Source organism: Thamnophis elegans, chromosome 16 (assembly GCF_009769535.1).
Source record: "Thamnophis elegans isolate rThaEle1 chromosome 16, rThaEle1.pri, whole genome shotgun sequence".
NCBI lineage: Eukaryota > Metazoa > Chordata > Lepidosauria > Squamata > Colubridae > Thamnophis > Thamnophis elegans.
Genome location: NC_045556.1, coordinates 7363235 through 7427825, shown reverse-complemented (window position 1 = coordinate 7427825; position 64591 = coordinate 7363235). Strand labels below are relative to the sequence as shown.

The 64591-nt window shown below is 44.3% G+C and overlaps 3 protein-coding genes across 4 annotated transcripts; all 3 read left to right on the top strand.

Annotated features, from left to right (window-relative positions):
* Positions 1 to 8410: 8410 nt before the first annotated feature.
* Positions 8411 to 14961, top strand: PCLAF (PCNA clamp associated factor). Its single transcript, XM_032233366.1, has 4 exons — positions 8411 to 8597; positions 9808 to 9885; positions 12627 to 12792; positions 14219 to 14961. The coding sequence occupies exons 1-4, from the start codon at positions 8546 to 8548 to the stop codon at positions 14277 to 14279; spliced, it is 357 nt and encodes a 118-aa protein (XP_032089257.1). The 5' UTR covers positions 8411 to 8545; the 3' UTR covers positions 14280 to 14961.
* Positions 14962 to 16290: 1329 nt separating this feature from the next.
* CSNK1G1 (casein kinase 1 gamma 1) lies at positions 16291 to 49618 on the top strand. Of its 2 annotated transcripts, XM_032233070.1 has the most exons (14): positions 16291 to 16408; positions 22884 to 23275; positions 24161 to 24201; positions 25182 to 25251; positions 25882 to 26033; positions 26720 to 26954; positions 27757 to 27842; positions 28431 to 28515; positions 30978 to 31126; positions 32995 to 33096; positions 34524 to 34631; positions 36305 to 36411; positions 48895 to 48952; positions 49538 to 49618. In XM_032233070.1, exons 2-13 carry the CDS (start codon positions 23098 to 23100, stop codon positions 48947 to 48949), a joined length of 1368 nt encoding a protein of 455 aa, XP_032088961.1. In that variant the 5' UTR covers positions 16291 to 16408; positions 22884 to 23097; the 3' UTR covers positions 48950 to 48952; positions 49538 to 49618. The 2 variants fall into 2 exon arrangements, with proteins under 2 accessions (XP_032088961.1, XP_032088962.1); XM_032233071.1 differs by lacking the exon at positions 34524 to 34631.
* A 6827-nt stretch (positions 49619 to 56445) lies between these two features.
* LOC116519413 (peptidyl-prolyl cis-trans isomerase B) lies at positions 56446 to 63880 on the top strand. The gene is made up of 5 exons (XM_032233266.1): positions 56446 to 56646; positions 59758 to 59871; positions 61026 to 61119; positions 62051 to 62235; positions 63457 to 63880. Exons 1-5 carry the CDS (start codon positions 56470 to 56472, stop codon positions 63577 to 63579), a joined length of 693 nt encoding a protein of 230 aa, XP_032089157.1. The 5' UTR covers positions 56446 to 56469; the 3' UTR covers positions 63580 to 63880.
* The last annotated feature ends 711 nt before the right edge of the window (positions 63881 to 64591 follow it).

The following is a 64591-nucleotide window of genomic DNA, read 5'->3' as shown; positions in this document are numbered from 1 at the left end:
TCTTAAAAGTTCCCAAGTTTGGACAGCCCTGGTTTAATGTGTTCTGTAAATCCAGGCAATTGGAATAAGTCAAGACACCTTTTCTTTTTCCACAATTAGCATGGTGCATGAAGTTTGTCAAGCATGCATAAGATAAGAGTTATAAGTATAAACATGATTATGAATACAGGAAATGGATACGAATACGTGGGGACAGTAGGAGAAGGACGGTAAGCACATTGGTGCTCTTATGCACACCCCCTTACAAACCTCTTAGGAATGGGGTGAGGTTGGCAGTAGACAGTCTAAGGTTAAAGTTTTGGGGGTTTGGGGATGAAACCAGAGTCTGGTTGTGCATTCCAGGCATTGACCACTCTGTTGCTCAAGTTGTATTTTCTGCAATCAAGTTTGGTACGGTTTACCTTAAGTTTGTATCTATTGTGTGCGATTGAAGCTGAAGTAGTCATTGACAGATAGGACATTGTAGCAGATTATTTTGTGTACTAAGGTAGCTACAACTTGCTTGTTTCTACCATTGTGAACCCTTTAGATGGCACACACACACAACTTAGACCAGAGAGATTTGGAGCGTGGGTTAGTTTTGCGGTAAGATTTGAAAAGCCAGTATATAATTAAATAATACACCCAAGGGGAACAACTGAAACAAAAACCATATTAGCAACTGAGCCTTGATGAAGGTTGCAGGTGAACATTAGAGGGAACTATAGGATTAAGCCGAAAAGAATTAAAACAGTTAAGGGCTACAACTTTTTTTCCCCTTAGAGTTTATTCTAAAATACAGATGGAAATATTAATAACAAACATCTCAGAAAGCATGCAAATGTCTACGGATAAACTTTTGAGAAGGCAAAGAATGTTTAAAAACTTTTACATGACATAGGCCTTACAGAGTATGAAAGCGTGGGAGATAACAAAATTGAGATTACCAACATGGGAATACAAAAGACAACTCTATGAAAGGTCCAGGATATGGAACAGCTGTTACAAAAAAATCTTGGATTCTGTTAGAATGTAAATAAAAAGTTAACCAGCTCCTTTTTTCAGAGAGGGAGGTTTAGAAATAATTGCTAACTAGGGCAGAGTAAAGAAAAAAAGAATGGGGGAGAAAAGAGATGACTAACATCTAAAGCAAAAGAAATAAATTCAGTTAACCCCTTATGAGAACAGGAGAGTAATTCAGTAAGAAATTATGGAGAGGTTTTATGGCGGTTAACACTTAATACAGGACATAATAAGCTGTTTATTTTTATCTATTGGTTAAGAAAATTGGGATCTTTTACATTCAACTTGCAAATACATGGAAGAATAAAATATAATTCGATCTTTCCCCCAAAAAGTAATAGATAAGAAGGGTTGGCAATGTTCACAAGAATATAAAACCAGATGAATTCCATGTAGGAACTCTAAACCTATCAACTTTGGTGTAATTAAGGCAAAAAGAATAAAGAACATTTATTTGCAAAAGAAACTTAAAATAAATTACGCTGCTTCTGTTCAAATAAAACTTGAGTTTTGATACGCAAAAGCTTGGCAAGCCAGGGACTCTGCCAATTAAATCTTACGAGCAAGTATATTTTAAGGAGTTGTTTGAAAATTCAAAAAGGAGGACATGATAGTTACTCTAAAGTGATGCAAAAACACTACCTCCCCCCACCCTTCCAAGAAAACCCACCTAGCTTTCTGGATCCCACTTTCCTATAGGTATTAAGGCACATAAAGCAGAACAACAATCTGACCCCCCCCCCCCCAAAGTATAAAGATCGGAGCTGACAATGCTGGAATTTGCAAGGGTGGGTGGGGGAATGAAAATGCAGCCAGCAAAACTGGGAATAGGAAAGAAACAAAGAACCTGGCAGGGTCTGGAACGAATACATCTGAAAAACAGTTAAAAAGAGAACATACCTAGAGGAGAACCAGAAAGAAATTAAAAAGGCAAACCCAAAATTTTCTCTTAATTCCTACCTTCATGTTGCTTCTGGATTCCGCAGGAGCAACTGTCTCTGTACTCTGCAGGAAGTGAAGAAGAGTGCTGAAGTCCGCCCCTTAAAAAATTATCTTATCTTCTTAGGCAACCTTGAAATCAGCAAAGGCATTTTGCTCTTAAATCCTTGCAAAGGAGATTGCCCACTCCAGTGGTTAAATGCTGAGTAAAGGGCTAATTTGAGGTCTTTAGGTAGGTATTAGGCAATCTAGAAAGCAAAGGGTGTTTCCAAGGGGCTCTTCCCCTTCTTCAATTGTTTTCATTAATAACTAAAAGTCTGGATTATTGCCCAAGTATTAGTAGAGACTGCTCATAATTGAGTTGCTTTTTTAAAAACTTTTTGTTTTCATCATTTTGTCTTTTTTATTATTGTCTCTGAATAGGTCTTTCATTCTTGATTGTTGTATCTTACGTTATTTTATTGAATCAGAACGTCTTAGTAGAGTTGGATAGGATCAAGAAGTCCAGTGTTTCTCAAATTTGGGAGCTTTTAAGTAATGTGGTCTTTAACTTTAGGTCCCTGAGGATCATGCCTTACATTTTTCCCCGCTTGAAAGCTATCTTATTCTCTCCTCCTAGTCTTCCAACGTGTCCAGATTAAACTGCAAATTCTGTTATCCTAGAGTTGGTAGGATTACTACACAATGTGTCATCCACAAACTTGAAAATCTGCATATTGGTCCTATTATCGAGATCATTCATAAAAAGGTTGAATAAAGCTGACTTCAAAATATGTCCCTGTTGGACCTGTTGTGTTTGTGTATGAAATATACATTCAACTGTAGACTCCTTTGAGAAGGAGGATTAGAATAAAAATACCTAACATTGATATTAGAACTGCATCACACAGTTCATAATGGTTAAAAACAATCATAGGGAAAGGGAAAGGTTCCCCTCACACATATGTGCTAGTCGTTCCCGACTCTAGGGGGCGGTGCTCATCTCCGTTTCAAAGCGACAGAGCCCGCGATGCCCGAAGACATCTCCGTGGTCATGCGGCCGTCATGGCTAAATGCCAAGGGCGCACGGAACGCTGTTACCTTCCCACTAAAGGTTCCTATTTTTCTACCTGCATTTTTTACGTGCTTTCGAACTGCTAGGTTGGCAGAAGCTGGGATGAGTAACGGGAGGTATCTCTGTTACGCGATGCTAGGGATTCGAACCGCCGATCTTGCTGATTGACAAGCTCAGCATCCTAGCCACTGAGCCACCTTAAAAGCAACCATATGGATTGGCAAAATAAAATCTTGGTTGAAGCCATTTTTCTCCCCCTCTAGGAATCTGAAAAAGAGAAAAAGGAACAAATCAACAGCCCCAAAACCTCAAAGGCAAAAGAAGAAGAGAAAAGACATATAGTTGCCAACCTTTCTGCAATCAAATTGGTTACTCATCCCCATTATTCATCCCCATATTCTGTTACGCGATGCTAGGGATTCGAACCGCTGATCTTTCTGATTGAGAAGCTCAATTAAATTTCTCTCATATCCGAAGGCCCAGCCTTGAGATATAAAATAAAATTTTGTAGCAATCAAAATCTCCTCCTCCTCTCCAAAAAATAATCCTTTGTAGTTTCCATCAAAGGGAAAAAGTCTCTTTTTTTTAAAGAAAAAGTTGTGAGTCCCCTTATCTGTGAATATTATACATCTCTCCTGCTATGGCATTGTTCTATTGTTTATGACTAGAAAATGGTTGCCTGAAGATTGCCGAGTTCTTGCATTCCAGCTTCAAGGACGCACATCTGCAGCTGGTTACAGGAGCCAAAAGACAAGGCTGAATGTTTATTCAGACTCTGAGCTAGAGTTTTGCCATGGGTCCATCAACGCTTTTATTCTTATACCCAAGTCTAACCACAACCAGATCTAAAGTAGCCTTCACATTGCCCACTAATGGGTAGATAAGTTGGACAAATAGTAAATAGAAAGAATAAACAGTTCTTCCAACAAGGTCACCTAAAGAAAAAGTTCCAAGAAGTTTTTATAGCGTTTATGACAGTGGAATAGCTAAAGAAGAATCTGAGTGTCGAGATCCAAGGTTCTCAAATTGGGATGAGTCCTGATCTTGCCCATTGCAGATTCTTTGCCTTTGATTTTATTTTAATCTATCTATCCATCTATTGTTATACACTGCAAGCTGGGCAACCATATTTTAATCTGGACTGCTATACAAATAGAATGGAGCTGGAAGTGACCTTGGAGGTCCTCTAGTCCAGCCCCCTGCTCAAGGAGGACCTATACCATTCCAGACAAGTGACTGTCTAGTCTCTTCTTAAAAACCTCCAGTGAAGGAGCGTCCACGATTTCTGGTGGCAAGCTGTTCCACTGGTTAATTGTCCTCACTGTTAGGAAGCTTCTCCTTAATTCCAGGTTGATTCTCTCCTTGGTTAGTTTCCATCCGTTGTTTCTTGTGGTGCTTTGGAAACTAAGTTGACTCCTTCTTTGTGGCAGCCCCTCAAATACTGGAATACTGCTATCTTATCACCCCTAGTCCTTCTTTAACTAGTCATATCTTGTTCCTGCAACTGTCCAGGCTGTTAATCATCTTAGTCCCCTTTCTCTGCATTTTTTCCAAAGTCTCAACATCTTTTTTTGTAACCAGGTGATTGAAACTGGATGCAGGAAAGCCGGAAAATTAGATGAATTGAGTGAACCAGCAGACATTTGATACAAATCTCTTTTCATAATACTAAAACTAGAAATAGCAATAGCAGTTAGACTTCTATACCGCTTCATAGTGCTTTCAGCCCTCTCTAAGCGGTTTACAGAGTCAGCATATTGCCCCCCACAACAATCTGGGTCCTCATTTTACCCACCTCGGAAGGATGGAAGGCTGAGTCAACCCTGAGCCGGTGAGATTTGAACAGCCGAACTGCAGTCAGCTGAAGTAGCCTGCAGTGCTGCATTTAACCACTGCACCACCTCGGCTCAAAATTTTTTTTCCTTCAAATCATTAGCATCTCCTCCAACAGAGATTTAATTCAAATATGAGACAACTTAGTCAGGATCATATTTTTTTACAAAACACAAAACAATACACATAATTTCCACATAAAGGCATCAGCCTCCATGTCCCAAGCAAAGTCTGTGTTCTTTGTAGAGGAAGCTATGAAGCTCCATCCAATATAATCTTTTATATACTGCTCCAAAAGGTGAAACTCAGTTAGCGGTGTTGGGAAACCTTCCAAGCCTGCATTGTTACTGTTCCTTCTTTAAGGAAACCTTAGTGGAATTGCTATTGTCTTTTTTTTTGGGATGTGCTTATCAATATTTACTGGAATGGACCACCCAGTGACTTAGATCATTCTTCATAAAATATGTTTTCCTCAGACTGACACTGTCATTTTGCAATTTGTTCCCAGAAGCAGATTGCAACCGTCAGCAAACTGTTGGAGGAAAAAAAAAACACCAGTGGAAACCTTTGCTATCAAGTGGAAACACAAGCATAACGTTTAAACATCCCAGCATCAGGAAATTCCCGCAGCTTTTATTTATCTTCTTGGCTTCACGAACAAGGAAAGCTCAAAAGATTCGGTTGGACTGTCTGTACCCAACTTCCTCTTTCACTGAAGAGGAAACAAAACAATTGCAGAGAAGATAAATGACTGCAACTGTTGGGATGAGAGGAGAATCTTAAGACTTTTCCTAAGTTCAAGATCCTTAGTTGATAGACCAGTTTTATCAAGATCTCCCCTGAACACAGCAGGACAAGTGAAATGAGGGACCTTATTTGAGAAGTGGGGAAAACCTTCTAAAAACTGTCCGCTAAGTGCTGGAAATGTAATCAGACCCCAGGCACCTACTACCACATGTGGTGGACGTGCAGGAAAGCAAGAAAATATTGGGAGAAAATAAAAAAATAGAATAGAATAGAATAGAATTTTATTATTTGTATGCCGCCCTTCTCCAGGAGGACTCAGGGCGGCGAACAATTCAAGGGGGAAAAAGGGGAACATAAAAAAACAAATACAAATAATAAAAGTAAACAACAGTCGCACAACCATACATGTCGAGGGGGGAGGGAACTCATCACCCCCCCAGGCCTGCCGGCAAAGCCAGGTTTTGACGGCTTTTCGGAAGGCCTGGAGAGAGGTGAGGGTCCGAATCCCTGCGGGGAGTTCGTTCCAGAGGGCCGGAGCTGCCACAGAGAAGGCCCTCCCCCGGGTAATAGCCAGGTGGCATTGGCTGGTAGATGGCACCCGGAGGAGGCCAACCCTGTGAGATCTACTGGGTCTTTGGGAGGTAATTGGCAGCAGGCGGTCTCAAGTACCCAGATCCAATACTATGAAGGGCTTTATAAGTTACGACTAGCACCTTGAAGCGTATCGGTAACCAGTGCAGCTCGATAGGTGTAACTGGCTGGAAATGATAATTAAAAAGAATATTGAGTTGAAACCAGAAATATATCTCCTAGGTATATTACCAGAGGGCTATGATAAAAGGACCACATATTTTTACACATGCTGACAGCAGCAAGGATCGCGTATGCTAAATATTGGAAATATTGGAAAAATGTGGACACCCCTCCAGAGGAGGCTGTAGTTTGAGGACTCCTGATTTAGCGCAATATAAAAAATGCAAATAAATTATCTCCAGACCACCAAAATTTTCTTGCGGATCACCAGTTGGTGACGCCTGGTCTAGCTATTCCCTTTCCTATAGGCATTGATGCCAAGTCTGGGAAGATGCTTTTGACACATTTCTCAATCAACAAACTAACACCCAGCAGTGGTTCTTGGCCTCTTGCTTCTGGTGAATGACAATGGAACTCAAGTGGCTTAAAACCAATTAAGTCTTGGGGAGTTTATCACCATAATGGAGTTGCAGAAGCAAGCTGTTTGTTATCGCTTTCAACCAAGGCTTGATGGGTTTAGATTGGCTGTATTGGAAACCAAATGAAGTTACCCTTTGATTGGGTGTGGAATGGCACTGACAGAAAAAGGGTTTAAGGAGGTGTTTATTGGGTAATTAGTAGGGGGCCTTAAAAGATAAGGAACCAGTTCTCTTTGAGAATTGCAGATTTAAACAAGGGATTGTGCTTCTAATTTATGCCCCATTTTCCTTTGATATTTATTTTATTTATTTATTTAAATAAATAAATTTATTTATTTAGCCACTCAGCAGTGGCTGAGACGCTGAGCTTGTTGATCAAAAGACTGGCGGTTTGAATCCCAAGCGCCAAGTAATGGAGTGAGCTCCCATTACTTGTCCCAGCTTCTGCCAACCTAGTCGGAAAGCACATAAAAATGCAAGTAGAAAAACAGGAACCACCTTTGGTGGGAAGGTAACAGCGCTCTATGCACCTTCGATGTTTAATCATGCCAGCCACATGACCAGAGACCCTCTTCGGACAGCGCTGGCTCTTTGGTTTAGAAACTGAGATGAGCACCGCCCCCTAGAGTCGGGAACGACTAGCACATATCTGCGAAGAGCACCTTTACCTTTCATATGAGATCTCTGCAGGATTTCTTTGGTATTATTACCAAGGCTGTCCTATGCATGTTTTTGCAGAGTGATATCTCACTAGCTGGCTTTGTATAACACACTAGGCTAAGAAGATGGTTAGTTAGTGCAGCACTGTACAAACTCAGACAGTATGTCAATTTATAATCCAGTTATTACATACACTTATACACTTATATTTTTCACACCCCTTGATTCCAATCTTTACAACTCCTAGGGAGGTGTGCATTGTTCTTTCTTTCCACATTTCATTTTCCCCCTTCCTTTCCCCCCCCTCCTTCAGATTTGTTTTGTTACTTTATGTAAAATCTTGTGTGTGTGTGTGTATGCTGGCCTTGTATTCGGGTCTTTTCCCATGTAAGATTGAGATTGTTTTGGCAACATTTCAGGGAGGTCTCACTCACCATCCAGCCTGAAGATGGCGAGTGAGACCTCCCCGAAACGTTGCCAAGACAATCTCAATCTTACATGGGAAAGGACCCGAATACAACAAGACCAGCATACCTACACATGTGAAAATCTACGAAAAAATGTGTGTGTGTGTGTATGTATGTATGTATGTATATATATATATCTATATGTATGTATGTATGTATATATTGTTATTTCCTTTCACTTTTTTCTCCCCTCCCCCATAAACGCACGCACACACATATACATACATACATATACACATAACACACACACATATACATACATACATATACACATAACGTTCAACTACGGCTGCCACGGGCGGGGGCGCCCTTCTCCTCGACTCAGAGGAGCCCAAATCAAACTTCTCCCGATCCGGTCCATTCGACTTGCGACGGGCCCCGGAGTTCGAGGGGAAATCTCTCCCGCCCAAGGACGACTCCGGGCGGCGAAGGGAACCAGACGAGGCCGGAGTTTCGAACGGCGGGCGAAAATCGCGGGCTGTCTCGTGATTGGCCGCTCGCCGCCTCCGCCTCGGCCAATGGGAGCGCGGCGCGCGCGCGGGAAGCCCGAATATCGCGGCCGGAGGAAGGAGCAGCTCGGCCGCTTTTGCAAGAAAGTTGCGTCTTTTGCCTTCCCGGCTTCCTTTTTAGTCCACGTTTTTCTTTCTTCGGTGCAACGGCAAAGGACGGGCATGGTGCGGACCAAGGCGAACTGCGGAGGCACCTCCGGTGCCTATCGGAAAGGTAAACGCATTTGCAGAGGCTTAACCAGGATATAGAACTAACCGGGATGCAGAATTAAGTGGGATGCAGAACTAACTTGAATATAGAACTAACTGGGATGCAGAACTAACGGATGCAGAATTAAGGGAGAGACAGAAGTAACCGGGATGCAGAATTAAGTGGGATAGAGAACTAACCAGGATGCAGAATTAAGTGGGATATAGAACTAACCAGGATGCAGAATTAAGTGGGATATAGAACTAACCAGGATGCAGAATTAAGTGGGATATTGAACTAACCAGGATCAGAATTAAGTGGGATATAGAACTAACCAGGATGCAGAATTAAGTGGGATATAGAATTAACCAGGATGCAGAATTAAGTGGGATATAGAACTAACTGGAATGCAGAATTAAGTGGGATATAGAACTAACGAATGCAGAACTAACTGGGATGTAGAACTAACCAGGATGCAGAACTAGCTGGCTTGCATAAGGTCTCTAATAATTAACTGCTTAAAGGGGTTAGGTTCATACCACATGGGGAGGGGAGGGGGAAAGGAAAGCAAAGAGACTAACCCGGGTCTGAATTAAGCTGCCTTTATCCTGGATAAAAGAATGGTGTGTGAATTGTCATATTTAAAGCAGCTGCCTTGCATTCCTCCATCTTCCTTCTAAACGGGATGGATTTTAACTAGGTTTAGGCTATTAAGCTGGATTTAAGACCCAGCAAGCCCTGAAAAAGGCAACCGAGGTTAGCATAGGGTGCCCAGGCCATTAGATTTTTTAGCTGACCATGTTGATTGAACGCAAGCTGTGTATTGCAACTCCCAGTGAAACTCCCTTTGAAATGCAGGAATGCTCTCATTCAAGGTAGCCCTCCCTGGCATGGCTGCTGAGATGAAATACACAAAAGTCAGCTTCCTCCTTAAAAAGAAATGAGGTGCTGACTTTTAATTCAAGAAGACAAAAGATAAAAGGGTTTTGTCTCTGGCTGCATTCACACAGCTGGGAAACTGCATCCAGTCAAACCTTCATCAGCTTAGACTAGACAGAAGCACCTTGGAGGAGAGCACATTCGCCCTTGTCACTGGTTTCAACCCTGCGTTTTATAAAATTGCCCTACTCTTTGTGGATTGTTAACAAGAAGCAAACTGGCCCGAGGCCTAGATAATTGGGCTTAATGGCATCTTTAAAATGTAAATAATCTCTTAATTCTTTCTTTCTGCCAGTGGTAGCTGCTAGGGCTCCTCGGAAAGCGCTGGTCTCTGGACAGGTGAATGTCAGTTCATCTCCTGCATCAAGGAAAGGTGAGTGTGTAAGATACATGACTGGCTTTAATGCTGCTTTGGACAGAGGTTGAAGGCGGCTGGGGATTTTCAATTTAGAATTGCTCTGGAAGTACAAGTATCCTTCCACGTGCAACCACAATTGAGCCCCGCCTTTCTGCTATTAAGCGAGACATTTGTGAAGTGACTTTTGCCTTATGTTAGTAGTGCAGTCTTTATTGTCATTGCAGAAAATAAATACAACGGAATTGGTTTTAACCTCACTGGTTTCAACATTATAGCGGAAACGAAAAAAGAAAGAAAAAACAACAACTAGTCATTCGTTTCCCGTGTGCGTGGAGTGATTGTGGTTGTATTTAAAAGTCTGACAGCCCAAGGATAGAAACTATTTTTAAACTTAATTGTTCACCTGGCTATACTTCGATGTCTTCTGCCCGATGGTAGAAGTGCAAAGAGAGACTGACCGGGGTGTGAATCATCTCTGAATATCTTCCTCTCTCTGCTAAAGCAGCGAGACCTGGCCATGTCATCCAATAGCAATAGCAATAGCAGTTAGACATATACTGCTTCATAGGGCTTTCAGCCCTCTCTAAGCGGTTTACAGAGTCAGCATATCGCCCCCACAGTCTGGGTCCTCATTTCACCCACCTCGGAAGGATGGAAGGCTGAGTCAACCTTGAGCCGGTGAGATTAGAACCTCTGAACTGCAGATAACAGTCACCTGAAGTGGCCTGCAGTACTGCACCCTAACCACTGCGCCACCTCGGCTCCAGTGGTGTCAGAGGGCAACCAATGGTTTCTTGTGCCGAATTGATCTCTCTCTGTAGGGCCTTCCTGTCCCCAGCTGTTAAACCAGCCTACCATTCTATAATGCAATATGTGAGGACACTTTCTATGGTGGACCTATAGAAAGAGGTCATCAGCCATTGATCCACCTGATGACCTCTTTCTATCGGTCCACCATAGAAACTGTCCTCGCATATTGCATTATAATATGTTTACTACCTTTCTTGCCATAGTCGTTAAGTGAACCATGGTGGGTTGATAGATGAGTAACCTGGTTATTAAGTGAATCTGGCTTCCTTTATTGACTTTGCTCCTCATAGCAACGGCCATCAATAGGAACTAGTTGCCAAGCATTTGAATTTTAACCGCAGGATGCTGCAAAGGTACATTTGAAAAAATGGTCATAAATCACATTTTTCAGCACTGTTGTAAGTTTGAACGTCGCTAAATGAACTGTTGTAAGTCGAGGACTGCTACAATCAGATTGAAGCTCCACTTACTTAACTTTGTGGTGCTTTGTATCCTTTCCTTCGGCTTTAAATTAAAAATACGGTACTGTGGCTGTTTAATCTAGAGCTACACCACCACAGGGTTATTGCCAAGCATGACCTGACAAATGCGCGCCCGACAACAGCGCGCTGACAAAACCGTGGCGATAAAACCGCGGCGTCGACAGCACGCTGACGAATGAGCATAGAAGCGCGCCGACAAAAGAGCGCTGACAGAAGCGCCATTACGGTTAATGTAAGGGTTAGGGTTAGGTTTATTTATTTATTTATTAGACTTACATACCGCTTCATAGGGCTTTCAGCGCTCTCTAAGCGGTTTACAGATTTTTTAGCAAATTGAGTCAGCAACTTGCCCCCACAGTCTGGGTCCTCATTTCACCCACTTCGGAAGGATGGAAGGCTGAGTCGACCTTGAGCCGGTGAGATTTGAACCGCTGAACTGCAGATCATAGTCAGCTGAAGTGGCCTGCAGTACTGCACCCTAACCACTGCGCCACCTCGGCTCTGTTAGGTTCAGGGTTAGGTTTAAAGTTAGGGTTAGGGTTAAGGTTAGGTTAGGGTTACCTTTAGGGTTACCTTTAGGGTTAGGTTTAGAGCGCGCTTCTGTCAGTGCGCTGTTGTCGGCGTGCTTCTGTGCTCATTCGTCGGTGTGATTTCGAACTCATGCTTTTCTCCCCGTGGTTTTGTCGGCACGCTTTTGTCTAGCGCGCATTTGCCGGTGAACCGTTGCCAAGTATAATATAGTTTCTAGGCTTTTCTTTTGTTCTGCTGTTTCTTCTTGAGTCAATATATTTGAGCTGGGCCTAAAATATTTTGTGCTTTTAATGCTCTGGGAATAATTCCTCAAATGGTTTAGGAATAGGCAGCAGCCTCACATATTCACTTCTGTGAGATGGATACTTGAAATTGCTAATCTGATGCATGCTGTCACTCTTGCATTCCAGTTTAGCAAAGACGGCTTGTTTCAACTAACTTGACATAGCTTGAGCATCCAGAGATTAATCCATATGTGGATCAGAAGCTTTTGTAGCTACTACTGGTAGTCTTCAGTTTACAGCCAGGATTGAAACTGGAATGTAATTTGCTAAATCATGAAGTGAGTTATGTAACCAGACCTGACTTTGCAAAGCAAACCACAATTGCTAAGTGAATCTGGCTTCCCCAATTTGCTTGTAGAAATTGGTTGGGAAGGTTGCCAATTGCCATCACGTGATTGCAAATTGCTCCCATTATTGTAAATGAGAGCAGGTTGCCAAGTGCCCTGATTGTGATCGCGTGACACACCGAGGGGATGTGCAAGAGTCAACTTTGAGGCCAGGTTGTGGCAAATCACTTTTTCCAAGGACATTATAACTTCGAACTGTCATCAAACAATCATCAATCAAGGCCTACTTGTAAGTTGGGTGTGTTGTTGTTGTTTTTTCTTTGTTAGCTGGGCACTGATGAATTCTGGTTTGTTTTCCACAGGGGAAAGTAAGTACGCAGGAGGCAACCCAGTATGTGTGAGGCCAACTCCAACTTGGCAAAAAGGCATCGGGGAATTCTTTAGGCAAACTCCAAATCGTCGGGAAAAGGAGAACCACAACTCGGAGGAAGAGCCCGGGTGCAGCGAAATAGGGAAACGGAGAAAGAGGTAAGGATGGCTATCTGTTGGGGCCCAGCAGGAACCGTTGGAGCTGCCACCAGACTCCGACAGCGAGGGGCCCTATGAGTCGGCTCTGGAGGATGTGGAGGACCCTGGACAGGGTTCCGACTCCGAGCAGGGTGCAGAGAGGCTGGTTGGCCACCAGGAGGCGCCTGAGCCTTGGACCAGTGGGGTGGAGACAAGGGAGTGTGATCCGGACGCCAGCAATGAGTTGTTCCTGGATGCCGGGCACCGAAGAGCAAATAGGCGTCAGGAACAGTTGTGCAAGTACAGGAGGTAATTGCACTCAGCTGGTGGTCATTAGGCTCCTCTCCAGACTATAAAAGGACTGCTTGTGCACACGCCCTTTTTGCAGAAGTCAATGTAGGAACTAATGTTGGAGAACATTATTGTGAGCTTGACAGGCTGGATTGCTGCCACGGCTTATCTGTGCTGGATTGCTGCTCAAGCTTGTCTGTGCCGGTTTGCTGCCAAGGACCTGTCTGTCCGTTACTTAAACGCCGTAACTTATCTTTGACTTGGAGTGTGTGTTGGTGTAGGACAAGGGGGGGTCAGAACAGCTATCTGTTCGTTCCTAGTGGCAAAACACCTGGCAGGATATTCCACGTTTAATGTTCTACAGGAGAATTGGTGAAGCAAGTTTTAAAACTTCTACCTTGCTTGATCTAACCACCTTAGTTAATGCTCAGTGAAAATGACAATTCCCTAGCCTTGTTCACTCGGTACAGCATGAGTTTCGGAGAATCCATGTCTAAAATGGATTTTTACTAGGTATTAGGGGCAATAGCAATAGCTCTTAGACTTATATACCGCTTCACAGTGCTTTTACAGCCCACTCTAAACGGTTTACAGAGTCGGTCTATCGCCCCAACAATCTGGGTCCTCATTTTACCCACCTTGGAAGGACAGAAGACTAAGTCAACCTTACAAACATTTGGGAAGCTTATTTCACACAGGGAAGCTTTTGTTTCATTGCTTTTTGCAAATGGGTTTTTTTAAATAGGGTTTCCAGCGTTACCTAATTCAGTGTTTCTCAACCTTGGTAACTTCAAGTTACCTGCAGCTCCCATAAGAGCTGGCTGGGGAATTCTGGGAGTTGAAGTCCATACAGCTTAAAAAGTTGCCATTGTGGAGAAACACTGAGCTAGGTAATAGAATTTTCGACCTCTGTCAAAATAGACCATGTTCTGGAATCTTTATTCATGGCAACACGGAAAGAAAGAAGTGACTGTATGATAAGGGAGCTTAGAAGGTTTCTGATCTAACTGGAAAACAGATCCCAGTTCAAGGTGAAGGCTGCGTGCCTTTACGATATTTTTAGTCTCTTCTAAGGGCTCAGCTATTGAAAATATAATTTACTGGAATTTTAAAGATGTGAACAGTCGCTGACTTGTATTTTTTTCCCCATTAACAGGGCACGCCCTTTGCCTCCTTGTCCTGCAGAGCAGGAAGAATCTGAAGATGATCAAATGTGAGCTAATCCTGGATCTGCAAAGCAGATCTTGCGCTCCGAGAGCATTGTGTATAGGCTGTATATATATTGCATATATTCCGTTTGAATCAAGTGTTTATAAGCATCTGGCATGCTATTCTGTTGACTAAAATAACGTAAAAGTTGGCAGACTAAAAAAAAAAAAAGTCAGGTCATTGATACAATGCTCTTAATACTTAAAAGTGTTTTAATGATTCTTAACTAGTAACTAAATGCTTCGTATTAAATTTGTTTTTGCTTCTTTAAGCACTTATTAAAGTTCTGTGCCATACCAGTGTTAAATAACATTCTTATGCTTCTGTACAAAATCTTGTTGCTATGCTGGTTTTTTTCTGTAAACTAGAACATGCTGAACGAATAATTATTTTGGATTTAAAAGAAATAAGACCCAAGAAATGTACTTAATTGAGTGGCAGAATAGTAGAATTTCTACATTGGCTCTATGTAATAGCTTGAATACGCCAAATTTGGGTACGAAGGCAACTCGAAGCATAGAATTTCTGATATTAGAAATAACAGATTAACACTTCTAAAGATTTTCCAGTTTGCTTCCATCTTTGTTTTATGGCATTGAGGGTAGGGTTAAATTTTTTTCTGATTATCCAATTACTACATTATTTGTAATTGTGGAATTGGCCTAATAAAGATATATCAGTTTTACAGAATTCAGCACAGCGATTCTTGTTTTTTTTTAATCTGGGTAACTGGTTTGTCTATGTGCAGACTGCGATTAGTTCTTAAATAATGATTTTAAAGATTATGAGTATTCATACTTTCCTTGTATCGAACTTTGTGGCAGTGGGAAAGATAAGGAAGTTCGCTTTCAGGATATTCCGGCTAAATATTCAACTGCTTTGAGATTAGAGTTTCCAGAATTCCCATTATATTAGGTCACCACACTATAAAAAAGATGTTGAGACTCTAGAAAGAGTGCAGAGAAGAGTAACCAAGATGATTAGGGGACTAACATGAAAAACAGTTGCAGGAACTCCTGGGCACGGCTAGTCTAGTGAAGAGAAGGACAAGGGGAGACGATAGCAGTGTTCCAATATTTGAGAGGCTGCCAGAGAGAGGAGGAGCTATTTTCCAAAGCACCCGAAGGCCAGACAAGGAATAATGGATGGAAAGTGACCAAGGAGAGATTCAACCTGGAAATAAGGAGAAAGTTTCTGACAGTGAGAACAACCAACCCATGGAACGGATGTTGTGCAAGCTTCATCACTGGAGGCTTTCAAGAAAAGACTGGACTGCCATCTGTCAGAAATGGTGTAGGGTCTCCTGCTTGGTGGGGTTGGACTAGATGACCTACAAGGTCCCTTCCAATTGTTAATCTAAAGGACATTGGGTTTGAAGTCAGAATAAATCTTTTCTGCTCCTTTGTATGGTGCTATAGGTTTCTTAGTTTTTAATGTAGGATAAGGAGGAGGAAGAAGGGAGGAGGAGGAAGAAGATGAAAGGGGGAGGAGGAAGGGAAGGAAGAAGAGGAAAAAAGAGAAGAGGAAGAAGGGAATGAAGAAAGGGAGGAGGGGAAAGAGGGAGGAGGAGGAGGAAGAAGATGATGGAGAAGAATAGGAGGAGGAAGGAGAAGGTGAAGAAGATGAAGAAAGGGGGGAGGAGGAGGAGGAGGAAGAAGAAGGGAAGAGGAAAAGAAACAACAACCACCCAGTGGTCTTCCATCCCTGCTCAAGCCAGGGATCCCTTCCCAGGACCAGCATATAAACAACTCACACGTGACCCCCCACAACCCACGTGTCACTATCTCCCGCCCCCCCTCACTCATCCCCATCATCTGTCTCCTGGCTGAAGGAAACCCTCCCGCCTTTCTGCGCCTGCGCAGGCCCCGCCGTCCGAAGCCCCGCCTTATCCCGCTTAGCAACCGGACGCGGTTGCTAGGGCGTCCGGGCCCCGGAAACACTTTTGTGACGCGCGCCTCGGGCCGGCTGGCGTCTCTCCCATAGGGCGCCGGCCGACGTAGGGCGTGTCCGCGGGAAGCGCTTCCGGGGTGGCCCGCTCCCCCCCCCCTCTCCCCTCAGAGCGCTCAGCGAAGGAGGGGGCAGTGGCCCCGGGTTCGCGCCCCCTCCCAGCCGGGAGAAGCGGCTTTTCCTCGGGACGGTAAGAAGGCCGAGCTGCGGGCTGGGTTTTCCGGGCGAGAGGGAGGCGGGCGGGAGCGTCCGCCGTTAACCGTAGCCGACGGGAACGCTCGCGAGAGAGGGCGGGAAGGGGGGGCGTCGCTCCTCGCCCTCCGCCGCTGAGGGGGCGCCCCGAAGGCCCGGAGCTGAGTGGGGGGCTCCTGAGTTGTGGGGGGCTCTCTTCTCCTCCCCTTCCCCCGCCTCGAGGGCGGAGCCCTCCGGCCATGTGGGGCGTTTAAACGGCGCCCGGGCAGCTCCTTTCCCCTTCCCCGCCTTCGTTTTGGGTCGGGGGTCGCTTCTCCGGAGCCAACTCAACACACACACACACACGGTCCCCTCCCCACAACCCCAGGCCGGCCTTCGGCAGGCAGGCTTTCCGTGTGGCGGGCTCTTCCTCGGCTGCCATCTGGGAAGGAGACAAAGAAAGGGGGCGAGGGAGGGAGGGAGGAAGGCGGAGGCCCCGGCGGTGCTCGGCGCTGCACGTCGGGACGGCCACGTGGAGAGCCCCGCGGAGGGTTCGCCTGGGGAGGCGGAATCCATTGAAGCGGAGACGCCTTTCCTCACACCGCCGCCGCCTGGGAAACGGCTGCCCCGGGCCTGTTAGGTGCTTTGCCGTGGGTTGGTTTGTGTGTATGTTTGTGTACACACACACACCATACATACAACACGCATGCATGCATTCTATCTATCTATCTATCTATCTATCTATCTATCTATCTATCTATCTATCTATCTATCTATCTATCATCTACTTACCCACAGTCAATCTATCTATCTATCTATCTATCTATCTATCTATCTATCTATCTATCTATCTATCTATCTATCTACCTACCTACCTACCTACCTACCTACCTACCTACCTACCTACCTCCATCCATTTATCTATCTCTTTATCTGTATCTCTCTCTCTCTCTCTCTCTCTCTATCTATCTATCATCTCCATCCATCCATTTATCTAACTCTTTATCTCTATCTATCTATCTATCTATCTATCTATCTATCATTATCTATCTCTATCTCTCTATTTCTCTTTCTCTCTATATCTATTTCTCTCTCTCTTTCTCTCTCTCTCTCTCTCTCCCCCCCTATCTATATCTATCCCTCTCTCTGTCTGTCTATCATCTATCTATCTATCTATCTATCTATCTATCTATCTATCTATCTATCTATCTATCATCTCCATCCATCCATTTATCTATCTCTTTATCTGTATCTATCTATCTATCTATCTCTCTATCTATCTCTATCTCTCTATTTCTCTTTCTCTCTATATCTATTTCTCTCTCTCTTTCTCTCTCCCCCCCTATCTATATCTATCTATCTATCTATCTGTATCTATCTATCTATCTATCTATCTATCTATCTATCTATCTATCTATCTATCTATCTATCTATCTGGGGTGGGGAGAGCTGTCGTTCCTTGGTGCCCTCTGAGCTTGGTTGTTTTCTTGAAGACATTTCCTTGTTCATTCCCCAATTGTTCATTTGCAAATTCCGCTCCCTTGTAGTCCTGATGATGATAGCAATGGGGTAATGAAACGTCCGCAAGAAAAACCGCAGAGAGAGGGAGAGAGAGAGACAGACAGACATGTCTGTGGAGATTCTCAGTCATTCCTGGTTTGTCTCAAAAGTACTTTTTCAAAAGGCAGCTGTTTTTCTTTGAAAACGTTTCACTTCCCATCCAAGAAGCTTCTTCCTCTGTTCTTCTGATAAAGCTGCTTGGGCGAGGGTCTCGTCAGTTCTTCTGATGAAGCTTTCTTGGGTGAGACGTGAAACATCTTCTTTCTCAAGGAGAAAAACTCCAGAAAAAGTGCTTTGAAAAAGCACCTTTGAGACGAGAATTCCACAGTTCAACTCTGAAGTGTAAATTTCCTCTTCTGTTGGAAAAGAAAGTTTCTGTTTTTTAAAAACCTGAACTCTCCCCCTTGGTGTAAGAACCTATTTTCCCCTGAGTTTTGAATTGCAGCCTGGATGGATCACTTTTAGCCTGGGCTCCCTCTGTGACAACTTGAACAGTTTGTAAGGATGTAAGGAAGCAAACGCACCAAAGGAATATGCTTTTCTTTTCTTTTCTTTTTTCTTCTCTTCGGCTTCCTCTTTGCACCTTCCTGATTGCCTTGTTTTTCTTTCAACCTAGATGACTCAGTGCTTAAAGTGCAGTGGTTTATAGTCTGTAGCTGAATGATGATCTTTTTGCAGTACTTCTCTCTGTTGGACGTCACTCTTGACGAAATTCCTTTTTGACTTTTGGGGAATTGATGTTTGTTTGGTAAACGTCAACCTGAAGACCTTGAGTCAACAAATTAAATGCTATGAGGATGTTGAAATAGGTAAAAGATGGAGATGAGAGGTACAGGCTACAATGAGAGGAATGTTAAATGTAGTTGAATTGAAATGATGTCTTCCTTAATTCATTTCCCAGATGAGAGAAATATTGTTATGTGAAAGAATAAAAAGCAGTTTTTGAAAGTGGAAGTAATTTTTTAAAAAATATCCTAGATTATACTTTTGGCTAGAAGCTCAAATTCTCGTATAGATAGGAAATATCTGTAGGTGTTTCAGAGGAACTGTAACTAAAACTAAATTAAAACTAAACTAAAACTGTAACTAAAACTTAAAACTAAAACGCATTTGTTAGTGGAAGCAGCTTCAAACTTGCTTTCAGTAGCAACTGTTATAAATACTTCGGCATTGAAATGTATAGTTTTGCTTTGATATAATTGTTCCATTTTAATTTCATGGTACTTTAATGGAATCATGTCTCTCCTAGAAGATTGTTTTCATCTTTCCTCTAACTCAGTGTTTTCTCAACCTTGGTGACTTTAAATCCCGTGGAGTTCAACTCCCAGAATTTCTCAGCCAGCTGGCTGAGGGATTCTGGGAGTTGAAGTCCACAAGACTTAAAAGTTGCAAAGGTCGAGAAACACTGCTCTAACTCTTCACGTATGGAATACCACTTCTTCCTGTTTGGCAGAAAAAAATCAGCAGATTATTTTGGCAGTCTGTTGTTCAGTGTTACATAGACATATACTGCCTTTGATTTGGGAGGAATGTGATTAAATGTTCTTAAAATTGTAGAATACAGTTCTGTTGAATGAAACACTTTGGATTTATAAAGTACCACAACAAAGATATCTATATATCTTCCTTTTAAAATACTTCTTTATAATAAATGCCTAATGGAGATTCTCAATCATTCAGGCTATGGTTGTCCTGAAGGTGCTGTTCCAAACTCTACTGAGCGTCCTTGGCTTTTTCTCGAAAATGTTTCACCTCTCATCCAGAAGCTTCTTCAGTTCTTTACAATAATTCACCACGACTATGGATTACAATGTTGTATAGTCGTATCCATTCGGTCAATAAATTGGGAATTAGACTTTTGGATTGCTAAGTGGTCTCTGATATGAGACTTGAAAGGATTTAACCAAACCAGAGTCTCTCAACCTTGGCAACTTAAAAGATATGTGGACTTCAGCTCCCAGAATCCTCCAGTCCATACATCCTCAAGTTGCCAAGGTTGCCAAACTGATCCAAGTCACATGATGAATGCCTGGGTATCCATATCAGGTTTCATTAACGATAGCTCATGTAACCATTGGTGTTAGAGTGATAAATAAATTCTAATGCTATCTGAAACTTTATTCTTCCGTGTTATGTAAAAATTACCGTTCCCATTTGATTTGCCAATCAGAAGTGATCCGTTTAAAGTATAAAGTATATATAGAAGTTTGCTAATTGAGAGTTTTGATAGGGATTCTGTTGGGTTCCCAGGGACGCGGTGGCTCAGTGGCTAAGATGCTAAGCTTGTCAATCAGAAAGGTCGGCAGTTTGAATCCCTAGCGCCGCGTAACAGGGTGAGCTCCCGTTACTTGTTTCAGCTTCTGCCAACCTAGCAGTTCGAAAGCATGTAAAAATGCAAGTAGAAAAATAGGAACCACTTTGGTGGGAAGGTAAGAGTGCTCTGTGTGTCTTTGCCGTTTAGTCATGCCGGCCACATGACCACGGAGATGTCTTTGGATAACGCTGTCTTTTCGGCTTTGAAACGGAGATGAGCACTGCCCCCTAGAGTCAAGAACGATTAGCACATATATATGCGAGGGGAACCTTTACCTTATTGGGTTCCCAAGGAATGTTAGTTGCAGCGCTATGAACAACATACTGTAATTTAATTGAACTGTTTGTATCAAACGGAACAAGCTTGAAAGGGAATTTTGGAACTCTACTTGCTTTAACAGTGTTTTCCTTTGTTTTGAAAAACAGATTGTTATATATAAAACCAAAAAAGAGGAGAAATATTGTTTATTAATCTCTGTTATTTAGGGGGTCACTTAGGGCAGAGTAAAAATTCAGCGGTGGTTAATTCTCCTTTCAGTCTTCTTGCATTATCAGGGTTTCTGGTTCTCCTGTAGCTACTTGTTTTCAGCTTCTCAGTCCTGTTGCGTGGGCACAACTATGTGCCACTTCCATGGCAACCACCTCCAGTTGTTGACTGTTCTTCAAAATAGGTGGTAAATCTATTCGGATTAATTGAAAATGTATATAATGTACTGATGAGTCGGTGGTTGCATTTTGATGATGGTATTTACCTAGTGATTCATTTGAAATGGCTGCATCTTAATACGGTCAGTTGGCTCTTCAATTTCAGAACCAAACTCCAAAGTCAGGTTATAAACTCTGTTCTTTATTTCCCCTTTTAGTTTGATGTTTACATAAGTAATTCCCAAATATAACCGATCAGCAGTTTTCTACTCCTTGCTTAGTGTAGTAGCATTAATTATTTGTATGTATTTCTGGCACTCTTTCTGTTCACTTTGTGGTGGTTGCATTATACAATTCTATATCATGGGATACTCAACTGATTTCTTTTTAAAAAAAATAACTTTAATATGTATCCAGCGCACATTTCAAATTTTAATATCATGCAAGACAGGGTAAGCAGCCCTTACATTGGCATATCAGTCAAAATCCAATGAAAATGTTAAAGCTATGTACGTGACATATCACCCAGTGATGAGTGCTTTTCTATTTGTGATACTCAAAATATTCTCTCCCCTAAACAATCCAGCAGTGTCCAAAAATTGCTGTAATCTAGAATGGATCTCAGATTTTGTCCCTTAAAAACAAAAATAACTCCACGAGCTTCTGCTCAGGACCCAAATTTCGATGTATTTAATACGTCAGAAAAGGGCGCTCAGTGGCTAAGACACTGAGATGGTCGATCAGAAAGGTCGGCAGTTTGGCAGTTCAAATCCCTACTGCTGTGTAACGGAGTGAGCTCCTGTTACTTGTCCCAGCTTCTGCCAACCTAGCAGTTCGAAAGCATGTAAAAAATGCAAGTATAAAAATAAGGACCACCTTTGGTGGGAAGGTAACAGCAATTTGGCATTTAGTCATGCCAACCACATGACTACGGAGACGTCTTTGGACAGCGCTGGCTCTTCAGCTTTGAAATGGAGATGAGCACCGCCCCCTAGAGTTAGGAACAACCAGCACATAATGTGCGAGGGGAACCTTTACCTTAAACACATCAGAATATTTAACTTCTTTTATTCTATTTTGTTCTCATTTACACTTGACACCAAAAGATTAAACTTTTGTTTTGCTTTCAAGGCAAATTCCTTATTGAGACCACACACTTCAGACTTGGTTGAAAACTCAATTTTCCCTGCCTTTTCATGCTGCTGGCTTGAATAGGAGTGGGGGGCGGGGGGAATCCTTTCAAAAAAAAAAAAAAGTATTAGCCGTTGTACTTAGTTAACTATAGATGCAGCTCAAGATGTGTCATTTCTGGGATATTTTTTACTTCTCATTTTTCTATACTAGAAGTAAATGGAGATGTTTAGGTTTTCTTTTTTGCCAGATGAGTTACAGACTTATTGATTATTACTTACTATTTTAAAAGACAAAAGAAGACAGGTTTTTGGATTATTCAGGACAAAAAGCACCTTGCCTTCTTAATGGCCCTGCCCACTGCCCACTATTTTTCCTGAACTCCCGTAAAGCTCATTGTGTTATCACAGCCACCTAAGTTCCATGAGCTCTTACATTCTAGGGGGAGCATAGTGACTCAGTGTCAGCCAGCCAGATTGGTTTCACCACAAACATGTAGCTGGAACAAACATTTTTTGGGGGGTTGAACAGCAAAATGCTTTTATGCCTTTCCTTCCCAGGCCAGGTAGGACCACAGAATTAGGTTACAAGTAAATCATAAACCTGTAGTATCAGAGATTGGTAACTTTGACATAGCTCGTTTTGGGCTGTTTAGCCAGTGCAGGCCACCATAAGTAATCGCTTTTTGTCTTAATATTCCTGACTTTTTTTTTTTTGTATCCAACAACTCTTTTGAGTCATAAAAGGGGGCTTTTTTGTTGTACATCCCTGTTGTGTTTCACCTTCTTCCTTTACCAATCGGATTGTGATCTTGCCCCCCCCCCTTTTTTTTTGCCCCTCTGCAGGTAGTGTAAGGTTTTCCTCTACCTCGCTGAGGACGGTGAAGTCATCCCCGGACCTTCCGTGACAGTGCCTGAACAGCCCGGATATGATGCCAAAAGATCTCCAAAGTATTTTATAGTTTGACCCAATGATTCTTCTGGATCTATATTTCTCTCTTCAAGAATAAGTGCAAAGACCAAATCCTACTTACTACCAGATATTTTTTATTGCAAGATCATGGACCATATTACTAGGGAGAAAGATGAAAGGCGAACAGGGAAAGGGAATCCAGGAAGAAGCACGCACAGTTCTCGAGCATCAAGTTCCACTTCGGCGGCTGGAGTTCTCATGGTCGGGCCCAATTTTAGGGTTGGCAAGAAGATCGGCTGTGGCAATTTTGGAGAGCTCAGGCTAGGTAATAAGAGCCCGGCAGGTTCAGCAGCTTTCAATCCTGGCTAGCCAGAATCTCCTCCCACAAATGGTCCTCAACTTAGGACCACCACTGATCCCCAAATTTTTGTTGCTGAGTGAGACATTTATTAAGTGAAGTTTGCTCCGTTTTATGATCTTCCTTGCCACCGTCGTTAAGTGAATCACCGCAAGTGTTAGGTTGGTGGCACGGTTGTGAAGTGAATCTGCCTCCCCCGTTGACTTTGCTTGTCAGAAGGTCATAAGTGTGAAAAACACAAGTCACTTTTTTCAGTGCCGTTGTAACTAGGAAAGGCCACTGAATGAATCATCGTAAGTTCCCTGTACATATAAAATGCTGCATGTAGTGGTAGCAACGTTTCCTTTTTATCTGTTACTATAATGCATACAGGCATCATATACATACATGTAACACAGCTTTCTGACTTCCTGTTTGTTCATTTTTAATGAACTTTGGTTTAGTATTCTTGACATTAATTGGGATTTTTATTACTTGGGTGTTACACCCCCTGCTTGTAATGTAAAGTATTTTGAGGAATAATTCTTTTCTGTATTTCGATATTTATTCAAAGTATATAGACCAGTGTTTCTCAACCTTGGCATTCGCTGGCTGGGGAATTCTGGGAGTTGAAGTCCGGACATCTTCAAGTTGCCAAGGTTGAGAAACACTGATATAGACAATCTTAAAATATTGATTAATTATTTGCAGAAGATGGGTTATTGGGGATAATGTGAGTTGCAAATGAAAGTTGATAATAAATAAACAAGCTATTGAACCTTTTTAAAAAATTTTTAGAGAAACCTAACAGCTAAAAATAATAATTTGCATATCCTGGTTGCTATTTGAAACAAAATTCTCTCTCTTTTGCAGGAAAAAATCTTTACACAAATGAATATGTAGCAATCAAGCTGGTGAGTAGTTTTGTGGTTTTAAAACATTTCTGCATGCCGAAGATTACCCCAACAAGAAAAAAATTTCAGGCCACATTTGTCCTGGTTACATCCAGCCTACATTTTCTATATGTGTTGTATTGTGGTACTACCTTTAAATTTTGTAGAAACCAATTCAGTATCTGCTGTGCTGCTCACTAAAACCAATCCTTGCTCAATTTAAATGCTTGCCACCAAGTTTTTAAAAGGACTGCAGCAGATGAATGGAAGAATCTAATATGAGGAATCCTGCTTATATGCCCGTCCATCAGCTTACCTAAGTCGGTGGGCATGAGAAATAGATAGATTTATGTATTGAATTGGTACGCGTCTATCTTGCTCGCGATAATAGATTCAGTCTGAAAGAAGCCGTTCTGACCAATTTTGGAATACAGAACCGTTTTCTATGGGTGGAGTGGGCTGTTTTAGGATCAGAATGTTTTGAGAGTGAACGTTTTGCCATGTTTGTCATCTTTCCTATGAAGATGGCACAGTCCTAATATGGGTATGTATACATTTAGGAAATGATCATATATTTCAGCATTTATCAACCTTGGCAACTTGAAACCGGGTGGACTTCATCTCTCAGAATTCCACCCAGCAGTTTGGGAGTTGAAGTCCACCTGGCTTCAAGTTGCCAAAGTTGAGAAACATTAATATATCTCATTGAACATTAAAGACGTGGCAGTTTATCTCCTTTTAAAACAATGTGTTTTTTCCACTACTTTTAAATTTATTTATTATATTTATACAGCCATCCACCTCACAAATGTGACTCTGTGGCATAAAATTTTTACAATAGAAAGGCTTTACTTTGAGAGAGAGAGTGTGTGTGTATTCAAATTGGAAAGCAAATTTGCAAAACCAATTTAATGTACTCCTGCTCCTACATTGTCATTTAGTGAAACAATCCACCATTAAACAATCAGTTCATTTTCGTTTCATTATTTTGTGTTTTATAGGAACCATTAAAATCTCGTGCCCCACAACTGCACTTAGAGTATAGATTTTATAAACACCTCGGCTCTTCAGGTAAGAAATCTTTCTCCTAGGAGTTAAAATGAATTGTGGCAACAGGGTGTAGTGAAACTAGTACTTACCCGTATGTTTGAAAGCTACAAGTACCCTAGAAATCAGAGGGTGCAGTTTTTAGCAATGATAAGTGTAGTGCGTATAACTCATCAGATGCAAGACAGGAGCCAAAGGAACATTTTCTGCACCCCCAAAAAACCTTCACTGTTGTTTTTTTTAAAAGTAATATATCTCCATTTCGCATTCTTAAACTGATTTGAAACTTGGTGGTCCCTTGGAAAAGTAGTTGGTGATTTGGTTGTTTGTCCCAAACAGAAAATAAATAAATAAATAATCTTAGAGGCCATCTGCATAGCTCTGTAAGCCACCATCAAATTCAGTGAATTAATTCTGCCAGCGGTATAAATGTTGCCATGAATGGCTGCGCTGGCATAGGTCTAATTCGGAACTTAAGGTTTCCTTTTGAAAAGGAAAGATCAAACGAAATGTGATGAAGAAACTTGGCATATATTTTTCTAGCACTTTTATTTTGGTGGCCTACATCAAAGCTGGTAGTTCTTTTATCTGTGACATCCTCTTGCTATAGTACAGTTAATATATTTTTTTGTTTTGTTTTTGCATTTGTTTCAGTTGAAGGCTTCCCACAGGTATTTTATTATGGTCCATGTGGAAAATACAATGCCATGGTACTGGAGCTCCTTGGCCCAAGTTTGGAAGACTTGTTTGACCTCTGTGATAGAACATTCACTCTGAAGACTGTCTTAATGATAGCAATTCAGCTGGTGAGTCAAAGAACAGTTTCACGTTTTTGTAAACATCCTCCCTTCTTCCAACCTCAAATATTTCCAATTACAGTGCTGTCTTTTTTTTTTTTGACTGCTGTGCAAACTTTTCTTTATAAGTTTATTTTGGTTCTATTTAACTACCATGGATTCAGCAAAGGGTTTCCATAATGAAGCTCAGGCACTTGAAAGAACACTAGTTAAGCCAAGCTGCTAGTTTGATTACAGGTGATTTGTGGCTAAAATAGGCTGTATCAAATGAGCGTTAGGAACTGAAATCAGTTCATGGACAGTGGCTTTCAAACTGTTTTCTAGGGACGGTTAGATAGTTTGAGGCATGTTGTGGCCTTTTCTTGGTCCATTTGGTATAACAGTGTAGGATTATAATTTAACATCTTTAATGAACAAAATGCCCAACCCAGAATAATTTCTGTGCATTCTTTAGAAGGTAGCTTCTTAAACCGATTATGATCTGGTTAGCTTATATTTTCCATTTCCTTTAGCTAAATAAAGGAATGCATTTTCACTACGGCAAAAAAGCATCTTGGTATATAAATCTAGTAGGTATTTTCATATCTAGTGATCCTGAACATGCAAACTTTAATTCAAAATACTAGTTTTGAACAGTTAGCAAAGGATTTTTAATTCAGAGATGTAGAGTAACTTACTTCTTTGTCTTTTTATAGCTTACTCGAATGGAATTTGTGCACTCAAGGAATCTCATTTATCGAGATGTCAAGCCGGAGAATTTTCTTATTGGCCGGCAAGGAAATAAGAAAGAACACATCATCCACATAATAGACTTTGGATTGGCCAAGGAGTACATTGATTCTGAAACACAAAAACATATACCTTACAGAGAACACAAGAGCCTTACTGGAACAGCAAGATATATGTCCATTAATACACACCTGGGCAAAGGTTTGTTCAGTATAATATGTTGCACTAATGGATAATTTTCTGTGCTGTTTATATCACACAAACATGTTTGGGAGCTGCTAATTTTCATATTGTGACTCTTTAAAATTAGATAGCAATATGACTTCGGCATGCCTGCAATAAATATGAATTCAAAGAAGTTTACGTTACCAGTACGTGTCCTTTCATAGCTGCTTATCAGCTGGGATTGACCTAGTCAGCCAGCATTTCCAAAATTGTCTACTAGGAAGTGAGAACTACCACTGCTTTTATTCAATATTTCTTCTCCTCCTGCAAGCAAAACAGACAACAGTAGCTTCTTCTGACATTATTCGTAATGACACAAAGTTGAAATTTTGTGCTTTTCCACATATTGGGAATTGAAAACAAAACGAGTAAATGAAGCTTTTAATCCTGTTTTTTTTATTAAGAGAAGAATAAATCAGGTTTACACATTACAAAAAAAAAAAAGAAGCCGAGCAAAGGTCAGAAATTGTGATAGGGCAAAACGTCTGGAGAACCCCAGATTGTCCAGTTTAGTTTTAACACAGATGCGTGTTCCATTTGAATGTGAGAATAGCCACCTTGGAGAATATGAATAGCAACTCAATTCTGTTGTACGTGTAGAACGAACTTTTACTAAATCAGTAATTTCTCAGGCTCCTCGTAGATAACGTTGCTTACGTGTCTCCCTATTTACGGACGTCTTCTTTTTCATATGGAAGTTAATTGCTAGGAATGTAATTACTTACCTAATGTTGATTAAGAATGTTAGAGCAGTGTTCTGTTCTCTTACGTGTTTTAGAACAGAGTCGGCGAGATGACTTGGAAGCTCTTGGACACATGTTCATGTATTTTCTTCGAGGCAGTTTACCATGGCAAGGCCTTAAGGTAGATGCTAAAATGTGCATCAGTTGGGTTTTGGCAGATAGCTTCTGTGTTAATTACCTGCCTCTTCTGACAACTCATTTTTGCTCTCATCCTTTCGGAAGGACATCTCACTGCCAGCATCCAGGTTTCTCCCTCCCACCTAATTTGATAGAGTAGATTTGTTCGGTTGGCCGCTCCAGAAGACATTGGGTGGCTTACAAAAATCCCTGAAATTTTTTTAAAACAAACCAACCCACAACACCCTATTAATATGATTGAATGATCATACTTTCCCCGGCAAGTTAAAAGGGCAGCTAGTATACAGAAAGTGGACCAATTTGGTTTCATTTTGCAGGTGGGAAAAATTTAAATTACTCTTACCCCCCCCTCCCCGGGTTGGTGTTAAAAAGCAAAACTTGCTGAGTTATGATGCAAATAAACATGTGTCAGACGACATGCAAAGATTTAGCTAAATGCTTGCCAAACTTCTATAACTCAACTGAAAGATTGTTCCTCTGGTTACTTCACCTGTCCTTCTCTCCAGGACAGCACCCTACATATTACGACCCAATAATAGTTTTTAAAATTAGAATCCTCTGCATTTCACAGGCTGATACATTGAAAGAGCGATACCAGAAGATTGGGGACACAAAGAGGAATACTCCAATTGATGTTCTCTGTGAGAACTTCCCAGGTAAGTTCTGGTGGCTTGTCATTTCTGTAAATTACTCCTAGAAATAAGAAGTATTAAAACAGTGACTTTTAGAATGTAGTGAGTGCAGAGAAGTAAGGTAAAGGTAAAGGCTCCCCTTGGACATGTGTGCTTGTCGTTCCTGACTCTAGGGGGTGTGTGCTCATCTCCACTTCAAAGCCGAAGAGCCAGCGCTGTCTGAAGACGTCTCTGTGGTCATGTGGCCAGCATGACTAAACACCAAAGGGGCACGAACACTGTGCCACCAAAAGTCCCTATTTTTCTACCTGAATTTGTACTTGCTTTCGAACTGCTAGGTTGGCAGAAGCTGGGACAAGTCACAGGAGCTCACTCCGTTATGCAGCGCTAGGGATTCGAACCGCCGAATTGCAGGGCTTTTCTGATCGACAAGCTCAGTGTCTTAGCCACTGTATATATATTTTTTTAACCTGGAAACCATAGTTTAATACATTATGTTTAGAGTTGGCCACAAATTTCGATGACACTTTAAAATCTGACTTTTTCTTGAACCCGTGTGAATAATTACTTGCAAACTCCTGATATTTTGCAATCTACTTCCCATCGGATAAAACATTTTTTGCAGTTGGCTTACAGTCCCAAACATAGGCTGCATTGAATACCTCGTGATGCCCTAGTCTAAAATCAGGCATATTTTATATACTGACTAGGGAATTTTGGGAATTGACGTCTACAAGACTTAAAGTTGCCACAATTGGACACTTCAAGTCTAGACGATACACTTGCATTAAAATAACATAGCAAATCCTAGGTGAAATGTTCAAAGCTTCTCTCATTGGAGCAAACAGGTAAAAAGCATTGTTGACGCTTCTCTTAGATATCTTGTTGGCTTCTGGTTCTGTCAGGCCTGGTACCAGTGGCCAGGATAGTTGTTGTGTCTCCAGTCGTTCAGTTCTGTACCTGACAGAAGATGGTTTCTCCATCACCAAATTTGAAGCTTAAACTGTGGTGCTTGATGCTCTCTTCCTCTGGTGGGGAATAAAGAAAAGATCTGAACACGTGTAGCAAACATTGATTAAATGAGGGAGGGTTTCACCTTGAAACTTCTTTAGAACATGGAGTTCTACCAGTTTACTTCAGTTCTTTTAGAAGTGAACGCGGTGGCCATGTGGCTAAGATGCTGAGCTTTGTCGATCAGAAAGGTCGGCAGTTCGGCAATTCAAATCCCTAGTGCTGCGTAATGGAGTGAGCTCCCGTTACCTGTCCCAGCGTCTGCCAACCTAGCAGTTCGAAAGCACGTAAAAAAATGCAAGTAGGAAAATAGGAACCACCTTTGGTGGGAAGGTATCAGCGTTCTGTTTGTCTTTGGCGTTTAGTCATGCGGCCACATGACCACGGAGACGTCTTCGGACAGCGTTGGCCCTTCGGGTTTGAAGCGGAGATGAGCACCGCCCCCTAGAGTCGGGAATGACTAGCACATATGTGCGAGGGGAACTTTTACCTTTACCTAATCCCTGGCAGAGCCTTTCCTGTCTCTGCTTCGAATCACCTGGCCTTTTTATGACTTGGACTTTCTGTTGAGTTCAGCCCTTCCAATCTGGACTCCACAACCCATCAGTGTAAGAAATTCACAGCATACAGAGGTGTATAATCCACATCCCACCATCGCCCAGGCTACTGAAAGCAAGCAGACTGCATCTCCTCCTTAGTCAGTCCTGTGGGTGTGTGAAGATAACATCTGTATTAGAATCCATGAAGTCTTAAATTTCTGCTTCAGCTTGAGTTTTTGAAGTGACCATAGCTACGTATTTTATCTTTATACCCACCGGTGCCCTTAAGTTGAACTTTTATTTATATGCCGCCCTATTCCCAAAAAGGGACTCAGGGCGGCGAACAACTTAAACGGGAAAGGGAAACATACAAGTACAAAATAGACATTTAAAATGACCAACAACCACGCCTGTCGAGAGGGGAAGGGAGCTCATCAACCCCAGGCCTGCCGACACAGCCAGGTTTTAACGGCTTTTCGGAAAGCAGGGAGAGAGCTGAGGGTCCGAATCTCCGCGGGGAGTTCGTTCCAAAGGGCCGGAGCTGCAACAGAGAAGGAGGCCGACCCTGCGCGATCTAATGGGTCTTTGGGAGGTAATTGGCAGCAGGCGGTCTCTCAAGTACCCAGGTCCAATACCAGTTCGGAGAACAAGAACACTAATAGAAACCCTTAATTGTTCCAAAGCTGGTGACTACTAATCGTTTTTGCCCCTAAGTCTGCAAATATTTCAGTGATGTTCATAAGGGAGGCCCCCTTTAGAAACCCGTGGCTGGGTGGCCCATCCATGCGACAGATTTCTCCATCCCCTCTGCCTCTGTAAACTGGTAATTTAGGGGGGTTTTAACCTGACCAGTGAGGTAACGCTGAAATATATTCTGCTTCTACTTCTTTCTGAACAGATTGTCTGATGTTGCTTCTTCCTAATTCCCTTTAACAGAGGAGATGGCCGCCTACCTTCGTTACGTCCGACGGCTAGACTTCTTCGAGAGACCAGACTACGATTACCTACGAACCATCTTCACCGAGTTATTTGAAAAGAGGGGATTCACCTTCGATTACGCCTACGACTGGGTTGGCAGGCCAATTGTAAGTGGTCGTCCTGGGGCATCTGCTGTGGTTCTTTCCCCCCCCCCCCCCAGGGGTTGCTCTTTAAAAGCCAGTTTTGACGCAACCTCTCATTGTCTCGTTATTTGGAAAGTAATGTTACCGCCTGGACAGGTAGCCCTCGACTTGAGAATAATTTATTGAGTGGCCGTTCAAAGTTACAACAGCACTGAAAAAAAAGTGACTGGTGTCCATTTTTTCACACTTAAGATCGTTGTAGCATCCTCATGGTCACATGATCAAAATTCAGGCTCTTTGCAGCTAGCTCACAATTATGACTGTCGCAGTGGTTGAGTTGAGATAGATAGATAGATAGATAGATAGATAGATAGATAGATAGATAGATAGATAGATAGATAGATAGATAGATAGATATTTTATTTGTATGCCGCCCTTTTCCCTGGGGGGACTCAGGGCGGCTCACAGTTCAGGGGGAGGGAGGACAAACCATGTTAAACACATAAAACAATACATTGTTAAAAGCACAACATTCATACAATTCGGGTGGGGTCAATATCTTTAACCCCAGGCCTGTCGGGACAGCCAGGTTTTAAGGGCTGTGCGGAAGGTCTGGAGGGTGGTGAGGGTACGAATCTCCACGGGGAGATCGTTCCATAGAATCGGAGCTGCCACCGAGAAGGCTCGCCTCCGCGTGGTTGCCAGTCGACATTGACCGGCTGATGGAAGTCGGAGGAGGCCTAATCTATGGGATCTAATTGGTCGAGTGGAGGTAATTGGCAGTAGGCGGTCTCTCAAGTACCCAGATCCAATACCCTGCAGGGCTTTGTAGGTGATAAGTAGCACCTTGAAGCGTACCCGCTTGAGTTTATTATATTTCTATGCCGCCCTATTCCCCGGAGGGGACTCAGGGCGGCTCACAACCAAGTCAGGGGGGGAGTACAGATAAGAAAAAGAACATGAACAAAACAATACCACAATTTAAAACACTCAACAGCCATACCGTTCGAGGGGGGGCAAAAACTCATTAGCCCCAGGCCTGCCGGAACAGCCAGGTTTTAAGGGCTTTGCGGAAGGCCTGGAGGGTGGTGAGGGTCCGAATCTCCACGGGGAGCTCGTTCCAAAGGGCCGGAGCAGCCACAGAGAAGGCCCTCCTCCGGGTGGTCGCCAGTCGGCATTGGCCGGCGGATGGAATTCGGAGGAGGCCTAATCTGTGGGACCTAATCGGTCTATTGGAGGTAATTGGCAGTAGGCAGTCTCTCAAGTACAGTGGTCACGTGATCCCCCTTTCAGACTTTCTGACAAGCAACATCAACAGGGAAGCCCGATTCACTTAACAACCGTGTTAGTAACTGAACACACTGCAGTGACTCCTTGAACAATTGGAGCAAAAAAAAGGTCGTAAAACGGGGCAAAATTCATTTGAGAAATGTCTCAATAAACAACTGACATTTTGGGCATAATTGTGGTCGTAGGTCCAAGGACTACCTGTATTTAGTCGGGAACCTTCCTGCAAACCTGGGTGTTCACACTGTATTTTTCCTTTTCAAAAGGGTTTTTTTCTTTTTCCCTTTGGAACAGGGGAAGTGTTAATGAGCCGAGGTGGCGCAGTGGTTAGGGTGCAGTACTGCAGGCCACTTCAGCTGACTGTTATCTGCAGTTCAGCGGTTCTAATCTCACCGGCTCAGGGTTGACTCAGCCTTCCATCCTTCCGAGGTGGGTGAAATGAGGACCCAGATTGTTGTTGGGGGCAATATGCTGACTCTGTAAACTGCTTAGAGAGGGCTGAAAGCCCTATGAAGCGGTATATAAGCCTAACTGCTATTGCTATTGCTAAACTTGTTTTGCTTTCAGCGAATGTGATTCACACGTGTCTGTGTTTTATTTTCCAGCCCACTCCGGTGGGACCCATGCATATAGAATCGGGACCATCTGTAATGAGAGACGCCCACATACACCGGGATCGATCCTCCGTACAGCCTTACCGAAATCAGGTTGGTTCATCTTATGCCTTAAATGCTTTAAATGTGCCTCCGTATCTCCAGCCTGCATTCCTAAGAGGGGCACCTAGAAAAGCCAGGGATGTCAATGGCCTTATTAATACTGCTCTTCGTTTTACTCTAGCAAGCTTCCTCTGGCTGCTTTTAGGGTGGGTGAATCTGTTATTTAAAATAAGAATACAAAATGCTCAGGTCTCCAGTGCTAATTGGGAGAAATGACGATCTGAAAACAGAGATTCAACAGCAGTGAGAAAACTAGTTTTCACCCTTAACGACCGTAGCAACATTCCCATGGTGACATGATCAAAACTCAGACCCTTGGCAACTGACTCATATTTATGACGGTTGCGGTGCCCCAGAGTCACGTAGATCCCCTTTTGCGACCTCCTGACAAGCAAAATCGATGGGGGAAGCCAGGTTCACTCAGCAGGTGTGTCACTAACTGAACAACTGCAGTGATTCACTTAACGAAGGTGGCAAGAAAGGTAGTATAATGGGGCAAAACTCACTTGATAAATCTTCCCCTTAGCAACAGAAATTTTGGGCCCAAATATGGCTGTAATTCGAGGACTACCTGTATATAGATTTATTTTCTGTTTTTAAACGCAGGGAACGCACTTCTGCCTCGACTGCGTTGTGCCTTTAGGCCAGGGGGCCGAAACCCAAGGCCCGAGGGCCGAATCCTGCCCGCAGGGTGCTTAGATCTGGCCCACAGGCCCTCCCTGGAAACAATGAAGGCCTGGCCTGCGGTGCCTCTGCCAGCGAAAACGGAGCTCAGGAGAGCTGCAGGTGACCCACCTGAGCTCCATTTTCACTGGCTGGGGGCTGCAGGAGACAGTCGCAGGCAAAAAGGGAGCTCAGGGGCCCGTTTTCGTGGGTAGAGCACTCGGGCCATCACCGGCTCCCCCGACATGAGTGCCGTCAAGCTGGCCACGCCCCACCTAGCTATGCCCCCCCTCTCCCTCCGAAGTCAGACACAACTCTGATGCGACCAGGGGTGGTATTCGCTTTCTTTCCCTACCGGTTCACAAATGTGAGTGCGTGTGCCCCTGTCCACGCATGCGCTCGGCCTTCCCCCAATGCGCCTTGATCGTGCATGCGGCTTGCACACATGCGTACGGTTTGAAAACATGCCTAAATAAGACGGCATAGAGCCGGGGCAGGCGGCCCACCCACGATTTCCACTACCGGTTCAGGCGAACCGGTCCGAACTGGCTGAATCCTCTGGACGCGGCCCTCAATGAAATCGAGTTTGACACCCCTGCTGCTGTAGGCCTCCTTGTCAACGGGAATATTCGATGCCCGAAATGCTTTGCTTCCCTCTCCCTCTTGAGCTTTTTTCACACGCTTGCTTGGTTCTGGTTCACCTTTTTGCCTTCCCTCCGGTCTCTCTGCTTTCCTGCATGCTGATGCCTGGGCAGCCTGTGTCCGAACGCAGAGGAGAGTGGGAAATCCCGGCAGTCCGGCAGACCAATGCTATGTTTCTGGCCTCTCACTTGGCTTCCGAACGGCATGGGGGATCTGTCCAGGTATTGCTTTTTTTTCCCCCTCCTCCTCCTCCTCCTCCTCTCTCCCGCACAGCTGCTTGGCTATCTCCCCTTGGGCATGCACAGGGTCCCCTCCCTCTTTTACCTGCAAGGTTTGGCTTCTGCTAGAATGATGAGGGCGGATGGGCATGACATCAGAGGTGCCTGAAAGGCTTAGAACGGAGTGCGATGTTGCTGTCTTGCCATGCTGATTCTTTAGGAAGGCCTTTTCCTAGTCTGGACATCTTCCACAGGTGTGAACTTCAAGGAAGACTAATCTGGCCTGAGAAATGTTGGAATTAATCCACATTAATTGGAGGAGGCTCAAATTGGGGAAGGAGTTTTAGGCAGAACCTAGACCAGTGGTTCCCAAACTTGGCAACTTTAAGACTTGTGGACTTCAACTCCCAGAGTTATCCAGCCAGAAGAGCTAGCTGGAGAATTCTGGGAGTTGAAGTCCACAAGTCTTAAAGTTGCCAAGTTTGGGAACCACTGACCTAGACCACAAATCTAAAAATTTGGATTTTTGCTCAAATCCACATTCTATATACCCTTTTCCTCCCCCTCCCCATCCTCCTCCTCCTTCTCCTAAGGCCAGGCTTCACATTGTATAGTACCGACAGTCCTTGACTTGCAACCATTCATTTAGTGACCATTGGAAATTAACACAGCACAGAAAAAAAGTGACTTATGTCTGTTTTTCACACAACCGTTGCAGCGTCCCCATGATCAGAATTCAGACCTTTGGCAAGTGGTTGATGTTTATGATGGCTGCAGTGTCCCTTTTGCGACCTTCTGACAAGCAAAAGGCATTGGGGAAGCCGGGTTCACTTAACCACCGTGTGACTAAATTAACAACTGCAGGGATTAACAACCGTGGCAAGAACGGTTGGGGCAAAACTCACTTAACAACTATCTTGCTTAGCAACAGACATTTTAGGCTCGGTTGCAAATCGACTACCTGTATGTAACTGATTATTCAGATTTCAGGTGACTTGTGCCAAATTAGCTCCATTGTCCCTTGTGGGATTGTGTATTGTGAGACACAGTGGCGCAGTGGTGAGAGTGCAGTACTGCGGGCTACTTCTGCTGCCTGCAGGCTGCCTGCAATTTGGCAGTTCAAATCTCACCAGGTTCAAGGTTGAAACCATCCTTCCATCCTTCCGAGGTGGGTAAAATGAGGACCCAGATTGTTGGGGGTGATAGGCTGACTCTGTAAACCGTTTAGAGAGGGCTCTGAAGCACTGTGAAATGGTATATAAGTCTAGGTGCTATTGCTATTGTCAATCAAACACTTATTAAGGATCTTCTGCGCAAAAAAGATCGATGTATTCAGACATAAGTCACTTCATGGACCAAAAACTCTCCATCATCTGAAACCGCCTTCTGTTTTCCTTCCTGGCTCTCTGCCTCCAGAATGAAGCAGTCTCCCCTGTAGTGGTGATTGTGAGTGTCACACCCCTGGCTTCCTGATTAATAGATGTGCCAAGGTGGAGTAAAAGAGGCTGCAAGAGAGAAGGAAGATAGGGTTGATTGCCAACCTGATGACCTCAGGATACCTTAGTTTATAGGGTTTCGAGAAGGCCTGTGGGCTGCATTCGATGTGGCTTTGAGCCACACCTGGTCTTAGGTCCCTAATTAACAGGCTTTTCTTTCTCTGTTGGTATTCGTTCCAGGTGGTAAGCTCAACCAACGGCGAGTTGAACGTTGAAGAGCAAGCAGGAGCACCTTCCAACGTACCACTTGCGGCCCGTACTGAGGTGGAAGTAGTAGAGGAAGCTAAGTATGTTTGCTGTCAAGCAAGGTTTTCCCCTGCATCATCTCCGTGCAAAATATGTTGGTGTGTTTCCAGGCTTCGATGCACCCGTGCCCATAACGTGTGGTCAGATCCTTTTTTCCCCCGCTTTCCTTCTTGCATGGATAACCATGGCGTTGCTGGGTGCAGCTTCTTTTCCCTTTGGGCTGTCCGGGTCATGCTACTTCTGACCCGATGCATGTGCCACAGGTTGGACGGAGGGTTTCAGAAGAATTTTGCAACTGGCATGCGTAACCGATTCCCCCCAGGAGTGAAGGCTTGTAGCTGTTGGTCCTTACTGCCCTTCTCACTTCGAACAACTTCGATTTCTTTGGGATAGTGTAGTCTACTATTCAGAGAGACCCATGTTCCTCTCCTCCTCCCTCCCCAGTCGTCTTCTGAAGATCAAAGGTCCGTGGTGCTTTAACTCTTCTTTGAAAAGAGATGGTTTTTGTGTTCAGTAGGGGAACTTCTTCTGGCTCACAAAAGCCCTGAGTTATTTTGGCCTGCAGTGGGATTTATTTTGCTTCTGTTAGAAGTTGAGGCCATTGCTTTCATCTCTACCATCCAGTGCTGCAGCACATGGTTTATTATCACTTTAGGAAGCATGATAGGGAGCCTCCTCCTCCCTCCATTTCTTTTTCTCCACAAGGGAGGTGAGGACAGACACACTTGGCTATTTACACTGAGAAGAAGTTTCCTCAAAGACTTAGTGAGGGACAAAACTGCTGTTTGTCTTGCCTGACATTATCTTGTGTTGAGACTCTGGAGAGTCTTTCAGCAATCATAACAATATTTCTGTAAGTTTTATGGCAGAGGTGATCCACGACTGGCTAGGCTAAAGGTGAGCTTCCAATATCCTTTCCAGGAAAGCAGGTTATCCGTGCCTTAAATTTAATTAGGCTTCAGGTTCTGAAGCCCCAGCTAGGAGAAGGAAGCCATCGCCCTAAAAATCTTTTAAGACAAAGTTTTTCACTTCGCAAACATTCCCACCTTCTCCTTTAAGGAAACAACAACAACAACAACTATAGCATCTTTGAGCTCAGAAGGAGGAGAATTTTAATTTTTTTTTTTTAAATAAGCACAGATATCCTCGTGACAAAATATTAGCTTTTCGAGTTGATAACATTTGTCACACAGCAGGTGGTTAGTGACTTTCTGTAGTTGAAAGGCTGGAGATAGGAAAAAGACTGCATTTATTTAACTGCATTTATACCAAGTTGCTGGGAAGAGTCTTCAGCAGTTAGGAGAAGGGTTGGGTTTTTTTCTCCAGGAAATGTTACAGAAATGAACTAAACTTCAGCTCTTAAAAATGTCTGTCTGGGCCATAGCATTAATAAAACGGCCGAAAGAATTGTTCTGTATCTACCAAGCAAAGACAGACCATCCTCTCTGTGATAGGGCTGAAGGAATGGGCTCACTACTTTTCTGTAGTGGTTCCCATCAGCTCTGGAAGTTGACTTGGAGCAGTGTTTCTCAACCTTGGCAACTTGAAGATGTCCGGACTTCAACTCCCAGAATTCCCCAGCCAGCGAATGCTGGCTGGGGAATTCTGGGAGTTGAAGTCAGGAAATCTTCAAGTTGCCAAGGTTGAGAAACACTGATTTGGAGCAATTCCAACTTAGTTCAAATAAACTTTTTATTCCCCAAGTCATTTGGACCTAGGACTGCATATCGTGGACTTTGTCCTTGGAAACATTTATGTCCTTCTCCAGTTTCATGGGAGAAGGTTTCCTCTGGGACGGAAGAAATTAGGGTTGTCCGATCTGGATTGCAAAACAACTAAGGGAAAAAAAAGTTAGTTTTCTATATCGCTCTGGCCATTTAGATATCTGCAGTGCAGAACTGAAAACTGTAACTGAAGTGGAAGTTAGGGAAATGTTAATGTCCACTGGAAGTCACGATTGTTCTCAGCTGTTGTCTAAGTTTTTGGCTCAGGTTTCCAAACCTTCCGCAGAAATGGTACTTCCAAAGTTTACCCTCCGTTATCTTATGACTACTTCCAAGATGTTTCTCAGTCAGCCATCCCTCATAACGCCTTGAATTAGCTGAGAATCCAATGTCATCTTTTGATTTTTCGCCAGGCCACCTCCCTCTTTAAAACCACTTTCCCAGAAGCATCTTCTAACCGAGTGCAAAAGCTGCATCTTTATTCTTAGCGATGTCGGGTCTTATGTTTGTAGCATGTAACTGTCCCTCAAGTCATTAAGGTGTTCGCATCTGGACCTTCCCAGGGAATTTCTTTAGGGTTTTCTTTTCCAAGAAATAGTCCAGGAAGCTTCCCGCTCCCTTCTGCCAAGGCCTCACTGAAGACATTCCTCCTGCTTGTGATCATATCGGGTTTTGGTCTATTGCAAAGGCTTCTTTTTGTCCGTCTGAGAAAGAGCCCACCACGGTCTCACTTCCTCAGGGATTACAGGAGGGTTAGGTAGAGGCAGATCTGAGAAAGTTGGCGGAGCTGGTGAGGACCCTCAGGATCCGCAATGCACGTTTGCATGAACTGCCGTGACTTGCTTCCATCTTACTCTGAGCTAATGTTTCCTCCTTTCCTTTCTGTGTTTTTATTTGTCTCTTTCTTTCTTTCCTCCTTTCTCCTCTCACTTGTCTGTTGTAGCTGCCTGAAAATGCTCAACTTGTGGTGAGTCACTCTCTCTGGTACACGTGCAAGGGGGAGTGAATCAGACTAGGCTGCGCTTGGCCCAAAAGCAAAGCGACATTAATCGAGTGGGGAGCAGATAGCGAAGGATGGCCTCCTTAGGGCAGGGGTCAGCAACCCACGGCTCTGGAGCCGCATGTGGCTCATCCCTCTGCTGCAGCTCCCTCTGTCGCCAGTCAGCTCCACAATTGATAGGGCTTTCAGTTAGGGCAGATAGAGGAAAAAGGATGCCGCGCTAGGAGGAGGCTCTATGGTGGGGGACCTGGACTTCTGGTCAGCAGAGGAAAAAGAATGCCACGCTAGGAGGAGACTCTATGGTGGGGGAATTGGACTGCTGATCAGCAGAGGAAAAAGGACGCCACGCTAGGAGGAGACTCTATGGTGGGGGGAACCGGACTTCCGGTTGGCTCCAGAATTGAGTTGGGGGGGGGGGGGCCTTCCGTTTAGGACCTTTATGGCTCTTTGAGTGTTTAAGGTTGCCGACCCCTGCCTTAGGGGCATTAGGGCAAGGCAGGGAGGTTGATGCCCGGATTGGCACCTCAGTGGCTTCCCTCAAAAGAGAGTGTGGCGGAGTGTCTGGAAAGCCTGAAGGTGTCTCGGTTTGTCCCCACAGTTGTTGCAACTGTGCAGGTTTTCTTTAAGCAGCTCCTTTGCCCGGGATATACTTTTTCAATCCTTCATTGGTTTTTAAAAAAAGTGTTTTGCAGCGATTTCTATGGTTTTTGTGAAGTATTTGGGCCTTTCCAATGCCAGGGATCTGTATTGTGAGAATAGAGTAGTCCTGTTTTTGTCCCAGAATCCCTTATCTGTTGTCTAAAGTGGATCTCCCTCCCACACACCCTCAAATGTGGATCCACATAATCAGGTCTCTCTTAAAAACCGGTTACATCAGTGTTTAACACCACCATATTTTAGCTTGGTAAAAAGGTAAATAGCATAAGAGTTTCTTGGGGGCGGGGGCTTCTGAAAAAGAGTGCCTTTTGGGCTCTGAGGGGGCTTTGATTCCAACAATAATTCCCAGTAGTTCAAAACTGCATAAGGCTGGAATATATTGAATATATTTTGAAATGTTGGAATATATTCAAAGCTTTACATTCTTGGGACTCCTGCATTGGAAACATTCTGTCCCAGGAATGTGTGACGGTAGCAGCAACAATAATACTTGCTTATTTTGCCACGTGTGCAGTTTTAAAGTTTCGGGGATGGTGGTGGTGGTGGTGGAGAAAAGAGGCTGATTATGGGGAGTTTTGAACCCCAAACTGAATATGGCTTGTAGAGTTTCCCTGTCACCTTACCAGCAGTTTTGGCTGAGGACTTCCTTCTCGAAGATGGACAATGCACAGCCCCATCTTCTGACAGCAGGATATCAGTGGGGGGGGCGTAAGTCAGGGCAGTTAGCGGAATTGTAATTTAATACCTGATGATCTGAAGTGGAGCCGAGCTGGTGATACTAGCATTATGGAGGGTCTGCAAATACAGATGAAGCTTTGCTGGCCCACTCACTGCTCACCTCCAGCTCTGAGGCCCGGTTCCAAATAAGTCACGGACCGGTAGCGATCCTTGGCCCAGGGGGGATTGGGGATCCCTGCTATATGGGATTCCCGTGACTTCCCTATTTCCCTCCCCTTCCCCTACATCAAGCATCTCAAGATGCATCAAATGCAATTCCTGATAGACCCCCTGACCTTGATTTCCGAGCTGTGGGGGCGCAATGGTCAGAGTGCAGTACTGCAGGCTACTTCTGCTGACTGCCGGCTGCCTGCAATTTGGCAGTTCGAATCTCACCAGGCTGAAGGTTGACTCAACTTTCCATCCTTCCGAGGTGGGTAAAATGAGGACTCAGATTGTTGGGGGCAAGAGGCTGACTCTGTAAACTGCTCAGAGAGGGCTGTAAAGCACCATGAAGCAGTATACAAGTTAAGAGCTATTGCTAAGTGAGAAGGAAGGAAGGAAAGAAGGAAGGACGGACGGACAGACCGTGATGGCACAGTGCTTAGAATGCAGTATTGCAGACAAACTCTTCCCACAGCCTGGAGTTCGATCCTGAACGGCTCAAGGTTGACTCAGCCTTCCATCCTTCCAAGGTGGGTAAAATGAGGACCCAGAACTGATGGGGGCAATATGCTGACTCTGTAAACCGCTTAGAGAGGGCTGCAAAAGCCCTGTGAAGCGGTCTATAAGTCTTTAAGTGCTATTGCTATTTCTCAGGTAATTCTGTAAATGCCCTGCTTTTGTGCCACAGATCTTCATCTTTATCAAGCTATGGACATAGTTTATCCCCGAAAAAGGCCACAAGTAGACTTACGGACTCTTCTTCAGTGAAAATAAACAGCACATAACCCATTGACTAATCACATTTTCTGTTTTCGTCCCCACCCCACCCCACCCCTCGCTCCATTTTGCTCTGCCAAAGAAACGCTTTCCTTCTGTCTGTTTTTTTAGATTGTAAGCCCCTCGGGGTATGGACTTCTCAGACCTGTTCTTTGTGATATATGCTTGGTTGGTGCTATAGAAAAAATGAAATAAAAAGACAGTTTTTGCAGAAGGACAGCCTACGTTCCACCTGTTATGCAGTTGAGAGTGGTTTCTTGGGGTTGCAGCCTCTGTCACGATTTGCTGGGCCACCTAGGCATGCAAAAATAAATATTGAATCGTAAGAGCCAAAGAGTGCCACGTAAATGCCAGGAAGCGATCAGGGTTATTATTGGAATGAATGCTATATTACATATATTTTATTTATTACATTTATATTGCCACCCATCTCATGTATGAGACTCTCGGTGGCGTTCTACCATGTTTCCCCGAAAATAAGACAGGGTCTTATTTTCTTTTGACCCCCGAAATAAGCACTTTACCTTATTATTTTTGGGGTGGTCTTTTTTATTTTTGAGGTGCAGGAGTCAGCGAGCGTGGTCCCCTCATGGCTGTTGCCGTGTTGCAATATTTTCAGGGAGGGCTAATTTTGGGAGAGGGCTTATTTTAGCGCATGCGCTCAATAGCCCAGTTGGGCTTATTATCCGGGAGGTCTTATTTTCGGGGAAAGAACCCAATGAATAATATAAAATACAATTTTTAAAAATTTTTTTTAATAGAGTTAAAACACATATAAATAAGAGTGGAAACATAGATCTGCCAACACTTTGGGGCTCCCCTCCTTCCTTGGGATCTCCAAGCCTGTTGTTTTTATTTATTTATTTATTAAATTTTTTTGCAGCCCCTCTCAACCCCAAGGTGACTCTGAGTGGCATATATTCCTTTCTCTGGGCCTCCTCCTGAAATTCTCTATGTAGTACTTCAGAAAAAAAAGTTTAGAAAAGTGGTTTGGAATGGCCAAAGATCTGAGGGAACCAAAGTAATGGAATCCGTTATTTTTACATATAACATGTCTCCAAAGACATCGGACAAGGGGATTTTGTTTGGTTCCCCCCCCTCAAATTTGGCAACTTTAAGACAAGTGGACTTCGACTCCCAGAATTCTGGACATGGAAGTCCACCCATCTTAAAACCTGCTAGCTTATTCCCAAACCATAGAGTTTAACTTTATCGACACTGAATAGCAATGGCTTTCAGTGTTTGAGGCAATATTTTATAGCAGGGGTCTCCAACCTTGGCAACTTTAAGACTTGTGGACTTCAATTCCCAGAGTTCCTCAGCCAGCAAATTTGCCAAGGTTGGAGACCCCTGTTTTATGGCACTTAACTGTGGATGTCAAAATGTGAACTATTTGTTCTACCAATGAGCAGCCCTCATCAGTCAAAACTCGATTGTTATCCCGATGTATATACACTTGCTGGGGTATTTGGGAGAGCATCAGGTTGGAGAAAGATGCTGAAACAGTCATTCTTTCAAGTCTTTTGAACTTGGAGGGAGGAGACAGATTTAAAAAAAAACAAAAAACCATTCAGTACCCTTTGGGTATATCCCCGTTCATCTTTCAGGTGTGAGAACCCCTGAATAGATGTGCGTACCTCTGTTGCGTGAAAGCTTTCAAAAGATTGTATGCATCATTCCTGCCCCCCCCCAAAAAGGAATACTGGACTTCCCCAAGCGTTAGCCCAGATTACAAAAACGGAGCCGTTTTCTCTTTGGGCTCAAACTTGCTTGATTTGTGGTCATTGTGGCTGGCACCCCTGGATGTACAATTGTACATAGAATGCCGTGTGTATTTGACATTCAGGAGCTGTGGATCCAGCCATTTCGTTTCACCCCTCGATCTCCTAAAATTGACGCTCCAACCAACAGCCCACAAACCTAAAAACCTATACAGGTAGAACTATCTCTAGATACTTCCAAGAGTACCTTCAGGACTTCTCTGAAAAGCCTTTCCCCACTTGTGAAGTGGAACCAAACCTGGGTCGAGAATTATAGAACATTACAGTTGTGAAGGCCCACTGTGAAAAGGCCAGGTGTCCTGGGCAAGGCCTTCACCCATCAGTCTCGATGGACAGGCACAGGGGAAGCAAAGACAGTCATTCTGGGGGCCTTTAGAACCGAGGCCAAAAACGAAGTGCGTGCCAAAGACAAATGAAAAAAGCTTATCCTTAGAAGTGATTGCCCAGGATTATATTACCTGTTACCAATTTGGCTCTCCACCATAACGCATTTTTGCACGGTGTCCCTCTTTAATTGGAAAAGATTTGTTTTTTCGGCCTCACCAATTTCCACAATTTATTCGGTGGCATTTAGGGAAGTGTTTTTAAAAAGCTTTTCTGTTTGAAAGAGGAAAGGCAGAATTTGGTGCCCACCTCCATAAAGGGTTAGACTAATATTGTGGAACCCTTGCCCAACTGGGTTCCACCACAAAACCGCTTTCGACTAAAGGGCGCTCGACAAAACCGCGTAGCTGACGTCATCACAGCGCAACAACAGCGCGGAAAAAAAAGCACGCTGTAAACGCTAAACCTAAAATTAACACCTAAACCTAAACCTAACCCCCCTAAACCTAACCCTTAACCTAACCCTAAACCTAACCCTTAACCTAACGCTAAACCTAATCCTAACCCTAAACCTAACCCTAAACCTAACCCTTACCTTAACTTGAATCGGCTTGCTTTCAAAGCGCTATTTAAAGTACTTTCTCCGTGCTTGCTGTTCTCACCCTGTTGATGACGTCAGCGACGCGGTTTAATCGGGCGCGCTTTAGTCGAGCGCGGTTTGGTCGTGCCACAGCCCACCTGATGTGTCGTGCTAGAGAAGTGACCTGTGGTTAATCCAAGGGGTTTAGGTGGCTCTTCCCTAAGACTTTTTTGCCACAGGGTTGGTAAAAGAAGGGCAGTCCCCCTAGTCCCCCAAAATATACTTCCCGTGTTTATGAGAAGCCATCTCTGGCCTGGTTGGTTTCATGCAGGTCCTTCTTCCCCAAACGACTACCTCCCTGATATATTGGGCCGGCGGCCATGCTGTCTTTCGGTTGTTGCAGCCCCAAAGCCTCTGGAGGTGGTTGAGTTGAGCAAAGACGAGCCTGACATGAAAATCTCGAGTGTGGGGAATAGGTATGTTTAAAGGGACTCTTGCCTATGCGGTTCCTTCCATGTGACTCTGTGTCTCTGCTTCATTTCATAGTGAATTCATTGCGTAGGTGAAGGCTTCCCAGAGTCCAGGCTTCTCATAAGAAACTGGATTGTCTCATTCTGTGAACCATCCAGCCTGTGTGTCATCATTAAAGGAGGCCACCTGTGCAGAATAAGTCACCCTTAGTTTCCTGCATGAGCCCCTCAGGTTTTTACCGATCATCTTCCTTCACTTTGGTTGTTCGTTTTATCATTGATTAAAGAGAATACCTTGTCAAAACCCCAACCATGTCCCCTTTCTCTTTTATTATAGTTATTTCTTGTGAGGTTTTGTCCATATCACATGTTCTACAACATATCTTCCATCTCAAAACAATCAACCAACCGATCAGCCAATCAAGCACCTGAGGACGCTTATTTTATAGACCCAAACTGGAGTATTTCTCTGTATTCTCATATTCTCTAAACAATTGGCACTGATTGTCTAGGAATTCTTTATGCCAGTTGCTAAATATAACCATTTGGCTGAAACAATTGGTACGTGGACTGAAAGAGTCGGACACTGCAATTAGAGAGTTGCTAGGACCGCCCCCTGCCTCCCAGCATCGTTTGTTATTTTATTTATTATTTTATTTTATTAAATGTATATGCTGTCCATCTCGCTGTCCAAATCTCTCTTTTGTGGGGTTGATCCATTCCAAGAGATAAAGGACTTTTTTTTTGGTGAGATTTGTACTCATACCCAATTCTGGCGTCATGAGCTCCCAAGGAAGACTCTCTTTACATAGGAGAAGCTGGTGGAAAATGTTTTTGAGGAATGGGTGGGAAGAAAGGTTAACATAGACAATTTACACCGATTGACATTTTTCTAGCCTACTGTGGTTTCCATAATTTTGCTGGGATTTATTTAATGCATCGAAACTTACACCGTGTTTTCCCCAAAATAAGACAGGGTCTTATTTTCTTTTGACCCCTGAAATAAGCACTTGGCCTTATTTTCAGGGAGGTCTTATTATTTTTGAGGTGCAGGAGGCAAGTACTAGTCACCTCATAGCTGCTGCTGTGTTGCAATTTTTTCTGGGTGGGCTTATTTTCGCGCATGCGCTCAAAAGCCCGATTCGGCATATTATCCGGGGAGGCCTTATTTTCGGGGAAACAGGGTAGTTGTAGTGATGCCAGCTAGCTTTTATCCCAGGCAGGCCAGGACACTGTATAGCCCAGTATTCAACAATCTGCTGCCCTTCAACTCTGTGAAATTATTAATTCAGTCATGCTAATCTAAGTACGATAAAATTCCCATCACTTGCAGGACATCAAGCTGGAAAAAGGTGTTACAGAACAGGGGCCTCCAATCCTGGGCAACTTTAAGACTTTGTGGATTTCAACTCCCAGCTGGCTGGCTAAGGAAATCTGGGAGTTGAAGTCCAGAAGTCTTAAACTTGCCAAGGGTGGAGATCCCTGCTCTAGAAGAAATGTGTCACATGGACAGACAGACATCATCCAGCAGAGAGAGGAAGACATTTTTTAGAGTCCAGAGTTGACTTGGGAGTTCCAAGGAACTACTTCAAATTAAATCTTTCTAACCTACTTGTTCCATCAACTGATGGAATGTTTTGATATAGAAGATCTTTTTAATACATATTTTAATTGATGAAATTTGGATATGGAATAAATGTTAATGAATAAGGTATCAATTCTGTTGAATTAAATGTTGCATTTTTAAAAATGTTAAGTGTTAAAAAGCACCTGGCTTTTTAAATATAGGAAGATGCACCCAAGAGTCACTTTAATTTCCTTTTTTAAGGAATTGGAAGTATAAATATCTTCAATGATGTGTAAACGGTTCAGACAGCCAACATGCACTGGCACTAATTTGAACTATGCATTCAGTTCAGGGGTGGGTTTCTCGCCCCGTTCCAACCGGTTCGGTTGGAACGGGGCCGGCGGCGTCCTCGTGCACGCGCGCAGTGCACGCATGCGTACTAGCATCTGTGCGATGCTCCAGCTGCTCCTGGAGGATTGCGCAGGCGCTGTATGCGTCCTGCGCATGCGTGGAAGCGCAGAACTCGTCAAAACCGGGTAGGGAGTGCGGGCGGGCGGGTGGGCCCTTTGCCGTTCCCGGAAGTTACTTATTTCCGGGTTCGCCGACCAACCGGTTCGCGGGGACCGCCGCGAACTGGTTGAAACCCACCCCTGATTCAGTTCCCTACCAAATAAAAGGGGAATTTGCTTTTAAGCAAAGTAATAGGAAGGTATGAATAAAACCAGGATGAAAAACATTCTTTGTATTAAAATGTAACTAAGGAATTAGCCGAGCTTGTCGATCAGAAAGGTCGGCAGTTCAGCGGTTCGAATCACTAGCGCCGCGTAAGGGAGTGAGCTCCCGTGACTTGTCCCAGCTTCTGCCAACCGAGCAGTTCGAAAGCACGTAAAAATGCATATAGAAAAATAGGGACCTCCTTTGGTGGGAAGGGAACAGTGTTCCGTGTGTCTTCAGCAATGAGTCATGCTGGCCACATGACCACGGAGACGTCTTCGGACAGCGCTGGCTCTTCGGCTTTGAAATGGAGATGAGTACCGCCCCCTAGAGCCGGGAACAAGGGGAACCTTTATCTTTTTAAGGAATTAGCAAACATGGATTACTGATTGAACTACACCTCCCATTTGTGTTTGTAATGAAATTAGGAGGAAGAGTATTAAAACACTAAATCTCTATCTAATTTCGATTACATCAAAAGTTAGTTTTCTGTAACAACAACAACAACAAAACAAAAAAAAATTCTAGTGAGGAAAGAAATGGCACTTCCAAAATTTTACCTCAGATCTTTTGAAAACTCTAGGACAACACGTCCTTACTAGGCCAAAACTTTGTCCCACTTATTCTTAAATAATCGACTCTAATCTCCATGTGATCAACTACTTGGACTTTCCTCTGCCTCGTGCTATGTGGATCTATCCCAACGGCATCTCATGCAAACTTCTTCATGTTTCTGAATCTCTCTAATTAGAACCTTCCAGAGCTTAAGAGCTTCTCGCTTGTCCAGGTTGCGTTTTTGAGAAAATGGAGGCTTGGAGTATGCTTTGGGGATGGCATGGGTCTTTTGTACCACGCTTCCCCGAAAATAAGACAGGGTCTTATTTTCTTTTGGCCCTCGAAATAAGCACTCGGGTCTTATTTTTGGGGAGGTCTTATTATTTTTGAGGTGGAGGAGGCGGCGAGCGTGGTCACCTCATGACTGCTGCTGTGTTGCGATAGTTTTGTGGAGGGCTTATTTTTGGGGGAAACGGGGTATGAAAGCCGCCAGGTATCACCTTCCTGGTTGGCGTAAGTGCAGGCGCCGCGGAAAAAGATGGAGAAGCTGGAGGTCGGAATGGATTGCGATAAGTTACGGCAGTCCTTTAAATCAGGGGTCTCCAACCTTGGCAACTTTAAGACTTGTGGACTTAACAAAATTAGACACAGCTAAGTTTTAATTATTAGGGGGAAAATGTTACGATATAGGATATAGTCAAATAAAGAAAGGATAATGATAATAAATTATATACATGCTATGAGTACAATAGGAGGGAATTGGATGTAAATGGTAAACGGATTTGGAAAGGAGGATTAGAAAATTTTGGTATTAAATATTATGGATGTTTAGCTAGAATAGGATATGAGCATTTAATGTTAATGGAGGATTTTATAAATAAGTAAATGAAATGCCAGTATGTGGTTATGTATTAAATCTTGGTATACTTTATGATGAAGGAAGTTTAAATAATCATAGTCAAATAAAAGTGGAGGTATGATGATGGTAATATAATAAATATCCGAGTTAAGATATTAGAATTAATAGGAATTATATTTGATGACGGTGGAAGAATGCACGAAAGCCTTTTGTAAACAACTGATACACTTTCTCCTTGTAAAGAAGGAGGATTTGTATGTTCGTTTTGAAAATAAAAATATATTTAAAAAAAAAAAAGACTTGTGAACTTCAATTCCCAAAATTGCCGTCTGAGGAACTCTGGGAGTTGAAGTCCACAAGTCTTAAAAGTTGCCAAGGTTGGAGACCCCTGATTTAAAAAGAAAAGTGCGAGTCCCCCGATGTGTAGTCATAATGAGGGCAGGCCGTCCTGTTGTGTTATAGGGTTGTCCGGTTTGGCAGGAGAGGGTGGACGGGGGGAAAAGGATGCCTCGAGGGCTCCCGAGAAGGTTGGCTCCATCCTGTGCTGTTGTGTGCGTTGCGTTGGAAGGAGAGGGTGTTTTCGGGGCGGCCCTGGGGACGCTTGTATTGATTGGCTGTCTCCTTTGTGCTCCAGGTGCTGCTGCTTCTATAAGAGGAAACGAAAGAAGTCTTCTCAGCGCCAGAAATAACAGGTGTCTTCCGAAGGCATTTTTTTTGGGGGGGGGGGGTGTTTTTTGCGTACCTGCTGTTCCTGCCACCTCTGATTAAATGAGGCTCCTGTTTGGGGAAGGTCAAGAAACAAGGGACACTTTAAACCAAAAAAATAAAAAAAGCGGGGGAGAGACAGAGAGAGAGAAAACAGAGAGGAGGGGGAAATTCCAAAATAAACGTTCAGGTGGATTCCCCAGATGGTCTCCCTCATTCACTCCTCGGATCCTGAAGCTCCTTTTGGCAGAATCAGAGAGCATCTTCCCCTCCCCATCTTGCCCTTCCCCTCCCCTCCAGGCACTGGTTGCCCTTTGACGGAAGGCGAGGCTGGCTACCTTCCTTCCTTTTCCATGGGGGGGTGGAGGGGAGGGCATTCCTGGCGAATGTGCTTCGTTGTTCCTCCTTTTGGGTCCTCCATGTGCTTCCCCCTCCCCTCCCTCCCCCTCCCAGGACAGGGCCTGTGGTGAGCCGTAGGGCCAAGTGAACTCACGGCTGCAAAGGGAAGAACGCTGTTGAAAAGAGCCCCAAGGTTCTCCTACATCTAAACCCTTGGTTTTCAACTCTCCCAGACAGCCAAGATGGGACGTCCACCATCGATGGTCGCCCATGGACAGCATCCACAGCAGTAAGCCAACAGCCGGAGAATTGCAATCTACTCTTCCAGTTGCCTTGAATTTTTTCTGGCTTCGGTGATGTCTGTCTCTCTCCCTCCTATTTTTTTTTTCTTTCTCTCTTCCTCAGAATGGTTGGAGAAAACTCTCCGTTCTAAAATGAGCATACGTTTGTTGCACTTTTAATTATTATTATTTTTATTTTTATTGTAACACGATGGATGCATATGACGCTGTTTGTGTGTGTTGTCTCCTGGTCGTGGGGGCGAATGAGGCCAGCCCACCTGCTCAGCTTTCCCACCCCTCTTTAACAGCAGGCTGCCCATCCCCTCTTTAGGATTCCTCACCAGGACCGCTGCCGGGTTCTTCTTAACGCCTCCCACCCCCCCGCAATGGTGTTTGCGCCCCGCCGCTTACTTGAATATTTTTTCCAGCTCCTCTTGAAAACACCCCGCTCGTGGTTTGTCTCCATGGTGCCTACCTTTCACCGGCTTGAGATTGAAACAAAAAAAAAAATCTTTTCTGCTGGCTGGAGTAGCGAAGTCAGCTGGACTGAACTTTGGACAAATGACCATGGAATGAAATGAGGCCCTTTGGCCTTTTTAAAGCGGAGCAAGGCTCAGCCAGAGAGAGGACACTGCCGTCGCCTTACACTTCGTCTCTGGTTTGGATTTTGCCAAGGCTTTTCAGTCAATCTCTACAGACTAGAAGAGGGTGTCATCTATGTAGTGCCTGCTGATTTTTATTTTTTTTTCTGTTTTGTAACCTGGGCCCTAATGTTCCTGAACACACACCTGGACACGCGATGAGATAAACTATGGAAAATGCAAGTTTTTTTTCTTTCTCTCTCTCCCAAGAAGACGGGAACTTTGGGCACACTTTGAGAGAGGGATTGAAGAGGATCCTTCTTCAAAACCCTTGGAGTCGCCTCCTAAAATCCGTCTGAAAGGCGACGCGACCTTGTTGATCCAGCGACTGATTTCCTTTCCTCCCGGAAAGGAAGAAGCTACCTCTGGGACTGTAGAGGAAGAAACAAGCGTAGAGTTCCTCGTTTGCAAATGAAAGGACTGCTAGAAGGCAAAAAGCCACTGGACTGGATTCCTGCTCATCTCCAACACTCTCTTCATGCCTTCTGTTTGTTTTAAATGTTAAAATCTCAGCCCCCACTTCTCTTTCCAGAGCTGTAGATTGCGGCTCATTTCCCAATTAATGGGCCAGGAGGACCCAGGTTTTCAGCGATCTGTGCATTGGTTCTCTTCGTGTTCTCCCTTTCCCCCAAAACGGGGTGCAGCACGTAAACCCAACCCGTCATCTTCCTCTTTTGTCACTGAGTTGGGAGTTTCCCCCTTGTCAGAGTACATTCTTCACCATTAACTTGCTGCCCATTCAATACCAATTTGAAATTAGCTGTTCATTCCACCTTCACCAAAGGGAATCAGGCTTGCTTCCTTGAGGGGATTTTAAAAAAAAATTCAGAAAGGAAAATTGCAGCTTTTTCATTCTAGCAGGAGCAGCGTTGACATTCCTCTTGCCCATTTTTGAAAATCCTGAAAGTGGAATATATTTACACTGAGCAAGAGTGTAGGGGATTTCTCCACCCCCCCCCCAATTGAGGTACAACGTTTAGCTTGCAAAAAAGGGAGAACTACGTTTTAAACTACAGCTTTGTTTCTAAATCTTCAGTAAACCTCTAGTATGAAATAGGGACTAGGGAAGCTGCTCTAGACCGCTTTTAGGAATCTTCCCCTTGGTTGTAAGCTAATCGTTCATTTTACACAGAGCACTGTGTTCTTCACAAAAAGTTCTCCATTGCTTCTTCGGAAATTGTAATATCAGCACTTGGATCTGTAGCCTCCTTTTTCCCGATGAGGCAAAAACACGTTGGCTTCCAGTCTCGGATAATTTACTTCTGAACTACGTTGGAAAAAAAAAAACGTGTCTTTCCAAGAGCCAAGTCTATTTAACGGTGAGGATTGCTTTCCTTCTGGGGTTCATGAATTCTTTGCTAGCTTGGCACAGTTTTTTTTTTTTTAAATTGGAACGAAATATCAGCAGAAATTTGATATCTGTTTAGAAAAAGAAGATAACGCCATCCAGTTATCTAGCAACAGGGCTTCTCACCTATATGCATGTTCCTCAGCTATTCGTTATTTTGTCCTTAAAAAAAAAAACTCCATCTCTGCTCGAGCCAAGAATCTTTATCCTCAGACCTCTCCATCTCCTTGAAGTGAGCAAATCTCTTTTATCGGAGTGATCCCTCATTCCTACTTCCTTTTTATATATATATATATATATATATATATATATATATATATATATATATATATATATATATATATATATATATATATATATATATATATATATATATATATATATATATAAAAATAAAATAAACTGGAATGGCTAATCTAGAGGAAGCATGCTGCATTCATGTTCAAAAAAAATGTACATACAATCGCACTGAGAATGACCAGCATTAGAAAACTCTTTAAATTTCATGGTGGCTTTGATAACTTTGCTCTCTTTCATTCGTTACCCTTTGAACATAACTCAAACACCCCCCGAACCAGCGATTGGCGGGGGGGGGGGGAATCCCTGAGATGTTTGGTCTTCAACAGTGCCTGCCCAGATGTTCCCAAGTCCAAATATTTGTTCTTCCATTTCTTTCATGTGCCACACCTTCTGTAAGCAAACGGTGACTGCTTCTTCTTGACTCGGCAGCAGTCCATAGGTGCGTCTTTTCCCAAGATTTGGTGACTTTTTACGGAAGGTAAAATGGGAGATACCAGGGCGAGGGGAAGTGATAAAATGTGCACTGCCAAATTCGTACTTTTCCCCTTAAGCGCAAAGCCATAACCTTTGCTTTCTCAATATATTACGAAAAGAGGAACAGATCTATGATGCCTTGTCTGTACTCTTTCTTGGGGGCCTCCAAGGACGGACGGTACCAACTCCTTGCCCCGTTTAAAAGGCTGCCCGTTTTAACCAGTTTTGAGTGTCCGTGACCGAGGAACGAGAGGCTGGTCACTTTCTGTAGGCCTTGATGTTGGCGCGACCGCTAGCAATGAAAGGACCCAGGGGTAGATGGCCTCGGTGGTTCTCCGAGCTGTGTCTGCGTGATGCGTATCCCGTACAGCAGGGGTCCCCAAACTTGGCCACTTTTAAGACCGGTGGACTTCAACTCCCAGAATTCTCCAGCCAGCATAACTGTGCTAGCTGGAGAATTCTGGGAGTTGAAGTCCACCCGTCTTAAAAGTGGCCAAGTTTGAAGACCTCTGGCATACGTCATCGGAAACAAACTTTTCTTTTTTCAAACTGATGTTTTTATTACCGTCCATGGAATTTTCTGTAAATGTAAGGTGTCCTGAAGTTATAGGAATTATATTAATAGGGCTGGAAGTCTGCAGATAGGCAGACCGCATTGCCCTACCAACTTCCTGATTTAGCACAGCTGGGGATTCTGGGATTTATAGTTCGGCTCTTTCAAAAGCTCCCCCCCTCCCAATTTTCCATCCTTACACGGTGTGATTTTCGAAAAAGGGGCGGGGTGGGGGGAACCTTTATTTTGTTCCTGTATTCGATATGCAGGCAAGCCTCAAATTTGGATGTGGGCAGCATCAGCCTTTGCTTCCATTCGCTTTATTGCCAAATTCGCGCAGTAGCCCCCCCCCCCCCTGTATTTTCTCCCCCGAGGGGGTCCCCAGGCCAAGACCCAGGAGAAGGCAACCTCTTTCTCCCCAAACTGGAGGGCTGTGTGTTCCCTGCCTCCTGGGATCAGCTTAATATCCTTCCCCGCAAAACGTTGAGCGGGTGCCAATCCAACAGTAGGAAGGCTGTGATGTAACCCCTCTCTCACTCTTTTCAGACTGTCTCAGGAATGTAATCACTCCCCCCCCCCAAATACCCCCCCTTTCCCCCAACTGTGCTATTGCTGTATGACTTTAGGTGCTACCTTGTGGGATTTAAAACAGCAGTTGCCTTTTTCCACTTAGGAAGCCCAGTGAATTGTTTGTGTGTTGGGGGGAGCAAAAGTGGGCTTCGCCATGATCAGAAGAGAAAGGAATTAAGACTTTGGGGGGCGTCTGGACCAGAACCAAATATCGCATCTTCTCCCAGCAGGGAAGTGCAGCTGAGTGGTTTGCTCCCATGGGAAAACCTCCCGTCGATGTATATTTTATCAATGTCTTGTTTCTTTCACCTGTGTCGGCCGGCCGTTGTGCTTTTAAATCTCGGGATTGGGGATAGCGAACCGAGGGCAGCTCTTCTTAACCGTCAAGAAAAATCAGCTGTGAAAATCTTTTTATTTCCTTTCTCTTTTTTTAAAAAGAATATTATTATGTGCACTGTTCCGATTCTTGTTAAAATGCCTTTTGGATTTTTTTTGTTTTTTACAAAAAATGTTTAAAGGTTTTATTTGAAACACAGGATGCAATGTTTTACTGTCCTCTTCATCATCCGTGCCCTGCGGTGGCCGCTTGGTGGGGAACGTGAAATACCTTTTTTCCCAAGATGAATGTCAGTTTGAAATGCATTTAAAAACAGTTCAACAAAAGGATAAGGGCTTATCTATGCCATGCGTGGGAAATTCCTTCCTCCAGCGCGGGTGGGGTTTTTACCGTGCCAGGAAATGGGGTCTTGCCACGGACCTGTTTGAATGGGATATTGCAAGAAATGTTGTGTACCTTGAATACATTCTCTCCCCCTTACTGGCACCATTTTAATGTAAAATAAAACATTGATTTTGCTCTGTTCACTTCCGGTCTGGTCATTGTTTTGCCACAGATTTGGGGCCTTGGAATTAATATTTCGAAGTCAGAAGGCCAGTGTGCCCTTCTTTGAACAGGTAGTCCTTGATTTCTGATCACTGGGACCGGAAATCCAGTCGTAAGTTATTGCAGTCGTAAGTTGAGGCACCCACATAACCGAGGTGGCGCAGTGGTTAAATGCAGCACTGCAGGCTACTTCAGCTAACTGCAGTTCAGCATTTCGGCTGTTCAAATCTCACCGGCTCAGGGTTGACTCAGCCTTCCATCCTTCCGAGGTGGGTAAAATGAGGACCCGGATTGTTGTTGGGGGCGATATGCTGACTCTGTAAACCGCTTAGAGAGGGCTGAAAGCCCTAGGAAGCGGTATATAAGTCTAACTGCTATTGCTATTTTCACATTTTGTAGGCGGTGGGGGAGGGGAATGTTGTTAAGTGAATCACCATGATGATTGTTCCAAAGGTGCTCTTTAAAAAAAATTCAAGAGGCCACTGGACTTTCTGGTTTTACTTTGAAGACATTTTGCTTCTGATCCAATAAGCTTCTTTGGCTCTGACTAGATGGTGGGGAATGGAAGGATAACCAGTAGCTCTTCCATAGTCTATAGATTATTTGCTAAGAATCTAGTTGTAAAGTATCTTTGTAGGTAGATTCCTGGCAAACGAACTTTTGGTTATAAGATCCTTCCATTCCCCACCATCCAGCCAGAGCTGAAGAAGCTTCTTGGAGTAGAAGTGAAATGTCTTTAAAGAAAAAAACAGAAAGTCCAGTTTCTTCTTGAAGGGGAAAAAAAAAAACACCTTTAGGACAACCATGACCTGGAAGACTGAGAATCTCCAGACATTTAACCATGTTTGTTAGGCAAATCCGTTATTCCGAATGGACATGTTTTTGCTGGAAAACCAGCGCAAAACCAGAAACTGGCAATAGACATCACAAATCACAGCCATAAATCATGTCGTAAAACATCAGGTGCCACCTCCTATCTGCAGAGGCAAGGTTTAGTTTCCAAAATGGCTTAAACTGCTGCTGCTTTTCTTGTATAAAGAACCTTTAAAATACTTTTTTTTTTACTTCCCTGCAAGAGCTCAGCAACATTTATATAAAAACTGCTGGGGTTCCTGGGATGTAATTTTTGATGAAATAATGAAGCCACTTTTGGGTGCTTCAAATCTTAACACTTGGATTTTTAGCTATTACTGTTACACAAATCACCGTTTCCTATTTTCTGCTAATATCCAATGCCTGAAAGGCAGGTCCATCTTTTAGCAAGCTTCCAACCTCGATTCTCTTCAGGATCTAAAATGTAAACCTATTCATCAGTAGCAATCAGAGCAGATCTGCTTTATATTTTGGAGGTTTTGAATAATTAATACAAAGTTATGTAATCTGTTGAATGAAGCATTAAGTCTGGAGGATGCTCAAAATGTTTTTCAACCTTGGCCACACTAAGATGGGTAGACTTCAACTCCCAGAATTCCCACAGCCAGCATGGCCGGCTGAAGAATTCTGGGAGTTGAAGTCCATCCATCTTAATGTGGCCAAGGTCGAAAAACACTGCGTTAAAGGACTCCGTTCACCCTGGAGTAACTTCGGCCATAGCGCTATAGCCTTGTTTTCCTCCACAAATGAAGAGGGAGTCTTAATTGCATCGGCACAACAACCTTGGAGGTAGGCAGGGCTGACTGCTCTGGAGCTCAACGGAAAATCCAACCGTTGAGCGGCCTCTGCTTGCATCTCACCTACACCGACCCCTACAGGAGCGGAGCGGTATACTATCTCTCGCGCGCCCCTTTCTGGGTAACGTAGTCTCGCCAGACCAGCCTCCCTCCTCCCTGCCTTTCCTTTGTTGCCACTTGGCCCAATGGGCGCGCCGCCGCCCTCCGTGCCAGCTTCTCATTGGCCCACCCGGCTGCCCAATACGAGCCTGGAAACGTGGCATTCCTTTGTCGCAATGGGCTTCTCCGCCGTCTTCTTTCCCTCTCCCCCCCCCTCCGGCGATGGAACGCGCCAATCCCGGGCGCTGAAGCCCTCGCTCCGCCCGTCTCGGGGCTGTACCATCAGGGAGGCAATAGGGGGGCCCAGAGGGCGGGGAAAGCAAGGCTCGCGAGGGGCAGGGGGCGGATGCTGGCGGCGCGGCGGGCACTGTGGCCGGGCTGGCGTGGCTGGAGCTGTGAACGCAGGAAGATGAAGTTGCTGGCGGCTGCGGCCCTGCTGGGGCTGGGCGGGGGTCTCCTGATGCTGCTCTTCCCAGGCACTCATGCAGAGGAGCGCAAGAAGGGCCCCAAGGTCACCGTGAAGGTGAGCAAGCGGGGGTGGGGGGGAGGCACCCAGGCTCAATATTCCCCATGCATCCCCCCCTTTCCAACACCCTCTGGTTTTGCAGCGGGATCCGGCGCCCATGCAGCGCCCCTTCGGATTGCAACAGCCTGGCAGCTGGCCAGTGCCCGGAAGGGGTCAGGTTTTTTTTTTGCTTCCTCGGCGTGCATTGGCGCGCGTGCACGTATGGATGTGCACGCACACGTGTATTAAGACCGACGGGGCGGGCGAGCAACTGGGAACTCTAATCCCCTTGAACCGTTCAGATTACAACGAGCCTCCGGGATGATGCTGCTGCTGCTGCCCGAGCACCCGGTAGTTAGGTCTGCCTGCCTCGGTTAAGGTAGCATGGGAGGTGAGTGGGGAGGTTTGCACGCGAGTCGTGCGGGCACAGGCGCTCCCCCCATGAAGCAGGGTCTCCAAACAAACAAAAGAAAACCATTAACAGAGTTGGAAGGGACCCTGGAGGTCATCTAATCCAACCCCCTGCTCACGCAGGAGACCTCCACTAGGGATTCGAACTGACGACCTTTCTGATCGACGAGCTCAGTGTCTTAGCCACCCAGCCATCTAGCCAGAGGACGATGGGCAATCCAGGAGGAGGATTGCCCATCGTCTGATGCAGTGTTTCTCAACGTTGGCAACTTGAAGATGTCTGGACTTCAATTCCCAGAATTCCCCAGCCAGCATTCGCTCTCCCTCCCTCCATTCGCTGGCTGGGGAATTCTGGGAGTTGAAGTCCGGACATCTTCAAGTTGCCAACGTTGAGAAACACTGGTCTGATGGTCCCCTCTTAGTTGCAAGGTGAGGGTTGGAAGGCTGGCATCTGAGCCCCAGAAGGAAGAGGGTTGTTATTGCTGGCTTGCTTGCTTTCTGGGGGACTAGCATGCTGCATGGCTGCGGGATTGGCCCCGAGGAAGCCCACCTGCATCCGGTGGGATTGATTCCCAGCTGGTGTAAATCCAGGAGTTGCAGCCTCTGAAATTAAGGAAAGGGAATGACCAGGATGATGACATGGCATTTTCAAAAGGCTAAAAAAAATGGGCTGCGATTTCTTGGTGAATAAAGAGTATTTGGGAGGGGTGAGGAAAGCCACCCAGGCCTGAAGAATTAGGCATCTGTTATTACCCTCCCCCCCAATGGCAAAGGATTCTGCCATTCCCAGGAACTGTTAGCCACGTCTGAGATGATATATTATTGTGATAAAAGCATCTTAAGCCTGGTGCCCATTCAGGCAGTCATCTGCATCCTCAGGCTTAAAATAACTTTATTGTCCCTTTGAATGTACACTGATCAGCGTATATTAAAATGAAATTTCATTGCCTACAGCTCTCAAAGGGTCACCACCTCTAATGTACACTACAAAAGCATTGATTGAATGAATAAATGCAACATTATACATATACCCACTAATTATATTTATTATAGTATATTTTATATCTATTATATTTTATATTATATATTAATTATATTATAGTCTAGTATATTATAGTCTAGTATATTATACTATATCTATTGTAGTATGTTTATTATAGTATATTATAGTATATCTATTGTATATTATAGTATATTTATTACACATATTATATTATATTTATTACAGTATATTATATTATATATTAATTATATTATAGTATAGTATATTTATTGTAGTATATTATAGTATATTTATTATAGTATATTATATTATAGTATATTTATTATATTTATTACAGTATATAATTGTATTATATTATATATTAATTATATTTAGTATAGTATATTTATTATAGTATATTATATTATATTCATTATATTCATTATATTATAGTATATTATATTTATTACAGTATATTATATTATACTATATTATATTATATTATGACACAGAGAAATAGCACAGTCTAGTTCGGATGTATACATGGCGAGAAAAACGAATCTTGCGAGTTTACCAGACGGATGACGCAGGGAACGAAGCTCTTACAGAATTGTGTGAATATACACACACAGAAATATACACACACAGGTCTGGCAGAAGTCTCCCGAGAACATCACACCTACAATGATGTCACCACCGCAGTTTACTCAAACGGTCTCTCTCTTCATCCCTTGCCTGATAACGATGAGTGTGACTTAAACACAAGTAGATCTCGACATGCATCGCTTCACTTAGTGACCGTTTGAACGGCGCGGAGACGTGACTTAGGAACATTTTTCACCCTTCGTTACCGTTGGTCAGCATTCCCGTGGTCACGTGATTTGACATTCGGATGCTTGACAACTGACTCGCCTTTATGACAGTTTTGATCCCTTTTTGAGACCTTCTGACAAGCTCAGTGGCGAAGCCAGGTTCACTTAACAACCTGCTATTAACTGTGATGACTCACTTAACAACGGTGGCATGAATGGTCGCAAAATGGGGCAAAGCTCCCTTAACAACTCCCTTGCTTAGCAACAGAAATTTGTCATCCGTCGAGTCTACTGGTGCCTGTATTACATTTCGTTCGGAAGTCACCGTGGAAGCTTTAACCAAGCTTAGGTTTCCGGTTATTGTAGTAATGTTCTGACTCCACTCTAACTTCCTAATCCATGAAGCGCAGTTGTGTGGCCACAAATGGTGCCTGCCCACCCAAAATGGCCTCCAAGGATTGCGGCCTAAATTCAGAATAGGAAGGAGTTTGCCTAAGCGAGACCGCCTCCTGCCAGTTACCTCCCAGAGACCTATAAGATCGCACAGATTAGGGGTCCTCCGGGTTCCATCTGCTGGTCAATGTCGGCTGGCGACTCCCCGGGGGAGGGCCTTCTCTGTAGCTGCTCCGGCCCTATGGAACGATCTCCCTGTTGAGATCCGGACCCTTACTACCCTTCCGGCCTTCCGCAAAGCGACTAAGACCTGGCTGTTCCGGCAGGTCTGGGGCTGTTGATTTATCCAGCCCCATCTTAAGTTATGAATGTTGTCGAATTTTAATGTTGTTTGTATTCTTTGTATGTCCTCCCCTTCCCTTTTTTTACCTGTAAGTCGCCCTGTGTCTTCCGAGATTGGGCGGCGTACAAACCAAATAAATACAAATAAGTGTCCGCTCCCTGATAGCAGCCTCTTGTTTCTCTCCCCAGGTGTATTTTGATATTAAGATCGGGGAGGAAGAGGTGGGGCGTGTTGTCATCGGCCTCTTTGCAAAGACGGTTCCAAAGACGGTGGAAAATTTTGTCGCCTTAGCCACAGGAGAGGTAAGTTGGGACGCGGGTCCCACGATGGGGACGCTACCGAGAGTCTGCAAAAATAGGGGCTGGATACTTCACGGGGGGAACCCAAAGTCTTTAGCTGTGAAGGGCTGGGGAGAAATCCTCACGATGACGGCTCTTTCTGAGCAGGGCTGGCCCCCACGGATAGAAGGGGGCAATCACCCCAGGAAACCCCTCTGCATTTATTAATAACTAGCCGATAATCCGGCGTTGCCTGGGTATTTATTTATAGGGGGGTAATGTCCAGACCAAATGTAATTTCTAATGTTGGATCTTCCCCCTTACCAAAGGGAGCTCCCTTGAGTACTGTGAAGTTGTTACCGTGGCAACGCCACATGCACTGCACTGTAGAAGCCATTTTACGGCAGTACGGTGGAAGCCATTTTAAGGCCCAACAGGCTGCATCTTAACAGAACACACATTCCGAGAGGTGTTAGCGGTGTCTTACCCCCCCACAGTATTTGGTTCCAGAGAATAAGTCATCTGTGTACCAAGTTTGGTTGAAATTGCTCAAGGCATTCCAGAGTTATTCTGGAATACACACAGACAGACAGACACACACACACACAGGATTAGCAATATCACTTAGCCTTATTTCCCGCTTCACAGTACTTTCCAGCCCTCTCTAAATTTATAGAGCCAGCCTGTTGCCCCCAACAACCTGGGTCCTCATTTTACCCACCGCAGAAGGATGGAAGGCTGAGTCAACCTTGAGCCGGTCAGGATCGAACTGCTGGCAGTCGGCAGAATTAGCCTGCAGTACTGAACTCTTAACTACTTCGCCACCAAGGCTCTGGATTGAACTATTTATTTAAAGAATTGGTCGCCTGCCTGTCGTGGGTCACAAATTCATAAAACGGACCACCTGGATCAAAGTCATACACACACACACACACACACAGACACACAAACCAAGAAAGGACGGTCTTCCGTGCTTAAAAGCTCTTCGTTTCCCAGTTTTGATTGGGAACATTTTGAATCTGTTTTCTGTCTACCGAGACCACGTGGTTTGATTGGAGATACCAGATGGATAAATCCTCCCGTGTAGGGATGGGACTGGCACAGGAGACACTGCCAATGTTTAATGTATGGGTGCCCTGCGTCTACCGCTCTCATGCTTTGCTACTCTTGTTTTCCAGAAAGGATTTGGGTTCAAGGGCAGCAAGTTCCACCGTGTGATCAAGGACTTCATGATCCAAGGAGGAGATTTTACCCGGGGCGATGGAACGGGAGGTAAGACTCCAGACCGTCACAGGAAGCTCAGGTTGTTCCGGCCAGTTGGTCTTCGGGTCTCTGCGACGCATGCGGGGTGGTGGTGCGCGTACATGCACGGGGGATGGTGTGCATGCAGGGGGCACATGCATTTGGGGGGGGGTGTATGTGCTTTGGGCACTTGATCCGGAAAAAGTTAGCCACCACTGACTGTTCTGACCCCCTCCTCCGTCCAGTAACGAAAGCCGAGACACGCTTAAATGGAATGTCCTTTAATAACAAGACCAGAATCTCGGTGGCTGAAAGCCAAGTAAACAAACAGATAAGGACCTTGGCAGCAAGGCAGACAAACCTTGGCAGCACTTCAGACAAACTCTGGCAGCAATCCAGCCTGCCAAGTTTGTTTCTCTTTAGTCAAAGCGTTGATTTCTGCAAGAAGGGCGTGGCACAAGCAGTCTTTTTTATAGTCTGGAGAGGAGCCTAATGACCATCAGCTGAGTGTAATTACCTCCTGTGATTACGTAGTAGTTCTTGACGCTGAGTAGCTCTTCGACGGCGTGCATCCTGGAACAACTCACTGTTGGTTTCTGGATCACTCTCCCTTGTCTCCTCCCCACTGATCCAAGCTCAGGTGCCACTTGTTCTGCAGTTCGGCTGTTCAAATCTCACCGGCTCAGGGTTGACTCAGCTTTCCATCCTTCCGAGGTGGGTAAAATGAGGACCCGGGTTGTTGTTGGGGGCAATATGCTGACTCTGTAAACCGCTTAGAGAGGGCTGAAAGCCCTATGAAGCGGTATATAAGTCTAACTGCTATTGCTAAGTTCTTCTAACATCTGAAAAGGACTCGGGGATCTCTGAGAAGCTCGGGAGATGCAGGTCTATCCCAAGTTGAAAGTCTTCATCTCTGTTTTTGGACAGCGTTAACATCTTTCCTTTTCTCATCTTTTGCCAGGGAAGAGCATTTACGGGGACCGTTTCCCAGATGAGAACTTCAAGTTGAAACACTACGGGCCGGGATGGGTCAGCATGGCCAATGCCGGCAAGGACACCAACGGCTCACAGTTCTTCATCACTACTGTCAAGACTTCGTGGCTGGACGGCAAGCACGTCGTCTTCGGCAAAGTCCTGGAAGGGATGGTGAGTAGGAATCCGGTTGGGCTGGGTGAGAGTTAACTATTGTTCAGGGCATCGATCCGTGTTTCTCGGCTTTAGGTTAGGTGGACTTCAAACTCCCGACCACGCTGGTTGGAGAATTCTGGGAGTTGAAGTCCACATTCCTAAAAAGTGAACTCATAAAGTTGCCATGGTGAGGAAAAGGGGGGAGAGCGCATTCCATGCATACCTTCGGCTAGAATCAGATCTCAGGTTACTACAGCAGGCTTGTGAGGCGTGCACCTCGTTGGTGAATATGACTTATGTCACAGAGTGAGGGGAGGGAGGAAACAAGGGTAAAGTTCAGCCATAATTAAAATGAGATCAGACCTGATTGCAATGGGGCATTGCCGAAATGGTGTCCCTAATAAATGACTGGATTTCTTTTGAAACTTGGCTCGAGGCTCATGAATTAATTAGGGCATCTTTCAGAAAACTGACCGTGGATAAGGATGAGAAATGCCAGTCTAGATACATAAGAGCTGAATTTGACTACTATTACAACTCCGTTGTTTCCTCCTTTCCATATTTTTGAACGTCTTGTCGAGTCATAGAACAAGAAATTTAGAGGATGTGCCAAAACTTTGACTTTCTTTAAAAAAAAAGAAAAAAAAGATTGCATCATTGTTAAAATGATGGGCAGTGGTTAAATGCAGCACTGCAGGCTACTGCTAGATCAGCAGGTCAGCGGTTCAAATCGGCTCAGGGTTGACTCAGCCTTCCATCCTTCCGAGGTGGGTAAAATGAGGACCCAGATTGTTGGGGGCAATATGCTGACTCTCTGTAAACCGCTTAGAGAGGCCTGGAAGGCCTATGAAGCGGTATATAAGTCTACTGCTATTGCTATTGCTATTGCTATATTAAAAAGTTGGTTGTGACTGGAGATCACCTTTTATCAGCATGTGATTCTTCCCATTCTTGTCTGGCCAAGCAGCTTTCCGATTTGTCTTTTTTTGATCCCAATTAACTTGAGAGACCGCCTGCTGTCAATTACCTCCAATAGACTGATTAGATCCCACAGATTAGGCCTCCTCCGAATTCCATCCGCCGGCCAGTGTCGACTGGCGACTACCCGGAGGAGAGCCTTCTCTGTGGCTGCTCATTAGGGCTTGAGACGGCGGAGGCCGAGAATGTACCCGAGAACGGTGTCCTCTATGGTAGAGGGTCTCCATCGTCTCAGGGCTTTTTCCCTCCCTCTTTCCCTAGGATGTCGTCCGGAAGGTGGAGAGCACCAAGACGGACAGTCGCGACAAACCCCTGAAAGACGTCACCATTGCGGACTGCAACGTCATTGAAGTGGAGAAACCATTCGCCATTGCCAAAGAATAATCTGGGGCTGCTGGAGGGCCAGGTACTGGTCTGGAAAAGGGCTGGGGGCCCTACCGTCTTCCTTGGGGCCTCATTCATCCTCCACCTCCTCCAGATGCTGAGCACCCACTGCTCTCTGTCTCCCTTCCATGCTGGGTCCCATTTCTGCAACCACAGCTCAACTCTTCCATCATCAGCTTCGGCTGGCGGGGTGCCGAGGCCCCTTCCGGAGGGCCCGCGAGCGTTGCGTCGTCTCATTTTTTGTAAAAAAGCACATGGACCAATAAACACGACCATTGTGGTTTTTTTTTTGTAGAACATCTAGCCTTGCCTTTTCTCCTCCTCCTCCACCGGGACAGGAGAACTCAAGTCCGTTGTAGTTGAGATTGCCACCAAACATTGCTCTAAGCCCAGTTGGAGGGGGTGGAAGGTCCCGGAAGTTTCCTTTTGGATGAGCGGAACAGAGCCAAATCCCATTGCCGTGTTTCCCCTTATGTACATCATAAACTCCAAATGACAGGCGTAGATGAATAGTTACAGAGGGTTCCACCACAAAACCGCGCTCGACTAAACCGTGTTGCTGACGTCATCAACAGGGCGACGACAGCGTGGAGACAGAAGCACGCTGTAAACCCTAAACCTAAAATTAACCCCTAAACCTAACCCCCCCTAAACCTAACCCTTAACCTAACCCTAAACCTAATCCTAACCCTTAACCTAACCCTAAACCTAACCCTTACCTTAAGTTGAATCGGCTTGCTTTCAAAGCGCTATTTAAAGCGCCCTTCTTTCTCCGCGCTGGCTGTTGTCGCCCTGTTGATGACGTCAGCGACGCAGTTTAATCGGGCGCGGTTTAGTCGAGCGCGGTTTTGACGGGTCACGGTTACAGAGCATGTATTTCTTTCCTTCCAATATCTCAAAAATCTACCCCTTTAGGGGGGTCTGATTTAAATGAGTTACTTAGGATGTTCAGATAGTAGGTTCAACTATTCCCGGTTTGATCAGTTGTAAACAGAAAATGTGGAATTCAAAA

What these genes read in the sequence shown, in the direction of transcription:
- PCLAF (XM_032233366.1), top strand. Translation starts at nt 8,546, where the DNA reads ATGGTGCGGACCAAGGCGAACTGCGGAGGCACCTCCGGTGCCTATCGG. An exon ending in ATCTCCTGCATCAAGGAAAG is followed by an intron (nt 9,886 to 12,626) that starts GTGAGTGTGTAA and finishes TGTTTTCCACAG; the next exon opens with GGGAAAGTAAGTACGCAGGA. An exon ending in ATAGGGAAACGGAGAAAGAG is followed by an intron (nt 12,793 to 14,218) that starts GTAAGGATGGCT and finishes CCCCATTAACAG; the next exon opens with GGCACGCCCTTTGCCTCCTT.
- LOC116519413 (XM_032233266.1), top strand. Translation starts at nt 56,470, where the DNA reads ATGCTGGCGGCGCGGCGGGCACTGTGGCCGGGCTGGCGTGGCTGGAGC. An exon ending in GCCCCAAGGTCACCGTGAAG is followed by an intron (nt 56,647 to 59,757) that starts GTGAGCAAGCGG and finishes TTCTCTCCCCAG; the next exon opens with GTGTATTTTGATATTAAGAT. An exon ending in CCGGGGCGATGGAACGGGAG is followed by an intron (nt 61,120 to 62,050) that starts GTAAGACTCCAG and finishes ATCTTTTGCCAG; the next exon opens with GGAAGAGCATTTACGGGGAC.
- CSNK1G1 (XM_032233070.1), top strand. Translation starts at nt 23,098, where the DNA reads ATGGACCATATTACTAGGGAGAAAGATGAAAGGCGAACAGGGAAAGGG. An exon ending in TAATGATAGCAATTCAGCTG is followed by an intron (nt 26,034 to 26,719) that starts GTGAGTCAAAGA and finishes GTCTTTTTATAG; the next exon opens with CTTACTCGAATGGAATTTGT. An exon ending in TCTCTGTGAGAACTTCCCAG is followed by an intron (nt 28,516 to 30,977) that starts GTAAGTTCTGGT and finishes TCCCTTTAACAG; the next exon opens with AGGAGATGGCCGCCTACCTT.